At 38.4% G+C, this 72,089-nt stretch overlaps 1 protein-coding gene across 1 annotated transcript; it reads left to right on the forward strand.

Moving 5' to 3' along the window:
* Positions 1-8,503: 8,503 nt before the first annotated feature.
* LOC149297753 (OTU domain-containing protein 7A-like) lies at positions 8,504-56,991 on the forward strand. Its single transcript, XM_089488288.1, has 11 exons — positions 8,504-8,603; positions 18,491-18,673; positions 19,583-19,801; positions 23,914-24,015; positions 24,626-24,753; positions 28,845-28,957; positions 35,999-36,126; positions 41,376-41,525; positions 54,576-54,690; positions 54,928-55,012; positions 55,570-56,991. The coding sequence occupies exons 1-11, from the start codon at positions 8,519-8,521 to the stop codon at positions 56,989-56,991; spliced, it is 2,730 nt and encodes a 909-aa protein (XP_089344414.1). The 5' UTR covers positions 8,504-8,518.
* Positions 56,992-72,089: the final 15,098 nt, after the last annotated feature.

The raw sequence follows: 72,089 nt of genomic DNA on the forward strand, positions 1-72,089 counted from the left end.
AAATTGCTTGAGCTGTTGAATATGACTTGCGTCTCCCTAGAAAGAATACCTTTCCATAATGAAAGCACTAGTTACTCAACAAAAAAATACCATTCTGGAGATCAATAGATCACTCCAATATGTCAACGGTACTGGAAAAAGGACATGTATGTTGTGTTCGTGTTTTGTTAAGAATTCAACAGCTATGTGTTTTTTTTTTAGTCTGGGTCAGTATTACTTGCTTAGATAATGTGTTTGAAATGTATTTACCTTTTATAGGGCATAATATTTACCAAAATGCCCCTTGCCACTTCCTTTTTTTTGTTTCATTATAGCATTTGTTTCTAAATTCTTCAATACGTGTGTGTGAACGAACATCCCACCTACGTCTCAGCGCACCCAACCCTTGGTGCTGAGTGCCAAGTAAATCACAGTGCTGCAGAATATGATGGTGCTCTAAGAATCCATCAATAATTATAATACAGTTCTATGTATTTGCCAACATTATAGCCGGCATAATACAAATGTAGGAATAAGAGGTTTGTACATGGAGTCAGTTTAAGAGGATAAGTAAAGGTTTGTAGGTGAGTGTGTGTGCGCTTGTGCATATATATTGTATATACCAAAGAGTCATCCTACAATGTTCTCTGCGTTGGTAGAACATTGTTATAAACCAGAGATCTTCCCTTTTAACCTCCGTGAGCTTTATTACCGTATTATTTCTTTTAACATGGCTGCAAAGGTACACTATTATTTACTTTTTAAATGTGCTGAGTAGTCATTGTGTTAAGAAAAAAACCATAACACTTTTAATCTGAATGGACGGTATTGACAGTGATTAGTTGCACGAACGCTGTTCTTGACTTAATGGCGTATGGTACTATTCGGTTTAACTGCTAACAATGCTTTGTTCCTTTATTGGCAAAACCTAAGGCTAATGGATATACGGAGAAGTTTCAATCTGTCTTGCTTTGCCTGTATTGTTTCAACGTATAACCATAATTTATAATGCTGCCTAGTATTTGTACTCTACAAAAAGGGTTGTGATTTATTAACATTGTCCACAGTTCTGTGTTATTCAATAAAACACGTGTAGTTAAGGCATATTTTCTCCATGCATAGGTTCTTTTAGTGATCTAATATGTCTCAAAGGGATAAATTGTTAGTGAGAGTGACCCCATGGAATAGTAATTTATCCCCTTTGCAGCATAATATTCCACTGATCCACATAATAATAATAATAATCTCTGTTTTGGACCCAACTCCCACTGTGCGCATACTCTTGATATGGCCCTTTTTGTAATATAAACAGAGATCCTATATTGCCAATGATTGTTACGTTTTGCATTCATTGTAGGTTAATGATATCCCATCAATGCAGCAGCATCATGCATTCAAGTCATTAGAACTGTTGAGTGAGACACTCTTACAAGCCACTCTGTTGTCTTTAACGGCTTAAAGGCCCTGGCTCCATATGGTCCTCGTGCATTGCCTCGGAGCAAACATCAGCTGGGTAGCTACATGATTAAAGACTGGCTTGTTTTGTGTCTGTGTTTCCTTCCAAGGAATTCTGTATAATGTTGTCATTTTTGTATTGTAGACTGAGATATATAAATGGAGCATTAAAGGTGCTGGTTTGTGGCTTTCATGGTTATCTTTTCAACATCTTATAATAAGGACCCTTGTTCCTGGGCCACTATAATGTATTAGACAATAGTTTCTGGTTTTAGCAACATACTGTTCTTACTTCTGCAAAGCCTTTGCGCAGTGCAGCAGGAAGACACATCGACAAGCAAAACCGGCCTGTTGTGATGTCTACGAGATGACCGAATAGGCATCCTGCAGGCGTACAACAGATTCTCGCTGTTCGTTTGAAAGGCAATCCTAACAAGGTCGCGGATAATGCATTGTGGGAAATGGACATGGGCCGATATGGGTGGGAAAAACGGGTTATAGTGGGCTGCTGTCAACCTCTGCTGTTTGTGCCAAGAAATTATGATCGGAGCTTTGCCGCCAAATAAAACTGTAGGCTAATTTGTAAATTTGAGGACATTTTAATGTGCCTCAGGCTATTGGGGATGATTGCTAAAATTATCAGATTAACTAAAACATCATAGACAGATGGCATGTACCTGCACTGGCGATAGTTTAGTTAATATCTTTCTAATTGCTTTTTTCTTTTTCTTACATGGAGTAGGACTGAGATTTTGTTTGAGGTTTGAAAGAGCTTATATTTACTAGATATTTGATATCTTTTTATAATACTTAAAAATAGAATATATTTAACCTTGAGAAGCAGGCCTCACAAAAATTACAATTTTGGTTCTATATACTAAATAACCATGTGTTTAAGATGTTTATGGATCACAATTAAATATTGTAATGTATTAGATGCAGCCCTCTTAGTAAGCTGAGCTGGGCTGCATCATTTTTCCTAACCATTGATTTATCTCTGCCCTATGGTTAACTTTGTGAGTGTTGATAAAAGCACAAGTGAATTCATTTATAGAACTCCTCTTAAAGAAAAGAGAGATTAGTAAAGCAACCTCTGATCTATGCCTGCACTTAGTGTGTAGTTTCACTGAGAAATGCGGTACTTTACGTTACAAAGGAAGACGGCAATTTTCTCTGTGGTGGACATTTACTGAATGCACCACTATCACCAGTGTTGCCAGCAAACCTTGTCATAGGCAATGATGTTCTTCTATGTAGACTTTTCCTATTCTTGTTGCTTTACCCAGTGGCTGCCTTGTGACATAATTCGGTCAGAAACAAAGCAGTGGGCCTTCCAATGCTGTCATTTTCCACTTTCCATTGGGGCTGGGTTCAGAAATACAGCTAGGGGTGCGGTATCCATTCCATCAGCACAAAATACTGCAGACAGGCTAACAAACCAGTTCAGGCAAAAGGAGAGGCTTGGGTTCAAAATAGCCTGCCTGGTAGGAACATTATATCTACTAGTATATGGACCGCCAAGCAAGGCTTCTGTATTACCATTAAAACAAACGATGAATGTCCATTCATTTAACGTGTCAATAAGAGCACTCTCATTCGACTGACAAAAACAATAGAACGGTTGATGATTTTATATAAACAGTTTGACCAATTCTCTGATCCTTTAGTTATTGGTGACTAGAAGGGATGTAGGGGAAATCGTTCTATTTTTTTTTAGTTTTTATTGTGATTAATACACATTTTAGGCTCTCTACATAAGGTGACCTAAAAGATATTATTTTATTTTTTCTTTTTATCATACCTTGTTTCATGTTTGGGTAGATGTGTGAAACCTAGCTTGTCAGTCTGTTTGTGGAGTTGCCTCTATACACTGATCGGGTTTTGGAATACAAAACGCCACCCTGGGAATGTGTATTTTGTTTCAATGCCCAAATCTGATATGGCCAGGTTTTAGTTACCAAGATTTCTAAATCATTCACTGCCATCCCTGTGTTCCATTTTTACTCTTGCTGATTGTCTGAACAATTCATGTAAACATCAGAAACAGAGGCGCCTTCATCCGATGTTGTTCCAAAGGAGTTGCGTTAATTAATCAGGACTTCTAATCAATAACCAAGTACCGAGGATTACTCTGATTTCTAATATCATGCAACCTGGCGATATGATGATATAGTGGTTAGAGTGGACAGTTAAGCAAGAATGCCTATTTAAAGTGACAGTTTAGTGTTCCTAACAAAGAACATTTTTTAAATATGTCATAAAAAATGACCTTAGGAGATGCTGCAGCTTCAGAGCCGGGCAACACCACCCCCTCCTTAGTCTGGTTCATTTTCTACTAATCGGCTGAACACATTTGCAAGGAGGACCACACAACTTTAAAGGGACCACTCGGCATTTATATCCATCCCATTAAGACATTAAACACTTTTTTCTTCTTCTACCACCTTTTGTGTGAAAGAACGCCGAACACAGTGCTTGTCGATGCAGCTATGGTTTGCTGAACCTTTCAGCCCTCCATTGGTTAACATATGCATGCATTAGGAAGACATGTAGGGGGTTATTCAATAAAGTGTGCATGAGAAGAACATTTCAGCTCATTGATTTCTCTCTGCACGATGCATGAAATGGGGTTCTGCTATTAGGACAATGCTGGCCCTGCATGGTACATGGTGAACGTGTGAAGATTTCATGAAAGGCAACTTGCTGTTTCAAGTATGCATTATGCATGGCCAGCTAAGCCTTGATTGCAGGAGAAGCAAAGTATAAGAGAATACCAAATGCATACAAACCCTTTTTAATTTAGATTATGTCTGATTAGGAGGCTTGCGGAGAGTTATTTAGCAGAATGACTGACAGATCTGGGTTTTCTTCACTTATCATGCTGCAGCACATGCACAGTATATAGAGGCTTTGTAGCACCTTATGATGACCAAATGTTTTCCGTCCATGTTGGTAATGCAAAGCCATTAGATAGAGCTCACTTGAGTTTTATCGCGTAATTAAACTTATCTGTAAAGCTCCACTAGTTGTTCTGCATAACCTGAATACTAATTCTAGGCCAAAATGCTTAATGTTTATTTAGCATGTTTCATTTTCTGCCATCTTTTGCATTTTTCAGTATTTTAGAAAAATACGTGGCAGAAAAAAAAATGATGACTTAAAAAATAGGGAATGTGGTGTGGAATCGATTCCTTTTTTTATTTATATAATCAACCGTCTGAGGATATAGGGAATGTTATTACTTAGTCCCCAGTAATATAGACAGTGTTCTTTGTGATGTCACGTACTGATTTTAGATAAACAAGTAATATAAATTAATGAGCTGGTTTCATAAGTTACAGAGAATGTGTAGGACTTGCTTTCCCTTATGTGAAACTGCTAGCCATTTTTGTAGTGATTTGTAGCTTACCAACAAAACCCGTCCAAATGCTTTGGTGTATAACTTTAGAATGAAAATAGAAAGCTCATTAAAAACTGATGTCTTTTGTAATGTAGTGTTTTTCGTGGGGGTTTTTTTTTTGTGTTTTTTAGGTCATTTCTAGAAGCAACCTATCTTTAATTGAAAGAGGTGTTTTGTAGACGGCTATGGACTGCATCAAGCTACAGTACAGCATGCTACCGGCTTGAAGTATTTTTTCACTGCAAAATCATTCAACGGCCAATAAAAGTAAGTGCAAACTCCTTTATAGTTGGCTTTAATCTGACATTTACTGAACATTACCCAGGGACCTCTTATATAGCTGTCTGAATAAGGAAGATCTAGTGTCAAGTGTCTGATGTCAGTAAGCTGTCGCTCCACCAACGGTTATTGCAACTAAATGTTTCTTAATTACCCTGACTTCCCCTCCCTTATACTAGCATTTATTTTCTTAGATCACCTCCTGTCCAATATGCTTGTTAACTGGGGGCACACATTTGATTTTCCTCAAGGACATATTATGCAAAGATATTTTTTCACAATCAGAACATAGGCATATGAATGTAATTTAAAGTAATGCATCTGTTTTACAAGAATGGCTCATGATGTACACTCAAAGTACCATATCTGATAAAAATGCAGGATCCAATGGCTGTGGGAGATAATTTCGTATGTAACATAACTGTGAATCTCTGTATTCTTTTATAATAAGAGCACCATTAACCCCTTAAGGACCAGGCCCTTTTTTTTTTTACACTGTAGGACCAGAGCAAACAGCGTGTCTTTGCTATGTCTTACTTACTCAACGATTACGTCCCTCTTTCTCATTTAGTATACACACACAACTTACATGTTTTTCTTGGCAAGTAGGGCTGTTTTTTGTTCTTTATCAAAAAAGTATAAAAAAATACATTGTATTCTTCTGATAAACTACACTACACATATCACCCTGTATAAGATTCTTGGTTGCGACCTGGTATTTTTGTATTTAAAAAAAAAAAAATAATGTTAAAAAAATACGTTCATCAACTTTCTCTGATTTAAAAGCTATCCTATATAATTTTAACTTAGATTGTTTTTTCTATTTTTTTAACCTCTACTTAACCTAACCATACTTAACACATTCCCTTATAACTAACCCTACCACACTAACTACCAAATATGCATTAAAATATTAGATACAAAAATAATATAAATATATATTTAAAAAAAACCAAACAAACAAAAAAACCTGCATCTGGAGACCCAGGGAGTTGCTTTTTTCTTATAGTGGTTTTTATTTTATTTTTTTTGCATCTTTCCAGTTCAAGATCATATTGAGAAGGAGTGAGACAAAGGACATTGACAAAGACTGTGCTTACAAGAATTGCCTTTAACATCTGATTGTATCTCTGCATGTGCTGCAGTTGACCATTCCTATCATGGAGTGGTCAGCTACAGCGGTGAGACGAATTATAGAGACACATTTGTGTTTGGGCTGTTGGTATGCATCAGCTAATTCATTATTTAATTTAGTAAATTTTTTGTTTTAATTGAATATGTGAATAATATGTGTGGCTGTCGCAGTCAGTCATGTGATCTTTGGTTTGTCGATTGCCATGTAAAGTTGACATCAATCATTACTGCCATGATTTGGCTGCGTTTGTTACTGTCGGCTGGAGTCTGCTGCTGTGTAATGCTGAGTAGTCAGATAACTGCTTTACTGTGCAATATTTCGACTTGTATTTGGTGACGGTCACATCCCTTGGGTTTAAGAACCTCTCCTGCACACCAGGAAGTCATTAACACTGTTTATGCCTGCTTAGGCTAATGGAAAATGCAACTTAGCTATTCATTCAAGACTTGAACTGACCCTAATATCAAGGTCTGTTTTGAGGAACAGTACCAGTGTGTGACAATACAATTGTGACAAGAAAAAAAATGTGTAATGAGTCTGTAATCTTCATCTGTAAACGTGCATTGGTTTCTGTGAGAGTCCAAATGCAACATATTTAAGTTTATTCCTTCAGCTAAGATATTGTTGTCCTACTCTAGTAACTTGAGCCAAACCCATAACCCAAAGGAAGAAGTAAATGTGCAATGAACAATGTTATTTTGCAGTCTGGTTTTATTTTTGCTGCCAGTGCATTTCGTTATGTGATGCTGATGTAGAAGTCCTGATGTTCAGGCTGCGTTCCCTTACGTTGCTGAACACTCACATCTAGATATTCCCAGTGAGCGCTCTGTACAGAAGCAGATTTGGTTCATATGTATTGCCATAAGAAATAATTATCTATTTCAAAGCATTTATGTGAATTGATAGGCAATTATAAAGTAAACAAGTAAGAAAGGATTGTTTAGAAGGCTACGAATAAGTGCTAAGTTTAGCGCAAAACGTGTTAGGCGTTTACTTTCGTGTTTCCCCTCCGGTCGATACACCCCTGCTGTGTGCTATGCGGTGGATTAAAAACCTGCAATAAATACATATTTTTGCACATCAAGGAATTTGTGCCTTTTATTTGCTGACCCCTGCAGAAATCTCCTGCCTTGCTGCTGTTGTGCTGCATGTCAATGTCGGTGGGATTGCATGGAGACCGCAGGAGAGCGTTGGAGACCTTGAATGCTGCAGTCCTTACTTTTATCACACTGAATATGGTGCCTGAAAATTGTATTTTGGGCCTCTTTTATGGGCCACCAGGGCAAGACCCCCCCTCAAGCTAAATGTTCTCAATCCTCCCATGCCCACAGGTGTCGGTCAACTCCTCCACTTCCTATCCCTCTGTCACAGCTGACGGCAAGTGTAAAGAGACAAGAAAAGGTCACCCACAGCTTGACTTATTAATTAAAACCTTATTATGAGTTATAAAACGAGCAGAATAAACATGTCACTTTATTGTTGTGTGAGTTTTCCAACGGCTGTCCTTTGCACTTGTTTATAAGCCTTTGCTATTTTACTTTAAATGGTAAGGAGGACTGTGACGACTCGGAATTTCCAAGCAAAGCTGACAAACAAGTGTGTATTTGCATATGGCTTGTTATAACGGAGTTCCTGTCAGCTATTCTGTTAGTGGGTAGTGAGTCACTGTCGCAATAGTGCGGCGATTGTTGCTTTCTGTGCAGGAGCAGCATGGTACAGGCAGCCCACGGTAAGCGCTAGGCACTGACATACTGCCTCTTTGTCTTCTCTCTTCTAATAGATAGCTGTTCAGAGAAGGAAGCCAGACTTCCTACTAGTCCATTCACATCGCTGCTTGTTTGTTTGGCCTCAACTGAAAAAGTGCTCTATAAAAAGACTTGTAGCAATTGCACCTGTGTTTTAATTTGATTTACTGCATACCCATATATTGCATATAATAGGTCTAAACCGAGACTATTCTCCGGATCTAGATACAAAGAGCTATATAAATGCATAGCAATATAGAGAGGTGGATATAATTTATCGAACTACGTATATAGATGGATATGTGTGTCTATGTCTACAGGTATATTACAGATCTCTTTTTGATGATGATGTACAAGATAGTACAAAAGTAATACCTTATGTACGTGTGCACGTATGTATATGTGTGTATGCATGTATGTATATGTATATATATATATATATATAATGTATTTCTTTTCTTTTGCAGATGGAAGTGTTTTAGTTTGGCCCCTGCTCCTGGACGAGCAGCATCACCATATGATCACATGACTTTGGATATGGACGCAGTCCTGTCAGACTTTGTTCGGTCCACAGGGGCTGAGCCAGGTCTGGCAAGGGACTTGCTAGAAGGTAAGCATCATACTCCATGTAAATTTAACCCAATGCCATGGCACTGGCACATCATCACATTGCCTACATAATGCATACATTGATGGTTATTGCTGATTTAGGGCTTCTTTGTATTTTGGGGTTTACATAAAGAGAAAAGCTCTCCAGTTCTCACAACCTTATGGCTTCTGACTACAGGTGTTGTTAAAAGTCCCTTGACATCAGTTAAAAGTGCTACATGCGAAGGACAGTCTGTGTAACAAAGCAAGAAAAAATAATTACTACTGTGATGATGTACTGTAGATGAAATGCCATTCCTATAGGGTTAATGATACTTTCAGCATACCTGAAGATGTAAATAATGATTTCCTTTTTATTCAAAATGCATTGCATATGCAGAATGCATTGCTGTATAGAACCTTACAATACAATAATGTTATAGTTACCTATAAAGAACATGTCTTAAAACTGTTTAATAGGAAGTGTTGTTGTTATTACATACACTGCACTTATATAAATAGCCTCACCATACATTAACACACTATATTTTTTTCTGCATTAGAAAATATTCTTCTCTTTATATTCTCTTTTTATTTAATCAAGAAAATGTTACTTACGCATGAGAGTAAACCAGAGGTTCTTCATTGTTCTTCAAGGCACAATACAATATGATATGAAAACACCAATGTTGCAAATTAAACCATGTTATTTAATGAAAAATTGAAAGAAATCAGCCAGAAATAAATATTTCATATATTTGGTTTGAAAAAGTTATGTCTTTCTAAAATGATCCTTGCTTTTTTGGCGTAGCATGTTTTTTAATTAATTAATTTTTATGAACAGCTCCCTACTGTGAGAAAAATTTGCATTTTTTTCTTCTTATACAATTAAATCCCAAGCTGCTCTAATCAAATTAAATAAGAATGTAATTAGGGGACCACACTGACTTAAATCATTTATTTAGATGCTTATTATGGGCAACTCAATGCCCGTAAATTGTTCCTTGCTGCCTAACATGCAATTTCTGAGTGAATTGTAGAGCTGTGCAAGAACTTTCTGCTGTTAAGAGACTTTTAATAACAGAGTAGGAGAAGCAATTTTCTGTTAAAAACAAGTGACTCAACCTATAACTGTATAATTAAATAGTACCTTTATCTCTCATGTGTGGGGATTTTGTGTTCTGCCATCTCACCTCTCTGGGATTTTTTGTTTCTTTCCGTACGCAGTGATTAGTTTTAGGAACTCCTAAGTGTGAAAAGGTTGACAATTTGACATGTATGACGATAGCGTGTTAGAAGGGTTGTAAGTTAGCCCCGAATGCTGCAGTGAAATGCCACTTCTGCCCGGTTACTGGCAAATAGCTGTAACAGGCATTCAAATTCAGCTTCTCGGAACCGGGGTAAAGAACCTTATAGTCAATCTCCCTCTGGATAGAGCAGAAGGATCACAAAGCACAGCTGTACCAGCATTCCTTTTCCAGGACATGCAGACCTTCTGCAAAATAGCCAGTGTATATGCCTCTTGGGATAGTCGGGTGTGAATTGACATAATATAACAATTCTATAGAGTACTTCCTCTAAAATCACACATCACATCTATAGTATAATACTTGTCTATGGCTATAAAGATTGTTGTAGGCTAATGGGGCAGGTTTCCTCTCCAGATAACATAAAATACAATAAGACATACTGCTACAGAAGGAGAAGGTGGCCCTACTGTTCTTCCAGTGTATTTGGAAGTTGAGGGGAATGAGGCAGAAGGAGAGGGACTGCTTGGAAGAAGGATGATTTAATTGTAGTGAGGATCATGTGGAGGACATCTGAAGATCTCAAAGCTAGAGAGAGCAGATGGTTTATTTTAAGATGCATGTTGAGGGTATTGGAAGGATGAATACCCTTGAAAGGATTGAAAAGACTCTTCACTTCTTTGAGCAGGAAAGTTTTTAGTGAGCATTAAAGGTTAGACATAGGTGTGTGAGAGTCTGACAGGTAATATATAACACAGTGGAAATGATTAATAAATCATTACCTGTAATAGTTTGAGGGAATTCACCTGAGTCACCTGATAACAAAGAGCTGTACCACCCTAAAAACACGTAAACGTTCTGTATAAGACAAGTATATAGTTTTCTGAGACAAGTATATAGAATCTATCAGGAAAACCACAGAGCGAATGGTCACTATTTACAAGACCATAAATAAATGCATAAATATATTAAAAAAAAAACCCAAATGTCAGAATAGATTAATAAATACATCTTAAAATCTCGTTAAGCATATATATCAATTGCTGTCATGTGTTAGTAGTCCAGCATAATTAATCAAGAGAAAGTGTTTTGTTGAAGTCCGCTTAGATGAAAATTCTTCCTCCTAACAAGAAAGAGAAAACGCGCATAGTGTGTACTAGAGTTGTGCATTCGTATTCGGGAGAACATGAAAACAAACAGGAATGTTGCGTTTTCGTTGTTCAAACCGAATACCCAATAAACTAATATAGCGGTGGGTAAACGTATACGAAGACGAAGAAGCACAACACGCAGAATCTTCGTCTTCATCCTCGTTAATATCTACTAGCTAATATCTCCCTTCCCCCCCCATACAAGTCACTGCCTGTAGCCTACCTTGTTTACGTAGCATCGCGGGGTTAACGGGAACAGGAATCCATAGGGACGCACCAGGAGTTAAAGGTCCGTAAGAACGACTCTATTGGGCGACAGCAGGGCATCAACCAATGCGCACACTTTAATAAACAAACTCACATTGACTTGCAAACTGATGACATTGCAACAATCAGATCCAGTACTAATCCTCACCACTCCTTGAACACACAGTCCTTTCTCTTTGAAGATCAGTATGTTCTCTTAACTATGCTGCTTGGAGAAAGGAAGTACAATGTCTCCATTTCTTGTTGGGAGGAATAATTTTCTTCAAAACAGACTTCAACAATGCACTTTCTTTTGATTAATTATTGCCGGATGAATAACACATACGTGTTTGATATATACAAAATCAGATTTTAACATTTATTTATTATCTATTAATTTATTTAATTAATCTATTAAGACATATTTTATTTATTGGTCTATTTTGATATATATATATATATATATTTATACACATCTTTTCTACTCTGAGCCGTACATAATGTTCTGTTTTTACGTCTGAAGCCAGCAAAAATGAACCATGCTCTGGGCAGGTGTAGGATATTTAACAGACGGCAGCTTGAATAGGACAGAGAGGCTGAGGTTGCAGGAATACGGAAGCCAGACTTCATCTATTTTTAATTAACCGACGTACAAACATGCATCATTTTCTCTAGTGCTGAGAAGGCATAAATGCCTTGTTCCTTTTTTGTTAAAAGATCTTTGTGTTGTTTGCAACATGGTAAAAAAAAAAACACAATGTTTTTTGATTCCCAATTTTTGACTGTGCCGTTTTGGGATTATGCAGTCCGTTTTGGGATTATGTCTTTATACAAAGATGTTAGATGGAACAATGATCTGAATGATCCACTAAGAATCCCTTATCACATTCTACAATGGAACTATTTTTTTATTGGAAATAAATGACTAGAAAAATTAAATGCTAAGCTTCTGTCCATAAACACAAATTTACTGAGGGTTTCAATTTTTCTTTTCACACTGACATTTATAACATAAGAGAATCGTACCCTCTTATGTTCATTGAATGATTTCTCAGCTGTTGTTACATAATGTAATGAAAAAAATCCAGTTATAAATATTTGTAGAAATCCATTTCCCCTAGAAAAATGGTTCTGAAAGTTTTTAGTAGCTAGGGTTTGCAGAAAGAAGCAACAATTTCCATGTCAGTAAGTGATATTGGGAATTCCTTTTCTTTGTCTGTTCTTTGACAGCCAAATTGAGAAATAGTGTCCTCCCATCTAAGGTAGGGCAGTACGAGCACATATCCAGTGAAACAACAGACCTACACACCAAAAGTTATGCAAAGAAAAAAGGTGCTGCTGAAGAATAGAAAAGAATAGATAATAAATAGAATAATGAATACGGGGATAACCAAAAGCAAAGAAGAAGGAGCGGGTTCAAAGAGCAAAACTTAGATATAAATGATATTATAAAATATAACTTTAAATTGATAAGGCGGAAGCTAAATGAATGAAACAAAACAATAATGAACTAACCCTCCCTTATATGTATTGAAGTATACCACTAAGCACTGACATGACAAATGTGTACATGGCTAAATGCACGGAGTGTATAATCAGGGCTACGTTGTCATAAGACACTCAAAGGGTTAAAAAAAAGCAAAATACTAAAAAGCACACTATGAATCCCTTTAGCCCAACCCTTTTAATAGAAGAAATATATGAAAGATATATATGGGACAAAACTAAGTATCAAGTAAATAAGTAAATAAATAGATAAGTGACCCGTAACGCAAAAATAAAGCATCTAGTCTTCTAGCGCTTCAGCTCTGGGTTGTGAACACTCTTATCAAAACAAAGGCACTGCTGTAAAGACTATTCTAAAGTAGAAGAAACAGATGGGTCAGGTAGGCTTTTATGAACTAAAAGTTATATTTCATGATATCATTTATATCTGGTTTTGCTCTTTGAACCCTTTCTTTCCTCTTTGGTTCTGCTGAAGGATAGACAATGAAAAGAAATCCCCAGGTAAGAATTCTCCATTTCTATGTCATTGTCGGCAGCGCTGGTGAGATGTAACAAAAAAGGACGGGCTTCAAGAACTCATCTGCCAAAAGTTACATGGGAAAAGGAGGAAACATCTAATTACAGTGTCTTGGAGAAATATGCAAACTCCACCAGGTGGCTGCTTTGCATATTTTGTCTGGAGTATCTTTAACGTTTTCAGCCCAAAATGACACGGTAACTCCTGTGCAATTGTTTCTTTGCTTCAAAGGTTGCTCTTTGTCAGCTGACTTGTAACTAGACTTCGACACCGGCCAAGTCCTTGTGTTTGTCTTCGGGGGAAAAAAACCTTCATATTCCACGAATACTCGCCTGTTCCCGTGTTCTTTTCGGCGAATATTCCTGTACGTTCTTCGTGTGCGTTTTTTTCAGATTTGTACCCCCTTCATTTGCATGGGGATCATCACACATGGATGTGTAGTGGAGATGCAGGGCTCTGTCTATTGTACCTCTTGCACCCCCTCCCCCCAAATGTTGGTCCTACAACAATGAAATAGGGAATCTACTGATGAACGTCTGAATGACTTCAGGTACACAAAACAAAAAAAACAAAGATAAAAGATGCTTTGTGGGTGTTTAAAATTTGCCAGCTGCTAAATCCATATCACTATCTAATTTAATTTGCTGTTGTCAGGCGTTCCAGCACTTACTGAGAAATGCTCGGATACAAATATATTTAGGATATGGAGGCATTCACAGTGAAGGTCCGTACGAGCGACTCTGAACCCAAATGCTCTGTCCTTCTTTTTCTCAAATGTCCCATAATATTTGGTGGGTATGACTAGTTTCAAACAAGAAGTGTGTAGACTAATTTAAACAAAGTAAATTTCCAATACCCTACTGTTTCTATACACATTATTATGACTTTAAGGGCTATAGAACACTGCGATACACTCCAACCCAGCAGACATTCTCCTGAGCTAATAGAGGTTATGTGTCAAGGAATGAAAGATGTGCAGGTGGCTTTTCATCTGAAGGAGATACTGTCCCCTTAATCAGGGTTGGTTTGGGGGTATGTATTAATGGCTCATAGTCACATAAGTGTTGGCAATGCCCCCTACAACAAAGCTGTCCCTATCTGGTCATTCTAGGTTCTGGGACGTGTATATTTTGAGGTGTACGTAGTATTTATCAAACAAAGAATCTTCATTGCTTCGTTCCTTCCAACCAGATTTATCAAAAAACATGGACATGACATTTTGTATTTCTACTTAGTGTTCCAAAATTAACTTCCTGATCAAAACTGCCAATTCCTGCCTTTTGTGTGTATAAAGAAATCTTGCAGTGTCTTGTGAGCTATTGATGTAATTGCCAAGCTGACTGGAAGAGCTGAAATGAAAGACATTGTGCAGTGATGGGAACTAATAATTTGTTAAAAGAGCTGTGGATCTAGAGCTACTTCCCTGTCTTCTTACTGGATGCTTTTTGACATAAGTACAGTTCTTTTCAATGCTTGAATTCACAAAGGCGCTCTCTCTCTCACTCTCACTTATGAAAATGATGTATAGTACAGTATGCCCATGACACAAATCATTACTACAGATCAAGCACACTGCTTTCTAATTAGTTTATTGATTTAACATATAAAAAAATAATAGTGTGTTTTTCTGGATTTTTCACTGGAATATGAACATTTCACCCAGAACACCGAGCACCATTACACGCGGTCTGTTGGCAGTAAGGCTTCTGCTACCAGGGGAGAGTCCAGGCTGGCCTTAGATAGACAGATCTCCCACGCAGGGAGATCATGAAGTACAGGTACGTCCAAAGGGGCATCTTACCACTAATAGGTTAACAAATTACATCATGTAAGAGGTTGGGCATTCTACGGCAATAGGATTTATGTACGTATAAATTTGGTAGTAGTTTGCAGGAACATACTGGAGGTGAAAATTATCATTTTAAGGCCAGCAGCCAGTAAATTACGTGTGTGCAGCCATACTTTTGGGATGTGTAACTACCTGCATCCGCCCAAGTGCCAATAAAGCACCAACTAAGCCTGTACAAATGCCTAGTGGATTGGTGCCTGATGTCCAGAAATATTAGTTGGAAAAGCACATTAAAAAAAATTAATGGGACTTTTGTTATTTAAGAAAAGAGAATCGCATACATCACTTTTAATTTTTAAGGTGGTCCATCTCCTAACCATTCATGTTTCATGTATGGCTAATTTTTTTTATTTAATATATATTTGTGTTGCAAGCCCAATACAACTTAATTTATTTTAATCCACACAATGTCACACCATGGTTTTGTATTTTGGTCTGGTATAAATGATTGTGTTGCGATTTATTTTGCATTTTATTTCATGCTTTGACACAGTTCCAGCAAACATATTTGCCATTTTCACATGATGTACTTTTCACGTTGTCAGCTGCTAATTTCTACTAATGGTACTTGGCAAATTCTTGCGGTTCACTGTGATTGCCTCCATATCCTAAATGTATTTGTATCCGAGCATTTCTCAGTAAGTGGTGGAACGCCTGACAACAGCAAATTAAATTAGATAGTGATATGGATTTAGCAGCTGGCAAATTTTAAACACCCACAAAGCATCTTTTATCTTTGTTTTTTTTTTGGTTTTGTGTACCTGAAGTCATTCAGATGTTCATCAGTAGTTTCCCCATTTCGTTGTTGTAGGACCAGCATCTCCACTACACATCCATGTGTGATGATCCCCATGCAAACGAAGGGGGTACAGATCTGAAGAAGGCCATAGACTGCTTGTCATAGAGTACATTTTATGTTTGTTTAAACAGTACTGTGCAAATGTAAAAAATACTGTAAAATAAGAAAGCTGTCAAACATATAATGGTTAATAACCATTAGTGAGTGAATAGAAGAAAATTCTAAATCAAATCAATGTTTGGTGTGACCACTCTTTGTCTTCAAAATGGCATAAATTCTTCTAGGCATACTTGCACACTTTTTTAAAGAGTTAAGCAGTAGATAGTTCTCAGTGACTTCGACTGTATATTTGACTGTTGTCATGAGGCTAAAGTGACCAGATTTTTTAAATCTGGGGACTTTTTTTTATTGGCAAATGGTAAAAAAAAAAACAATTTAAAAAGCATAGTTTCTTCAAACTATACAGAATATGCAGTGTGTTTGTATATATATATTGGCTCGATTATAGGCCGCACCCTTAAAGTTTGGTGCTATACAAACAGAAATTTTAGAAAACCAATAGCCATTTTCAGCCCCCCCCCCTTAATTTATAATGCACCTTACTTATAGATATGCCACTCTGCCCCCCAGATATGCTTTATGTCCCCCTGATATGCCCCTCTGACTCCTGATATGCCTTATACCCCCCAATGTGCCACACTGCCCTGCTGATATGCTTTATGCCCCCTAGAAATGCCACTCTTTCCCCTAGATATGTTATTTCTCACATTTTGTCCATGAGATAAAAAGATAATACTCAATCCAGGGGCGTCTGGTAACCCTACACATGGCAGAAACAATTTGGGGCCAGTCAGATGCATCCCTGATTGTATTGCATGATGGATAAGTATCTGCCTGTACTTCTCAGTATTGGGGAGACCATTAATTCTGACCAAATCCCCAACTCAGTTTGCAGAAATGCAGCCCCAAACTTGCAAGGAATCTCCACCATGCTTCACTGTTGCCTGCAAACACTCATTCTTGTACCGCTCTCCAGACCCAAAGCAAGTAAACTACCTTCTGCTACAGCCAAATATTTCAAACTTTGTCTTATCAGTCCAAAGCACAGCTGCCATTTTTCTACACACCAGTTCCTGTGTTTTGTTTTTTTTTAATAGTTGAGTCGCTGTTTTGAAGGTTAATGGTGGTCACACCAAATATAGATCTGATTTAGACTTTTTTCCATTCGCTCACTTTGCATTTTGTTAAATGATAAAAATTAACTATTAAATATTAAACTAAGTCTATTTTTGAAAGCTTGACTTACTTTTAAGTAGTTTTTTTACAACTGCCTAAAACTTTTGCGTGTTTACATATAGACATTACTTTAAATCTTGTTGAGTTTCAGAAGGCTCATATGATAGTTACTTTACACCTGCTGACTTGTGTGTCTTTTTCAGGAACTTGCAAAAATGTGTTACTTAAAATAGCAGCCATGCTGTTGATGAAGATAATATCCATTTCTCGCTTAGGTTCTTGTTAATAGATATTTGTTCTGTGGAGTCAGTACTATAGTTACCGCCAACAACGGCACCACGTAATAATACTTATGAAATGCCAAAAATTTGACATTTTCCAGCAATTGCTACTGGTTTTGTTGCAGTAAGAATTATGTTACAAAGATTAATAATGTGGTAGTGATATATTTACATCTTTATTTATAAATACATAAGTAAACTTGACTTTTCTAAGCAAATAAACCCCAAAATACTGATATGTGTATTTTGGCATGGATGATCTTATTGCTGTGGGCATCGTTTGACCACAAACTAATTTTCAGGGCAGTAGAACCCTGAGACTCTTTACTGTTATGACATGCCAGTAGTCAGGCAGTCTAGAGTCAATGGGGTCATGATGAAGTGTAAATAAGGAACCTCTGATCACGCGGGCTCAGAAGGTTATAAGATGCTTTTGAACACACAAGCTTCGCAAAAAAGGAATTTCGCTTTTACAAATCCTGGATTTTGTAACTTTCCTTATGTAGTGCTCTGTAAAATGTAGAAAATATTAGTAAAACATTTACAGAACCGTTTAGCACGGTTTTTTGATGTTATAGCGTTAAAATATTTCAAGGTCTGCTGAATTTCAAATTTTTCCACTAAGATAAGTGAAATGATCTCGGTGTGCAAGAAAAGCCACATTATCATAATTGTTTTCCAAAAAAGTGGTATGTCCTGTGTGGACATGCACCAGAGTCAGTAACTCTTCTGATCACAGCCCCCAATTTGTGGCCAGCTCTGCATGTTAACAAAATGTTATGGAGTGCTGTCAACGAGCAGCTGAACACATGAAAGTCTTACCAGATCGCTGGACATGCCAGTGGGCTGAACTCTTGGAACTTTATTTTAGCTGATTTCTAAACGGTTCAAGCTTTCAGTAATTCTTTCTCTACTTTCTCTTCCTTTTATTCTGTCTGGTACACGAGTACCCTTATCAATAATTGGCTTCCAATTTGGAAAATTACTGTTAATGGCTCATTGATGCAACACATTCGTACCTGTAATAGTTGGTTTTGTTGGCGATTAATTTTATTAAATATATTGATTTGCTTTCAGGAAAAAACTGGGACCTAACAGCAGCGCTAAGTGACTATGAACAGCTCAGACAGGTGAACACTGCAAATTTGCCTCAAGTTTTTAACGAAGGCAAATATTACAAGCAGCAGGAGAGAGAAATTACTCAGCACGTCAACAAGATTGAGAGACCAATTCTCCAAAGACAGGATGACATTGCTCAAGGTACAGTAGCAGAATTTTGGTGGAATAACCATTACAAAATATTGTAGGTTGATAACTGCCTACCCCCGAAATATCAATAGTTGCCTTCTGGACTTCCACCACTTTGGATGAAAGTTTTAAGAAACATTAGTACAAAGGTACTGGACTTTTGCTATATTCTTTTCCTATATGTATTCTGATATATGATATATTCTGTTTGTAGCCCTGGCTAGAGAGAGAGAATAAAGCAATGGATTCTTTTATTTTGAACCATTTCAGTGTGGCGTGTAACATGGCCAATTCTGCATCTGGGGAGGGACAGACCCGTGTGTCAGGTTATCTGTAAGACTTATTTATATACATTTTTAGTATAAGACTAAGAATGTGTATATTTGGCTGTTGGCACTAGCATCTGTAGTGATTTTCTAAAGGAAAAAAAGGTCATCTCTTGGCCGTCTCTCGTTGCTGTTGTCTCATGCACACCATGGTCCTTTGACGTATTCCTTCTTTAAGGAGAATAGGCCGCCTGGTGTGTCCCTTGGTATAATACACTCAGGAGTGCAATAATAAATGAACTCTCCATAAATGCAAAGTCCCGCTGGAAGGAATTTATCAGAAACTTAGAAATGACCAACTAATTTAACAGGCGATTTGCATAAAGGCAAAGTCTCCGGGCAGCCCCTGCCCCCTGTTCCTCCAGTCGGTAGAGAGGGTGTGCCTGTTCCTCGGTGGAGAAGGTCTGCCATTGATGCATATATTATATCCAGTTTGTTAAATGTGTCACAGTTGTGGATCATATAAGTCATAAATACAGCTATGGATCTACATATGAATTGATAGCTATTTCTGATCTGGAGGCTACAGCTTTCAGCCTTAAAGTAATAGTCTTGCTATTGGTTTGATTCTGTTCTTCTTCTTCTTTTATTGTAGAAAAGAGACTTTCCAGAGGTATTTCCCATGCAAGCTCTGCAATTGTCTCTTTGGCTCGGTTGCATGTAGCCAACGAATGCAGCAGTGAGCCATTTCCTCTAGAGATGCCCATTTATACATTCCAACTTCCAGACCTCAGCGTGTACAGTGAGGACTTCCGAAGCTTCATAGAAAGGGATTTAATTGAACAGTCAACAATGGTGGCCTTGGAACAAGCAGGTATTAAACGCTCCTGTGTTTTGATTTATTAAAAGGCATTTATAGGATGTTTGGTTACACATGTAGCAAAAATACATCATGATTTCTGTTCAGTTTTCTTATAATTTGGGCTTTTGCATTTTAACCAGGTTCTTAACCAGGACTGTTTTTTTCAAGATTGGACTCCTTACATTATTCCAATAAGTAGGTGGTCCGCAGATTATCTTTTCAGTTGTTCCGTCGGACTGTCCTTACAAATGGATGCGTATGATAAGCTCATAATCGTTTTTTCCCTTTGTATTCCTGCAAGGGGGTAAGCAAACCAGTGTTGCCTGTTCTCAGTTGAACTAGTCTCAGATATCTGATATAAAGATTAACTAGTCGCTTAATTAGTGCTCTTGTGGTTGGGATTTATTATTCCCTGCACTTCATATGTCTAAGGCATTAGAATGTACCCTAGACGGACCATTTGGATTAAACCCCTATGATCCGTCACCCAGAGGTAGATAAAACTATTTGTGGTAGAGAACTATTTTCCTTGTAGGAACGTAAATGAATGAAGTCATAACGAGGTAAGGTTTTCTACTTTTGAAAGTATTCAAAGGTCAAAATTGAAGAGTGTTGTATGTATTTATGATGATCCTGCATGAGGATGCAGAGCTGTAGCTAAAATATAAGAGTTTTACAGAAAAGCATGCTTTTAGTGACCTTTAGAAATCTATAACTCAACAGATAAAATGTTTCAAATTACACAGGTTATTTTACTGTAGGCTGGTGAAAGCTAGTTAAAAATGGAGTGCGGTTGAAAATAATTTTTTCACCAGCCTTCCAAAAAAACTCACACTTTTTTTTTATTTTTTTTAAACTCTGCCAATGAGTTTTGAATGTATATGCTAGAAAACACAGATTTTTATTGTTTTTGTTTTGCACTTATAGCTTACATTTATAAAGTACACATGAATATCACCTTTTCCTGTTTGTTGTAGGCATATATTTATACATTATAATTTATACATATTAAATTAGTTAATTCATTTAGCATGACCTTTTGTTCAGAGGGCCTCAATCCAAGAGGAGGCTCACGGATATTGAAGGATGTTTAACTGGCTTTTAAAACCTTATTGAACACTAAAAAGTATAATCTAATAACGTGAAAATTCCAGTTTTATAAAACTAAATAAAAGACGTTTTACAATGTGTGAGAGTAGTGTTTTTCCTCATGTAGTGTCTGGACACTGCACATTCCTGAAAATCAGGTCAAAATATTGTGGTGAACATTTTATGCAATCCTCTAGGAAATGCCGGTGGTTATTTGTGTCTGGCTTGCTTTGGTTAACATTCCGGTTTCAGTTTATCAGCAGAGGCTCTGGGCTGGGCTGTGAGTAGAGCACTTGATTGTGTGTCCTCTCTTGCTCCTTCATGCGTGGTTTTCATATTTTATATTTCAAGGTCACATCTAAAAGGTGAATGGCCTTTCAGACACTGCTGAGAAGAGAAGATTCTATAATTTTCAAAATACAGTTTCTATTAATGTCTTGAATAGTTGTTCCTTTTACCACTTTTGTGGTTCATGCTGATGTCCTAGAATTCTAGAGTAAAGTGATGTACAGAAGCATCCATGCTATTAGAGAAGCAGCCCATGTTGGTTGGCCCTTCATAATGTTAAGTGAAGTCAGTGAGATGGAAACGCAACTTACCTACAAAGGCTTAAATGAACCCCAGACCCTTAAAAAAATGGTTTCCCAGAGTTAAATGATTTATAAAGGTCTTCAATATAAAAATTCTATAACACACGTGCTGTTGATTTTCTAAAAAAGGGTACCAGGTCAAGTGTTCTTAGTATCCTTCTGCGTGCCATGCGCAATAAGGTCGGATGCATGCCAAGGATTGCACAGAAATGTCTGACCGTGTTGGGAAAGATATAGCTGTACTGCAACACTTACCAAGATGTCACTAAAAGGAACTGCTTGCTAGTCTGGTAGAACCTTGCTAAAAGTCAACCTTCATCCCACATATTGCATGTGCTTAGGGTTATATGGACACGCTTATGACATACCTTTCAAACTAATGGACTAACAGTCATTAAGGATTGGAGTTCCATAGCTTTCTATACTAATGCTATATGAACTGCTCCCAAAGTCTGGTTTTCTCATTAGACGACTGCTGATCTTTTCATAACAGCTGTAATGGGTATGTTGTCTGGAGAACAGAACTAAATGCATTACCTTCCCATAAATATATTCTCCTTGAGCCTGTCCAAAACTCCCATTATGCAAGTGTTATTTGTATCTAAGTGGCTATTTATCCCTCATGTATTGGCATTTTGGCTTTCTCCCTGCTGGCTTCTGTACAGGGGGTTTTCACTCTATCAGGATCAAACTAACATAAGTAAGTCACTCAAGCAGTAACTTCTCTCCAGAAATATATGGGGAAAAAACCTGGATAATCTTATATCTGTAGCATGTAAAGCGTTCAAGCGGTGTTACCTTATGGGATATATAAATCTAATGCAAGGACTAGCAATTCTTGGTTCTTCACTTGCGTCTCCTTTGACTTCCAACCACTATGTAGATCATTTCAGCAGCTCTATGTTTTTGAAGATACATGAGAGAGAAATATATGGGAACTACTTTACACTGAGAAATTAAAGTCGTTTAATGAATGTACTGTATTTGCTCGATTATAAGACAAGGTTTTTTTTACCCCTTGTCTTATAATCGGGGTCGTCTTATAATCAGACCTCAAAAAGGTCTGACTATGAGACTAAAATCCAGATTCCCCGCAGCGCTGCAGGGGATCTGGATCCTCCTGTCTCCCCTCCCCAAATCCCCCAACGTACTGATGCTTCTGAGTCCCCGGTGTGTAGCCGGGGCAGCGTGTAGACGTCGGTTAGCGGTTAGCGGTGGGGGTTGTCTGCGTCCATCGCGCAGACCTTCCCCGGCTGTTGAGCCTGTCCAAACGCTGATCGGGTCGTCTTATAATCGAGCAAATACGGTACATTGCCCTACATATACAGTATGGTTACGTGTTATATTTCTACTGTCGCACATTGGTTGTATTGGTTAATAGAACCTATAAGAGGAATTACTGAGCTGCTGCTTACTAATAGTGTGAATTTCAGTGATGGGTTACAGTCATGAGTCATTATTAACCAGAGTCCTAATTTAGTTCAAGAAGGTGAGACTGAATCACCCTGGGAATCTGTGAAACTACATTACACTTCACATTTATAGCAAGCTTTGCTCATTACAGAAGTTCCTGCATATTAAACAACCAGTAAATAGAGCAACAGTTCTCTGAATCCGTGTAATTTATTTTTTTCTTTTTATCAACCTGATACATTTTATAGAATAGGTAATTGCATAGGTATTGGAAAAAACATGTTAAAATCAAACCGTACTTCACAAATGTTACGTTTTAGGAAAGCTTGTGCCCCCTCCCTTGTTCTTTGCTTTCATCCCCAGTATGTTTGCTGGCTATGAGCAAGTCTGTGTTCTATGGCCCTAAAAGACAAGACAGTGTAGACAACAGAAATGTATTTATAAATTAATTGTGTCCAAATGCTTTACTCATTGATTTAAATAGCTATAACCACCCTAAAACAAAAGTGTTCCCACATAAAAAAGAGGCTGTCTACTGGACACGGGTACGGAATAACATGCCCTGTTTGTAAAGCCTTCCTGATACATTGTGTACGTGTGTGTTTATCTTTGACCGAAATTTATATATATATATAATTTAAGATTACTGTATCAGATTAGCACTTTACATTCAAATCCTTCCCGCAATGTACGTTTCCATAGAGGACACCACTCTGAGCACTTACTCTATTGAATTGATTTGGGTTTTTTTGGTTTTTTTTTCATACCTAAAATTATTTTTTAACCCTGTAATTTTGTCTCATGCTTGGAACGCATACTTTTCATGTCACACGAGCACTTCCATTCTATTGCCATAGAAACAGAAACAAGCTTCTTAAGGGTTTCTGGGATTTTACCACTTACTTCAGAAGGAATAAACAGACAGATTTTCTGAGGTGTAATTAATGCTTTATCTAAATACACATCTTTTGAAGAGGTTGAAGTACTCAGTTATGATTTAAAATGGTTTAACATTGTTCAATCTGTTTCCAGGGAGGTTAAACTGGTGGTCGACAACATGCTCAAGTTGCAAACGTCTTCTGCCTTTAGCCACAACAGGAGATGGGAATTGCCTCCTCCATGCTGCCTCTTTGGGTAAGACATAATAGTTACGTGACGCTGTATAGTATTTTTTTTCTATTATTTTTATGTTAGTCCTAAATTTTCTTTTATGTTTTGAAAACCAAAACTCAATCAGGGAATAACATCCGTATCTATTCCTGGACACAATTCAACAAATGAAATGTTCTGTTAATGTTAGAACGTTATTTTTGCATCATAAAAAAGGGGGCACGATACTAAAGAAACAACTTAAGCTGATTGGGGTTGGTAGTCTATTTTTGAACATTTGAAGTTGTCATAGTAATAGATCAGGATCACCACTGTGATTTTAAAAGAATAAAGTGATGCGTGTTTAATAACACACATAAAAAACCCTTAGTGAGACTGCATGCTGTTATTATTCTGCTTTTTGTATAGAAGAGGTTTTATGTCTTAATGTAGTCCAAAGTATTTACAGAGGTGGGGAGGCAGTGTCAGTGAACAAGGCACCTTCGGATAAAATTGGCACAGTGAACCTATTTCCACATTACTGTGCATTGGAACAATATTCTGATGGAACAATTTGTGTTAAAAGCAAATTGTATATTTTGTTTGCTTATTTTCAGGCATTGTCCAGTTTTACAGCTTGAGTTTTTGGTTGTAGGAATGTGGGGATTCCACGACAGAGACCTAGTCCTGAGGAAAGCACTTTACGCAATGATGAGAAGCGGAGCCGAGAGGGAAGCCCTGAAAAGAAGGTGGAGGTGGCAACAGACACAGCAGAATAAAGAGGTAATGGTGTATGAGGGTGCAGTAATGCATGTTTGATTGAATTGAGAAAACCCACATGAGAGGAGTGTGATTTCAGAGTCATTTGAGTCTGAATACTAAAGGGAAAGTTTGCAAGAGAGTTGTGTTTGACATCACAATACATCATGAAGGATCAATGCCATCATGTACCGCAGTGCATTACAATGGGGAAAATGACATATCAAGCAGTGCATAAAATAACAATTTGGACCTACACAAACAAACGGTAAGGAGGGCTCTGCTCAAACTAGCTTATAATGTGGAATAGATGATTGAGAGAGTTAAAACCACCACTAGTCTGCTAACTCTCCCAATAATGAGTAGACCTCATTAATGACTAAAAGGTAACCAAATAATGTAGCAAAATAAAAGGAAACTGGCATGAAACAAAATGTGTGAGTAGCAGCTGTAGAGTTGGGGAAGTTTCTTCCAACGACTCCACTGAAATCCTGTATAGCTCTGAAGCCATAAGTAAACTGGTTCTCTCATGCCATCCAAAATAAGATATTGGTAAGAGTTCTTGTGTATCTGTGTACTGGTGTATTGATATAGTATTATAAGGTACATAGTATAGTTTGGTAGTGCCTTCCATAGGAAGACCATGCTTCACTATGGCAAAGTTAATTGACAGTTACAGTAAATTGGTAGATATATTAACAGTGAGCTGTGGTCATATGGGACCAGATCGGCTTTTCTGGAGTGTTAATGCATAATAAAATGGTTACATTACTTTTTTCCCGCAGCTCATTTACGACTCACTTTTAATAAAGACTCAGTTTTGTCTTTTCTTCAGATTCCAATCTAGGGCAATTATATAAATAATCTCGCTTTTGACCTAAGACTTGGTGTGATTGAGTATGTCACTGACATATTGTATAAATTAACACACCATCTATATTGCTGTTGGATTGGATAACAAATGTTTGTTATAAGTCAGTATATGTGTATGTTTGTTTCAAGATAATATATAACTTTAGAAATCAAATACAGTAAAATGTGCCTCTGATTTTTATTCTTTTACCTTATCATTTTCCCTGTCTATGGCAGCCCCGCTATCATATAAACTGATATAAAAATAGCATTTTGCTAACAGAAGCTGGCAGTACACTCTCTAAAATACTAAACGGATATCACTTTAGCAGATATATTATTTTTTCCTGTATGGCAACCACCTATCAGTGCTTGCAGGAAAAAATATATGAACAAGGCAAAATCTTATGTTTTGGGCATTTAACAGTCCTATCAATTATATTTTCAATGCTCTGTTTCATTTTAGAAGTAGTAGGCACCGCTGTTACTTCAAGTGGTTTATATTTGGGCCTGATGTATTACTCTGGCAAACTTGGACATTTGTGTTGTGTTTGCAAAAGAAGGATCCTACGCAAGTGTATTTTCATTTTTTTTAATCATGAATAAGTTCTGCAGAAGTCAAGCTTGGGAGAAACTCAATTTCTTTTAACTTAGTTCTAGAATAAAGAACATATACTTTCTAAACCTTAGAAACGTTGTCTGTCATTTGTACGTTCCCTTCGGTAAATATGAATAATTCATGCATGAGTAGATTTTAATAGGAACACTAGCTTTGATGTTGGACATATACGTCGCTGTCGGGTTGATTTTCCTTTACTTTTCATATGAAACTGAAGACAGATTCTGAGGGTTGAAGGATGATACAGCAGTGTGGTGCGACTTGCCATACATTATGAAGCTCTTCAAGGTTATAGGGATTTTTTGGGTCCTTAAAAAAATGAAAAAGCTAAAGTTTGTTCAAAGTGTGTTAATGGCTGATACTTTTAAAGCATTCTGTTGGTGACTAAGACTACTGACAAAAATATACAATGCAATTAGTTAAGTCTTTCTTCTATATCAACAGTGTTGACTTTCATGGCAAAGAGTAGTTACTAAAGAGGCTGGATATTGGAGCTTTGGCTTTGAGACTGTGGCTTTGAGGCTTTCTTGTGACTGTTTTGCACCCCATACTAGCATTGGGCCTGTTAATTAACAGTCTCAATTGTACGTGTGTGAAAAATATATATATATCTTGGTAGTTGATAATTCACCGGGATGGTGCAACAATATGCATTAAACCTTTTTCCTTAAACTTTCAGTCATTCCGTTGTTTTTCTCACTTATAGAGTGAAGGAAAAAATTATTTGATCCACTTCTGATTTTGTACGTTTGCGCACTGACAAAGACGTGATCAGTCTATAATTTTAATGATAGGTTTATTTGAACAGTGAGAAGCAAAATAACAACAAAAAAATCCAGAACAATGCTTTTCAAATAAGTTATAAATTGATCTGCATTAAGTATTTGACCCCTTTGCAAAACATGACTTAGTACTTGGTGGCAAAACCCCTGTTGGCAATCACAGAGGTCAGACATTTCTTGTAGTTGGCCACCAGGTTTGCACACATCTCAGGAGGGATGTTTCCCCACTCCTCTTTGCAGATCCTCTCCAAGTAATTAAGGTTTTGAGGCTGACTTTTGGCAACTTGAATCTTCAGCTCCCTCCACAGATTTTCTATGGGATAAGTGACTAGGACACTCTAGGACCTTAATGTGCTTTTTCTTGAGCAACTCCTTTGTTCCCTTGGCCGTGTGTTTTGGGTCATTGTCATGCTGGAATACACATCCATGACCCATTTTCAATTACCTGGCTGAGGGAAGGAGGTTCTCGCCCGATATTTGACGTTACATCCATCGTCCCTTTGATGCGGTGAAGTTGTCCTGTTCCCCAAAGCATAATGTTTTCACCTCCATGTTTGACGTGGGGATGGTGTTCTTGGGGTCATAGGCAGCATTCTTCCTCCTCCAAACACGAGTTGAGTTGATGCCAAATAGCTCGATTTTGGTCTCATCTGACCACAACACTTTTACCCAGTTCTCCTCTGAATCATTCAGATATTCATTGGCAAACATCAGATGGGCCTGTACATGTGCTTTCTTGAGCAGGGGGACCTTGCGGGTGCTTCAGGATTTCAGTCCTTTACGGCGTAGTGTGTTACCAATTTTTTTCTTAGTGACTATGGTCCCAGCTGCCTTGAGATCATTGGCAAGATCCTCCCGTGTAGTTCTGGGCTGATTCCTCACCGTTCTCATGATCATTGAAACGAGGTGAGATCTTGCATGGAGCCCCTGACCAAGGGAGAGTGACAGTTAATTTGTGTTTCTTCCACAATAATAAGAATAATCGCACCTACAGTTGTCACCTTCTCACCAAGCTGCTTGGCGATGGTCTTGTAGCCCATTCCAGCCTTGTGTAGGTCTACAATCTTGTCCCTGACATCCTTGGACATCTCTTTGGTCTTGGCCATGGTGGAGAGTTTGGAATCTGAATGATTGATTGCTTCTGTGGACAGGTATCTTTTATACAGGTAACAAGCTCCTAGTCTCAGCTTGTTAACTGTATACAAGACACCTGGGAGCCAGACATCTTGCTGATTGATAGGGGATCAAATACGTATTTTACTGAGTAAAATGCAAATCAATTTATAACTACGTTATTCTGGATTTTATTCTGTCTCTCGCTGTTCAACTAAACCTACCATTAAAATTATAGACTGATCATGTATTTGTCAGTGGGCAAACGTACAAAATCAGAAATATTTTTTTCCTTCACTGTAACTCATATAATTTGAATGCTGAGCAGTGTAATAGAGGTGTTTTTAAAGATAATATTACAAGTGGCATCATACATTTGATGGCCTGCATAATTCTCAGCTGTTGGATCCTATGTCATCTGCTTTATTTATCATCTTTTGTAATGAGCCACACTATGTAAAAATAAATAGCCTTTGCTTACATTGCGTCCTTATCTTAACTATATATCTTACTAGGAAGATGGCTACCAAATGACTACACTATGACTTAGCTATCTCGTTTACTCTTACCTTCATACTTTGTAACTTACTTTGAGACATGTGAAGTGCAATGCAAACAGTACTTGTGTGCATGTATCCACAGAGCAACAGAGATTAATTGATGTCCATTATAAACAACAATCTGAACTGGATTATTGATCCCTGAAGTATGTTTTTGTAACATGTCTTTTGCTGATTTTTTTTATCTAGTCTGGACTGGTATATACAGAAGATGAGTGGGAGCGGGAGTGGAACGAGCTACTAAAGCTGGCATCCAGTGAACCTCGGACACACTTCAGCAAGAATGGAGGCTCTGGTGGTGGGTAAGTCTAGATTGTGTAGACATATACCATGCATTAATACAAGTATCCCTTGCCCCACGATTGCATGTAAATAAATTACCACCTTGCATGTAGAAGACGCTTTCTACCTAGCACCAGACTTTTCAATGTATTTTCATGGTCCCATCTCCCATTCATCCATGTACATTACATTTATTTATAAAGTGCCGCAGATTCCGCAGCGCTGTTACAGTCAGAAGAACAATTTAGAAGTACATACAATAACACATACAATAACAAACTGGTGCAAAGGAGAAGAGGGCCCTGCTCTTGCGAGCTTACAATCTAGTCAGTGGTTGTAGCCCGCTTAACATCTTCCTTGAGCTGTGAAAGACCGGTCAATGGGTCTCCTGGCACCCAGTTGATCAATCCCCTTCAGCAAGACCAGGACTGAGAAGGGACCTCTCTTCCTGCATACTTGATGAGCCAGCAAAGGTAGCAGGAGATATGTTTGGATGAAAAAGCCTAGGAACTTGGGGTAGGGAAAAATGGAAATGCATACAGTGGGATATTGCGGAATCCCATGATATATTTGTAAGGAGGACCACTACAATTTTAAAAGGACACACAGCTATCATGCTGTGTATGTTTTAGACATTTAGACAGCTAGATATCCACAGAAATTCTAAGAGTACCTCCTCAGCACACACACAAACTAATGCATGGAGCTTTGTTATGTTACATATATAAAAACTATTTTATCCTCTATTAAATGACAAAAGTCGTTCTCTTGATTAATAAATTACTAGCGGTCTTGGGTAGATATAACAGAAACTATATATGATTACTACTGCTGCAGGTATGATTATACCCAAAAATGGCCGCCGCCGCACCGATCATCAAAGATCGCGGCGGCGGGCTAAAACAGCTTAGGAAGCGTCATTCACAGGATGGCATTAACAATAGAAAATGAGTTCACAGAAGGTCTATCCAGACCCTCTTGAGAACTCTCGAGCTCCTCCTGCAGGTTGAATGCAGGTATTGCATCCAACCATGCAAGGTCAAATGGAGCCCAGCTCACTAATCAGAGTGATTAGTAAAAAAAAAAAAAAAATCGTTTTTAATAAGCAAGTCCTACAATTCTTTATCTTCACAATAATTCCCGCATGGAAAGAGTTAAAATATTGGCATTACAAATGCCCATAGGGTGTCTAGTATTAAAAAATGTATGATTTGATGGGGTAAATTGAATTGGCCGGGTTCAAAGATGTCCCAAATATGGGACATGGGGGCAGTAGGATCAGATGTCTAAATGGCAAAAAAATACACACCTCACAAAGGCGGCCTTTTACCTCCCAGATAACCCAACAAACCCATGCATGGGGGTATCACTGCGCTCAGGAGATGTTAATGAACACATATTGGGGTGTTTGACACGGACATATACCAGGAGCGGTAAATTTTTACCTGAAGTACAACATGTGTGAAAAAAAAAATTTACTACCATAAAGTTTCACAAAGGCTGGTGGTAAAATCAGTGCATAGAAAGGGTTAAAATACCAGCATTTCAAATACCTTGGGGTGTCTAGTTTTTAAAAATATATGATTTGATGGGGTAAATTGCATTGGCCGGCTTCAAAGATACCCGAAATGGCACATGGGGGGGAAGAATTACCAGATTTGGAAAAAATGGTTTTGAAATAGCAAAACAATACCTGTACTTATTGCCCCATAACGTGCAGAAAAAAGCAAAAAAACATAAAAACATTGGGTATTTCAAAACTCACGACAAATAGAATCTTTTTAGCAGGTTTTTTTATTAGTTTTTGCAGATGAGTAAAAGTTTTTTGTTTAAAAAGTGAGAAAAATAATTTTTTAACAAAAAATACCCATATTTTATCATTTTTTTTTTATAGTAAATTAGATGATGTGATAAAATTAATTGTATCTAAAGAAAGCCCTGTTTGTCCTGAAAAAAACAATATATAATATGTGTGGGAGCACGAAATGAGAAAGAAGAAAATCACAGCTAAACAACAACACTGAAAAATGTTAAAAGAGCCATTGTCCCACAATATACTACGAGTAATAACCCCTATTGTCCTTAAGGGGTTAAACCTTGTGATGTTATGCTAGAAGCAAATAATGTTATTGATGGCTGTGACTCTTAAGAATTTCATGTGCCCCGGGCCGGCCCGACAATGGAGCCGAGTGGGGCAACCGCTCCAGGTGGCACTTTTTATTTATTTTTTGTTTTACAGCCGAGAAGAGAGAGAGAGAGGGCGCCGAGTGGTTTTATCTCACCAAGTTGTCAGTGCCCGCTCGGCGCCTCTCTCTCTCTCTCTCTCTCTCTGTCACTCACTCACTCACTCACTCTCTCACTCTCTCCTCTGCGAGCCCTCTAGCTCAGTCTCGGTGCCGGCTTGTAATGTTGTAAAGATGACGTCATTTCCGGCGCTCAGCATTACAAGCCGGCACCGAGACCGAGCAGGGAGACTCACCGCGGGACTGCTGAAAGGTAAGTACAGGGGGGGGGGGGAGGAAGGGTAGATAATGGGGGGGGGCATTTTAAACTTCGCCCCAGGCGGCATTTTGTCTTGGGCCGGCCCTGCATGTGCCCCTGACACAGCGTATATAATTCCTTGCATTTTGCTGCCTTTTTTTGAGAAAAATCAATGCTGCCTCTGAGTCAACCAATGGTGTATAATATATGATATTATTGTCATTGACTGGCACAGACTGTGGAGCCCTTTGTCATGTCTAGAGAGCAAATGTGTCCTTGCAGAGGAAATAACAATATGATCTTAGAAATTTGCTTTTGGCAGGACCTGGCGGAATGCCTTTTTTCTTGGTGTTGAATTCATGAAAACAGTAACTGTACATACACAATACCTTTCAATGCCATATAGTTCTAAAGCAAGATGTAATGAATGCTGGTGTTGAGAAAGCGATCAGGACTTCAAACTGCACTCAAAGAATAAGCAGTGAAGATATGTCTAAGTGACATTTGTCCAACTGCTGGAAGGCCATTTCCATGCTAATTAATCTACACTGAAAACTGAATATGTTCATCGCCGCAGTAACAGGTCATCATATTAAAAGAGAACAATATTTAGTATTAAATCAGACACAATTACCCAGTTAAGTGTGACAATGCAGTCTGAACTGAAGCGTTTACTGCTTTCTGCAAATCCTCTATGCCTTCTGGGGCACAGAAGCTTCATTTGAGTTAGTTATGTTCTGTATCAGCGGAAGCCAATATAGACAGCTCCATCATTGCTGTGGAACAAAAGATGTTAATTCCCCACTAGCCACAGGCATACACATTTTCTTAAAACAACTCTGTGGAATTTATAGTTTCTGAATAGCTGGAGAGCTACTTATTGGTTTTCCCTGTTAGAAGTGAAGAATAGCAGCCAAGCATGGTATCTCAGTAAAAGAGCTTGCTTTAGGAAGATCACCCATCATTTTAATGTTTAGTAGTATGTCAACATTTGTGACCTATTTTCAAATTAATGAAATCACCAGTATAGCCGTTAGTACCGGTAGTAAAGTGGACTTTCTATTCAAATAACACTCCAGCAAAATTGACATTGTTATTTGAGGACTCATTTAGATTTAGTGCATGCAAAAACACACATGGTTTATTTTTTCTTTATTTTTAGTTAGAAAATGATGACTTGGTTTCCTCCCCTGCTTCTACTCAAGTAGGCAACATCCTTAAGAACTTTGCCTCTGCATGCCACATAGTATATAGAAAGTACAGGAGTTTATTTCCCACTGAAGTCAATAAATTAAGGAGGAATGAAGTAAAAATGGGAAGTCTTGGTTTCCAGCTCCAATAAAAATTAAATGCAGGAACTGGAAACCATGCAAAATGGATTCCAGTGTGCACGATCACATATTTACTGGACTGTCCCTCTAAATACATATACGTTTTTCTTCTGTCCCACTAAGTATGTAAGTAGCCAGTGTACATTGCAGTTTGATCATTTTTAATATACCAAAGTAAATGCGATAAATATGTGAAAAATCAGTCTGGAAGTTTTTCTCCTATTGTTACATGAACATTAGTTCAGATCAGGTCTTGTGGATGAAAAACTAATCATGATATTTAGAAATTGTCCCTTTACAAACCTGTTTTTAGAAAATGTGGTCCGTCTAAATTTGCTCCTCAGTTTCCTCTACTCTTATATAATGCTTAACATATAAATGAAATAGCCTCCCTACCCTTAAGAGTATCATGTACTGATATTGGCACTAAATAGTGTACACGCCTAGTGAGCATCAATGAAGTAAACCTACTGCAGAACCTAGAAATATGAAATAAAGGGAAAATATTATGCGAGTGATAAAACTGCTGTAGCCATGAGCATGGCATTACAAATTAAGACATATTGAAGATTGTTATGTGAGCACATGTGTGGAAGAAACAATGTAAAGGTGTGGTAAGTTTAGTTCCACACACACTCCACAGAGAAGAAAATGACCCCCCACCACCACCAAATGTAGTTGAAACACAATATATACCATGCCATGCTCTTTATGTGCTTCGACATCTGATTAATACCATCAAGTTTTCATCATGTTTTATGGTGTGTGCTAAAAGGGACACCTTGCATTCATAAGTAACTGACTTCATGTAAGTAGAACCTCAATGGCCTTGCAAGTCTCTGGGGAAGATGACCATTCAATAGGCTTCAGTTTTGTGCTGGTGTCCTGCTTACTCTCAAGCTTTAAAAGACTATTTTGAAAATGATTTATGCTTGAGCATAATCAAGTCTATAGTGTCCATGTGTTAGTTAGCCAAGCCAACTCTACTCTTCTTCCGGGATAAACTCAATAGCATTGACTCTCCATAATGCTATAAGTATAACTAAGATCATTAATCAAAACAATTGCTGTCTGTGGCAAAATTAACATATAAATTAGTTTCCTGTTCTGAAACCCTATCCTTCTTCGTCCGCTTCTCCTGGAACCTGGCCTCCCGTTGAACTCCTACAAAAAGGTAGGGCCTTCAGGCATACCCTCTCCCCCGTTCCTTTAATCGGAATCGCAAGTACGAATCCGCATTAAAAACTGCCGTGGCCCGATTTCCACTTTAAAATCTATTTTCTAATAACCTAACCAATCATAATAATTTACAATTCATTTTGCGAGAGAAGTATTAAGATTTGTAATGCTGTCCTGCGCTTAGATTCGTAGGATGTACAGAAGCCTTTCCTATGCTAGAAAATGTAGCCTTACATGCTCTCAGTAAATGCCAGGAATTATGCCTAAATGGGCACTGAGTGGGTGGCTTGAAGGCAATACTGTAAATTGACTCACTGGATGAATCAGACTGATTGATTAGCAGTCTCCTCTGCTTTTAGGGAGTTATGGCTCCAGTCCTAATAATTATGCTTGAACCTCTTCATTTACTGTTAACCTCTTTGTAGCTAGAATAGACATCTTGTGTAACGAAAGGTAAATCTCTCTCTTGTGATAACTGAATACTCCTCAGCAGCCCCTTCTTGTCTCGCTGTTTCACTACATTGCAGTTCATAGCTAAATAACAGTAGCTTGCTTATCATGCAGTCTCCCGGTTACATCTACCATTACTTTAATTTTGTTTTGTTAACCATCCGAAAACCACCACTCCTAGTATATGCCTAATGGCTCCTTGATGACTCCCAAAGATTCATGAGGTACTAGAAAGATATATATGGTGCTGTAGAGAATAAATATTTGATCATAATTTAACACTATACTGGGACGTATATTCTTTACCAAAATGAAGCAACCCATGCGAACACTTGGCCACATTCCATAAACTTCAAGCAATCAGAGAGCGATTACCATCTAATGCTGTAGCTGGCCTGTGCGCTGTGCCTTTCAGTGTCTGGTGCTTGATTGTGTGTAGTTTTTTTCTTTTTTTTTTGCTGAATCAATCTGCACTTGCAGAATTGGCTAAGCTGCAGCTATTATGGATGTATTCATTAAAAGCATACCAAAATATATTTTATAAACACGTTAGAAGTAGATCGGCGATCGGATGATTTCAAATTTGTTGGGCTTTGTACTATTGTAGAATACTCATAGCCAGTTTGGGGAAAATAATTAGTCCATTGATGGAGATATTGAATGAATGGGCCAATGTGAAGATATTGTCCCCAGCCTCCCGGTTCGCAGAATCCCTTTGATTGCTTCCGGACAGAAGTTTTTTTAAAATGGCCCTTTGTGAGACACACAGCCAAATCTCAGCTGACTTTGACTAGCTGTGTATGGGTTCTCACAAACTTCCTTTGCAGCTGTTTTAGCCTTTAGTACATGCCACAAATGCCCTCTAAGCCAAGGATCACCTATTGATGTTACACAGCAGCCTTTTCTTCTTTTTTATTACACCTAACAGGTATTGTTTTGGTCTTATATTTTGAAAACTCTTTCACTTTGACAACCATTCAACTTACCGGTAAATAAGAATTTTAGATTCTTAAGTAAAACCTAATATGGGTCTGTGGTTTTAAAATTGATACACTCATGCTATAACATTCATATCTTCTGTAATTGCATTTATTCAAACAGTCCTTTCATTGGGGTACCAATATATGACTGGTCGGCCTCAAACAATCCTTCTAACCTCTTAAACATTCGTACCCCTTACCTCTTTTTAGATTTTGAGCTCATTTGAGCGGAGTCCTGCTTTTCTTTTGTGTAGTCCAGGTTGTTGTGTGATACAGTACTTGGTATGTTGTGCTTACTCATTGTACAGCACTGCAGAATATGATTTCATCCCCATTAGACCTCTGTTGTTGTTACTGTGTAGCACTTTCCCTAAGACTTAATACATTTATGCATTTAATAATAAATCATAATGAATATGTCATGTTCACTGCTCACAGACTTCCACTACTTTAATGCTCATATCACATTACTGATGTAATATTATTGATGTAATATATATATATATATATATGTATGACATGAGTGGTGATCGCCTATATAGTTTTCACTATTTCTCTGTCTCTCTTCCCTTCATTACCAATGATGTATTTTGTTTACCAGTTCTTGTTGTTATTGTGTACGTTCTGTGATGTCTTCTAGAGTTGATAATGCAGAAGACCCGGTGTATGAGAGTTTGGAAGAATTCCATGTGTTTGTCTTGGCCCATATCTTAAGAAGACCAATTGTTGTAGTTGCAGATACGATGCTTCGAGACTCAGGGGGAGAAGGTAAGTCTTTCTCATTAAAGAACACAGGGGCGTACCTAGAGTATTTGGCACCTGGGGTGGATCCTGTATGTGCCCCCCCCCCCAACACTTTAAAACTACATAGCTTCTATGGTTATATGCTGGCGCAGACGTTGAAGGTGGTACAGCATTAGTGTTATCATTATATACTGAGGCAGCCATTGACGGTGGTACAGGATAACATCTACCACTATATACTGAGGCAGACATTGACGGTGGTACAGCGTAATCCCTATCCCTATACATTGAGCCAGGCACTGATAATATGGCAGCATAACTCCTATCACTATATACTAACCCAAACATTGATGTGGTGTAGGCCTACCACTTCATGCACCGAAACGAAAATTCTGGACTGAAACCGAAAATCCAGCATTTACCTGTCCGAAACCAAATATGACCCCCACCATAAAAAAAATCTCACACTTTTATTTAAAGTTAGTAACACAGCAAAATAGGACAAAAAATTCAATAACAATATTATATATATAATTGTTAACAGCAATCATACTCCTATCATGCCCAGGCATACCCAGATTCTAGCATGTACTAGCTGACTTGGCATGATAGCAGTGTGATTGCTGTTAGCAATGAGATAATATTTATATATATATATATATATATATATAAATATTATTATTATTATTGTTCACATGTGAACTCGGCACTGGAGGCATAGAATCAGACATACAAATCCTGTATTTGCAGGTATACAATAATAATGTATGGAAACATAGCAAGAGATAAAACTACAGGCATAGATCACAGGTTGCACAACACAAAGCCAGCTCTGGCGTACACACTGCCCACATAGAACCTGACCAGCACCCAGATTACACACATAGGATTTACCATCTTTGTCCCCAAACAGCCCAGCATGAGTCAACTTCGTCCCCAAACAGCCCGGCCTGTGCCATCTTTGTCCCATAAACACCCTGCCTGTGTCATCTTGGTCCCCAAGGCTCAAACATCCTACTTGTGCCATCTTTGCCTTTCCACAAATCAATTTTACATCTATCATACACACAAACACTTTAACAGTCACTCACTAATTCACACTTTCATTCACATAATTAATTCACACAATCATTTATTCTCTCTCTCATTCACACAAATTTACACATTCATTAATGCATTCTCACCACCTCATTAATTATCTCCCTCATTCAGACAATTCATCTCACTCATTCTCACAATTTACCTTTTCCCCATTTTCTACCCCTTCTCACTATCTACCCCCCTCTCCCTCCCTTCTCACTATCTACCCCCCTCTCCCTCCCTTCTCACTATCTACCCCTCCTCTCCCTCCCTTCTCACTATCTACCCCCCCTCTCCCTCCCTTCTCACTATCTACCCCCCTCCTCACCCTCCCTTCTCACTATCTACCCCCCTCCTCACTATGTACCCCCCTCCCTCCCTCCTCACTATATAGCCCCCTCTCTCCCTCCTCACTATCTACCCTCCCTCCTCACTATATACATGTTCGGAGCGTAGTACTAAGCCTTGGCTAAGTCTAGGTTTAAGCACTTGATATCCAAGGCTTAGTGCTACGCTCTAAAGCTTTTTTTTTTTTGTTCCCCCCACAGCGTAAATATTTGCGCTCCTTATCTTGGGTTTAGCGCCCTTATTGGCACAGTTACTTCATAACATGTTATTGTGTCTGGAAACTGGCCACAGACCAGACAACATGCTAATTAGATACCTAAGCATTAAAAGGGATATTATACCCCTCATCACTATCTACCCCCCCTCCCCACTATCTACCACCCCCCCTCTCCCCCCTTGTAGTTAAAGGTTTTTGTACTTACCTTCCTGCTCTGCCGCTGCTTGCTGCTCTGCCGCTGCTTCCTGCTCTGCCACTGCGCTGCTTCACTGCTGAGCGCCGAAATATTTCGGCGCTCAGCTTGACATGCCCGCACCATGGTGGAGTTAGAGGCCTCGCGAAGGAGACTGAGGGGCGCCGAGCGGTTGCTAGATGCCCCTCTCTCTCCGTGTAAAAAAAAAAAAAAAAAAAGTGACGAGGCTGCCGGGGATCCGGGACATGTGGTCACCCTAGCCCGTGGCACCCCCGGCGGACCGCCCCCCGCTAGGTACGCTACTGAAAGAACAGTTTCAGATGAAGTACTATTGAGGATTTCATCTGACATAAGGGATTCTAATTTATTTGTAACATGAAAGCATGGTTGTACCTAGAATGTTGGGTAATACTACCTAAACTTTCTATGGATGTCTGTGAATAAGCTTATATAAAAAAGAAATAAACTGTCCCTGTGATGTCTGCATAGGGGAAGACAAAAAGCTTTTTTTTTTATTATAGAAACTTATAGTTCATTTTGTCTTGCATTTGGATTCAATACTTTGAGAGCTAGCATGTTATTTAATGCTCTTTCAGTCAAGCTGGGGTTTTGGTTATGAGAATAGAGTGGCTTTTGGTGTGAATAAAAGATTTCCCCACCTTGTTTAGTCACTTAAATGTTTGGTTTTCCAAAAGATATTGATTGATATGAACGTCCACAGATTTCCCTTGGGAGTACTGATCAATCAGTATTTCTCCAAATAGTGGGTGGAACTCGAGTAGACACATTGTCAGTCTTAATATCAGTATCTTTGTTGTAAAGGTGCTTTTCCTCTCAAGTGTAACAGTAATTAAGCTCTCTGTTATGGCAAGCAAATAAACCTTGGGAGATCACAGACCACTAGGATATGACATCATACCCTGGCACTTGGCAACAAAGTTGACGGCCTTGGAGAGGGTGCTGTCCTGAGTCAGTCCTAGAGCAGCACCCAAGGTAAATACGCCAGGGCAAAATATATCCCGATTAACTAGGATTGCCATTCAATTGCTGCATTTAATTATAAAAGTTTTAACTTCAGCACCTTTTAATATTTTGACTATTAACTTCCATTTAATGCAGTTGAGTACTTGTAGGTCAACTAAAATCATTTTACTGATAATCCAGTGTGTATTGCAACCATGTCAGAGTAATAATCGGTGTGTTATAATATAAATTTAATTGATTGATGGAGATCTTCAGATGTCATTCAGTAAATAAAGATTTCTATAGTAAGAAAACCAGGGTGAGATATATCTAATAGACTTGTGCACGGCACGCAAAATTTTTGTTTTTTATGTGCCACATTCATTTTCTGGCAATGAACCATGTATGTATGTAAACATGTGTCTTTGGGTATGTTAGTGAAAGGTAAGGTTTTGCCTCCGTTAAAAAAGTAAAAAAAAAAAAGCCGTAAAATAAATGGGGGGGAAATATCTGCTGCAGTCTCTGATGTACCGTACACTACAGCTTCTCCAATCCATTCTACAACAGTACATTTTCCACACTAAAATAAACTAGGGCTGCAACTAACGATTATTTTCATAATCGATTAGTTGGCCGATTATTTTTTCGATTAATCGGATAAAAAAATATACATTGTTAATTTATTTAAAATAATTTAATAAAGTAACGTAGGATGTTAAAAACAAACAGTAGAATAAAAAAACTTTGATAAAAATGCATTTCTTGTTTTTATTTCCCAGCCTGCACCCCCCCAGTTATGCACATTTGAGCCCAGGCTTGCCATGCCACACTGCCTCCCAGACATGCCACACTGCCCTCCCCACATATGCCTTATATACCCTATACGCCTTATACTCCCTGATATGTCACTCCGTCCTACCCAGGTTTGCCGTATACCTCCCTGATATGCCATAGTGCCCTCATAGATTTGCAGACTCGTTCACAGACACAATACTTTTATAAATAAATACACGGTTAATCTTCACTACCCCCGGGATTTAGATTCCCCTCAGTTTGCCCCCCTTTACCTCTAACTGCACCTTAAGTTAACCATATTAAATTAATTAAGTTAACCCTGAGTCCTCAGCATTAAATTAAAGAAGACCCCATCAACCACAACTGCCCCTAAATTAACCCTAAAGACCCCCATCAACCACAACTGCCGCTAAATTAACCCTAAAGCCCCCTTAACTATAACTGCCACTAAATTAACCCTAAACACCCCATCAACCACAACTGCCCCTAAATTAACCCTAAACACCCCATCAACCACAATTAACCCTAAACACCCCACTAACTATAACTACCCCTAAATTAACCCTAAACACCTCACTAACTATAACTGCCCCTAAATTAACCCTAAACACCCTATTAACTATAACTTCCCCTAACTTTGAGCAGCCCAAATATAAATTTTATACTCAGATGAGTTCTTGAGCCATGTGGACGCTATAGGAAATGGGCGGGGCCCATCGGCACTTTGGCCCTGCCCCTTCTTTCTCCCTGTCCCTCCTTGCAGCCAATCGGCAGTGACTGCAGGGAGGGACTGGAAGAAGGAAGTGGGCGGGCCAATCGGCAGTGACTGCAGGGAGGAACTGTAAGTAGGAGCTGCTGCTGTGAGTCACACTTAAACGGATTATAAAACGAGGGGTATTTTTCAGAGTATTTGCTCATTTTAAAAATCGATTCAACTAATCGATAATGAAATTCGTTGGCAACGATTTTCATTATCTATTTTATCGATTAGTTGTTGCAGCCCTAAAATAAACTATTAATTAACTTGCAGGATGGTAGGTGTATAATGAGCATTAATCTCAGCATCTGCTAAGCTAATTGTCGCTGCCTCTCACTCCAACTCCCATCACTCTGTTACTGCTGCTACTGACAAGTTAAAATGGCGTCAGTTCATACATATATCTAATGCTTGTCTTCTCCCCTTGTAAATGCCGATGTGCCGGAGTGAAAGTAATGGAGAACTCCCACAGGTTGTTGGACCTATCAATCACAGCCATTACAATCAATGAGATTAACCTCTTTTGGATACTTCTACCTACTTATATGTACTGTCCTATTTTACCTCATGAAAGAGTGCCAAAACAGCTAAACGTGGCTTTTGCCATTAGTTTTTGGTTTTGTCACTGAACCTCCTCATTATCAAAGATTTGTACGAACGCATGAAACAGGCAAATTTTGTTAAAAATAATGTTTTGTAAAAATCCGAATGCATATCTAAGAATCCTATAGCGAAACTGGTCTTATTGTTTTCAGATACCAAGGGTGTAGCAGGTAATGGCCAGTAATATTCTTCTGTTAAAGATTGTTATTTTGTAACAATGCTGTCATACATTTGACATTTTTGTAACAATAGTTACTTATTACATTCTTGTTGCTAATAATAATAATGATAACCTTTTTTTATTATTATTTTTGCAGCGTTTGCACCTATCCCATTTGGAGGAATATACTTACCTCTTGAAGTCCCACCTAACAGATGTCATTGTTCACCTCTGGTCCTAGCCTATGATCAAGCTCATTTCTCTGCACTTGTGTCCATGGAGCAAAAAGATCAACAACGTGAACAAGGTAGGCAAAATGCCTTGTGCGTTTGCAGAAATATGTTAAAAATAAAAAAGTTTTAAAGCTTTAATAAATTAAAGCTTTGTGAAAAGTTTATTTAGACAGTCATAGAAAAGGGATCTCTTTAATGTGGCGGACATGGCCTATGTTTTGTGTGATTATTGATGCAAACCATGTTTGCTTTACTGCCCTTGTTTGAGTGAGACTCCAATTTATGAAAAACCACCTCTCGGCATCATGGATTAATCTACAGCCTGGAATATGGGATTAGATGCAGACTTCAATTTTGACTTCTAATCTGCATCTAATAAGAATTCATTTTTGAATTGTGTTTTCAGAGAGGTTGATTTTTATAAAGGAAAACAGAATAAGTAAAAAAAAATAATAATTCAGCAATACTATTGGTTTTTTTTTAAAAGTAACACTGATGGGATAGAACAAAGTTACCATTCATTCCTTTGAATTAATTGAGAGGGAATTCATAGACAATTTCTACGTAAGAGACATGGTACCTATAACCATTTGCGAGAAGCAAGCTGTGGTATTCAGATAATTAAAACAATGGGGTATAAGAAATGAACTGGTATGGAGCTTTAAATGTGCCAGTGAAATGTGTCCGCTGATTGGGCCATTCAGTTGTTTGCTGTGGCAATCACTTGCACTTGTATCACGTTAGTTCATAACCCCCAACATGTGCTCTCCGGTCCTCTGTTGTAAAGTGCTTCACAGAGAGGGCATGACACTGCTGTTGGTCCGTTAAAGTGGGTGGATTACTGCAACAGAACATAGGCTGGATTTCCATTTATAGAACAGCATCTAGAAAATGATCCGACCATCTTAAAAAAAAAAACCAAAAAAAAAACCAGCTAGTTAGTTTCAATAACTTGCTGTTTTATCCACCGTGATGATTTTAACCTCAAATGAACTGTTCTTGAAAGTAAATGCAAGAATGCATAGCAAAGTTATAGTTTCACTAAGCAGCCTTGACATAGTTGTTGCCAGCATTTATGCATACATTTTTCTAAAATATATATATATATATATATGTGATGAGTGAGAAGTGTGGCCCTAAAATGTTTGTATTTAGGACCCAGCGTGTTACAGTTTCTGCCTTGTATAGTGGGAAAGTACAGCCCCAGAGAGAGTATAGTATAATATTTGGTATGTTTTCTTCTCTGTATTTGGGTTGCTGGGATGGAGTATCCGGAAGATGAGGGTGGGCTGCTTCTCCATCCCACCAACAGGCTGTATAATCAGGTACCTGATAAATTGATAGGGTCCACCTGTGGCCTATTTGTGAGGACACTGTCAGAATGCCTTTTAGACAATTGTATTTATTTAAGTTGGTAAGAAGAAAAGCTATCTAAGGGCAGTTAACAAAACCACAGTGGGTAGTATTTGTTTTTGTGTATTTGTATATTTTTGCCCTCTCTACCCTAGAAGATGTTATATCAAAATCCCAGGCATCACTTCAGTCTTAGTGTAGTGGTGGTTTCTTACTATATATATATATATATATATATCTCAGCCCTTTCCCCAAGATTCACATGTTGAATGGCTCCTAGACTTAAAGGCACCTGGAGCCTTAGGTATTTACCCAACTGCTTTGCTTGTTGTAAAGGGATATTGTGTATAAAAAAGTTTCTTACTATTATAATATTATATTGGAATTTTGTGTCACGTTGTGTTGGATCTGAAGCAATAAATATATAATTAGGGAGCCAATATTCTATAAAAACATCATGATTATGTATGTCTGGGAACCTTCCAAGGGCGGAGATTGCTAGGGGTCTAACCCCGATTGTGGGAGACTGTATGAAACATACAAGTTGGGGAGGCAGGCCACAATTAGATTGTAAGCTCGTTTGAACAGGGCCCTCCTAACCTGTTGTATCTGTAAGTCAAATTGTTATGTTACATACTACTACTTGTGTCCTGTCCACGCATTGTACAGCCCTACAGAATTTGATGGCGCTATATAAAACATAATAATAATAATAATGCAGAATAGAACAGTGTTTTATTATTGGGAGAAAGACAACTACTCAATAATAATCACTGTGGATTCTAGGCACATAAATATTTCACTGTTTTAGGCAGAATTTACAGCATTTATGTATGTTGCTCTTTGCACTATATTGCTACAATGTTCTTTAGTGTTAATCTTTTGTGTGTTACTACCGCTGTGACTAAAAGGCTACAGATGTAATATCCCATTTTAATTGATAAATGTTACATTTTATTAAGCGGTCCACCGCCCATTATATTCTTCTGGTTGCCTTTGTTCAGTTCAAACTTAGCTCTTTATAGTAAAAGGCTGTGGCAGTGCTAGAGATTTTATTGCTGTGATCCTGTAATCATTCTCACCATTGGCTAGTTTCTAAGACTGCTAGTATCTAATTACTTGGGGATGTCGTTTTGAAACCCTTTGAGGGTTGATTTACAAGTTTCAGCGAGGCTGAAAATCTGATGAACTTGGCTTCCTGAAAGCTCTTACTGAGTTCTATGTTTTCATGATTTTAATGGTCGCTGAGCTCAGGAGTTCTAGCATATATAACAGCTAAAGGAGAATTTCAGTGTTACTTCTGTTGAACTTGCATAAACTCAAGGTCATGAATGACATCAACTGAGGCTTTACTTGCTGAGTTGTGTTGCACTCTTTGGCTCTGCTCTTAACAACCTTTATATAAATAAATATTAAGAGGTGTTTAACAAGAGGAAGAGCAGATCTAGACTGATATTATGAACACGTTTAATTTTTACCCCAGCTTCAATCTTTGAGAAGTAGTGTGGATAAATAATATTGTAGCGTAAAATGGCAGATTCTGTAGCACTGTTACAATCCGTGGAATAATTTAAAATCCCAAGCAATAACAGACTAGTACAAAAGGAGAAGAGGGCCCTGTTCTTGCAAGCTTACAATCTAGTCGGTAGTTGATGGGGAAATGAAACAAGAGGAGAGGACTGCTTGGATGGGAATCAAATTAAATAAAGGCTCCAGGCACTCAAGAGTTCCAGCTCAGGCAGATTTATTAAAGGAAGACAGCAACAATGTTTCGACCTCACAATGAGGTCTTTATCAAGTTGCTGTCTATCTTTTAATAAATCTGCCTGAGCTGGAACCCTTGAGTGCCTGGAGACTTTATTTTTTTTTATCTACTGGGGAGCTGAGCCTTCTTGGCACAGTTAAGCACCTGAGTTCCTTTGGTGTGTGTGCAGATTCCTCATTCTGGTGGCTGCTTGGATGTGGATGACATATTGTGGGAATCTTGTGTCACCAGAGTTGTACTAAGTTGAAGGACTTGTGGAACTAATTGAATTGAATCCATTTTTAGTTTAAATGGGGTCCGAGGTTGCAAGTGGCCATGCTAGTTAGCACCGTGTAAAAGGCAGAGTTGGTCTTTTTAAATCCTTACCAAGTACCCTGAAGTGAAATGTATTATCTCCAGGTGAATGTGATGTGTAATAGGAACAGTAAAATGAAGACTCATAGTTAATATTAAGAGTAACACCTTACATTAAGATGAGAGAGCACCTTGGAATGTTCTTAACGATCTCTTGGCAAAAGAATTGTGTTTGTCTGATGCGGTCACTAATCATGCAGGGCTCGGGAGATGCTTCAGAATGGAGTATTCTTGTGTAAAAAGGATATCCGTAACAGCTTTCAGATCAGCTGTGATAGGAGCATGGGGACTGAGATCTGGGGATACATTTACTATTAAATTAGAACAGAAGAGGTCTGGTGTCAGAATTGGTCCCACATGCTATTGCACAGAAGCTGCTCGAAAACACCAGAAACATAAATGGCATGTGGCATTCCCTTCGCATACAGTGTGCACATCTGCCAGTTTGGATGCTCCATTTCTTTGGAGATATAATCATTTAAGCTCTTTCTGTTTGCTGAAACCATATAGTTCATTTGACACACAAAGGCTGAGAGCAGTTGCAAGTACATCCATGTGTTCATACCTATTATCTTTTTAAATGGTCACAGAGAGACACTTTAGTTTTAGCTTGGGTAGTTAATGAGTTTTACTGAGACATTTTAATGACTTTGTGACCTAATAATAAGTGATTATATAACTATCATATATTTTATACAATTCCATTTCTATAAACGTTTTATGTTTATACACAAACTAATTGACCTATAGTGCTGCAGCACACTCACACCCAACAAATGTTCTAAGCTCTTAGAAGGAGGAAGGTCGCTGACCTGTGGTTACTGAATCTGGTTCACAGCTAGAGGTGGTTGAGCCAGACATGAAGGTAGTGGCAGATGAGTCTGCTTTGATCACGCATGGGCCAAGACACACGCTCATAAGGACACAAGTCCCCTAAAATGGAAAAGGAGGCAGCATTTTAAACTGGCTTCAACTCACAATCGCCTCTTCCTGACAAACTGCTCCACTGTCTGAGGCCCGACCAGCTCTGTTCATGGCTGACACTACAATATAAAGTGCTTGGTCTCCAATGTATCGGAATGCTACATTTCTATAATATACTTAAAACCAAAAATGAAAATATATCAAATAATTAGATCCATTATGTCTGTCAAAAAGTCTAGAACCTCCTGACCTAGTGGGCAAAAATCACTCTTCATACCATCTTGTTACAGTGTGCGTGCCGTAAATGATACAGGCAGTGTGCTTTTCCTTTCTATCTTCAGTGGCATAGGTTGAGAGAGACTGTTTCTAGGCAGGGCATCAGACTCGCTGCATCATTGAAAAAGCTACGCACATTCAATACAAATATACTCGTGGGTATTTGTACTAACCGTGTGCATTTTGGTAGTTTTACAACATAAAATAGTATGACATTATGTACTTAAGTTTTCATATCTTGCCCCTGACACAAAATTCACCTCAAGTAAGCTACCGATAAAAAGCTGATCTGCTGAAAAAAACAACAATATATATATTTTGCATAAGTAAACTAAACTAAAAAAATGCAGGTAGTAACAGTTGTCATCTTTCTGCCTAAAGATTACATTTTGTCACTGATTTTTTCAGGTTGTCTGCTATTCTCCTTTATGCTTTTGAAAATCTCTCTCCACCGGTGCTAACCGGGAAACCGATAATTCTGTACCTGCTTATCTACTGCTGGCCCCTTTTTTCTTTCATTTGTCAGGCTTTGTTTCTAGATAAGAAAATCTCTATTTCTCTCATAGTATGTTACCACTGTAATGTTTGAGCAGATGCTTATAATGCGACTCTATGTGTAACACAAACCTACCTCTGTCCGTCCCCCCCCCGGTCTCTAACTTAAATATGTTGGGGTTCCTGTCTCCTGCAATGTCAAAACTATTGGTTAACCTCATTGAGGGTCTGTTCTTTTACTTGTGTCTGTCTGTGATCTACGGCCTTCTACGTTAACATTGCAATCATCTATACCTGAGAGCTTGCATTCTTTTATGCTTAGCGACCCAAAGATGGACCTGCTCTAGTTTGCTTTGATTGTCTAACTCTTGAGAAAAACTCTTCTTATTTTTAATAGCTTGTGAATAAGATATAAGCTGTCATACATTTTTAATTTTCCAAACTTCACCAAAGGTTCTCACACGCCTTTGTTCTTGAATCTGTCAGTTATGACACTCGAATAATTATAAATTAACAAGATGTCATACCTTGTTTTGAAATGGCCTTGAGCACCCTTTAAAAATGAAGTAATGACGTTAAAAAAAATTACATATGTATTAAATTCTGGCTGCACTGTGTGCTTCAAAAGCATTTTGTGATTATTTAAAGGAAGTTTTAATTTATAAGTAAATATAAGTTTGAAAAGTAGACAAATAGGAGGCAGGACTAGGTTGGAGAAAAGTGTCAATGCCTCTCTTCAGCACAGGTGTGCATGAGGCTGAGCACCAGGGCATGACTTTGTGTTATTTATGTGTATATGTGTGTGTGTATGTATGCATGTATTGTATGTTTAATATATGCGTAATATAAGTATTATTTGCTATTACCTTTTATTTATTAAGTGCCAGCAAATTATCTGCTGTACAAGTTAAATGGGGTGGTTAACACATACTGTACATAACAAATATACATTGACACATACCGACACAAAGTAAAAGAATGTCGGGCTTTTGAGGCCCACGCTTGTGAACTTACAATCAAAAGATTTTATATATACTGGTTTCAGGCTCTGTGCACGATCGGTGGTGTTTCCAAAAATGTGACCCACTTTGAGACTAGTAGGAAGATCTTGTTTCGCTGGTACTATGTACCCACCACGCTGGCGTCCATATTCCCGACGGTTTCTCCATTGTGCTGGCATCAATGTGGTGCCCGGGGTTCGATGATCTGATGGGACTGTCCCATCCTGAGTAGCTACTGGAAGGACGTTTTTGATCTCGGTGCTCACCTTCTCTCCTGCCAGGCCCCTAGGTCGATTGAACTGGCGCTCCTGGACATGTTTCCGGATGACCTCTCTGGCCCTCGTCGGAAACTGCTGGCGCATGTTCTTATTGCTACGAAAATTTGTATCGCCAAGAAATGGAAGTCTGTATCTCCCCCCTCTATTCTCTTACTACGACTTGCCAATATGAGAGGGCGGCTCATTTTGCCGATAACACACCGCATATTTTTGAGGAGACTTGGGAAGGCTGGCTTACGTTCTATCAAAATCAATTTGGTCATACTCCTTCGGGCTTCATATTGGGTTCACTCCGTACGCCATGGTTTCTCAAGGCTACTGCGGCTTCATAGTTCAGATGTATCGACGGTTGGTTGCGGCCTAGTTCTTGGTATCCTATCCTCGTCCCCCCCCTCCTCGTCTCTCCCTTGATGTGTTTTTCCCTTATGTGCGTCCTTTGTTTTTTTCTCTGTTGTATGTGGTGTTTTTCGTATCTCTGCGCCTGCCATTATATGATGTTTATTCTTTTTCTTCTCACATGTCACATGTCATTTTACGAGGAGGTATTTTGAATGTTTGGGAACCTCGGTTCCGTGTATTTCGGTTCTCATTGCCATTGTTATACTTCCGATCTATGTACCTTTGCTGATTTTGTCTTGGCGTGGTCTATTGTAAACCCAATAAACTTTAAGTGTTAAAAAAAAAAGATTTTATATATACACCCCAGAGTGTTACCTGAAAATTGCCACCTTAAGGGGATGCCAGAGTCTTTGTATATACTTCTAATATATACAGATATGACTGTTATCATGCAACAGTCCAAATTCTATCATTGAACATTTTTCTAATTAACGTCGGTACTATCACTTTCAAATATTATCATTAAAAATGGATCTCGTTCTGAAATGTTGTGTACAGGATTTCAGTGTCTTTCATCAGTAGCTAATTTTAATGGATGGGAAAGCAGGGAGACAGCTGCATCTTCCTGATTACAGTAATCACATCTCTGGTAGTTTTTTTTTCTTAAATGCAAAGATGAAAAAGAAAATAAACCGTTTCTTTTTTCCCCTGCTATGTTGGGTGGTTTGTGAATGATTATGGGATGGAATACTTGATGTTTATCGTTGGTTTTGAAATGTGCCTAAACTGGTGAACATTACAGATATTAAGTTTTCACTCATCAATAAGGTCAATGACACATTATTCAAAGATCAGATATTTTGTGTGATAGAATAATACATGTTTATCCATTTTTTTATGTATTTTCTAAATGTTTATTTTTATTGATTCTGACAGGCTGTTCATCTTTTCTGTAGTTGTTTCAAAGTAGAACCCAAGTTACTTCTCAGATTTTTGTTGGAAACAAAAGAGGAAAATGGTAAAAACATTAATCCACAGATGTAAAAAATGCGCCCTTAGTAACAGTCCATTACCTGGGGATTCTGGTTGTTGAATTATAATGTAGTTGTAATTCTGTATTTATTACATTAAGTTAGGCTTCGTTTTCGCCTGATATATAGCCATTAGCTGTACATCATTAGGTGGCCGCAGGCCACAAAGTGCCAGTGTTGCTTTGGTATTCGCACTCCAACCCTGGCCTGGAAAATTGTAGGTCAACATTTTTTTCTATTATAATGAAATCAAATAATAATTCAAACATTCAACTTTTATGTGCTATAGTTAAAAAGAAAACCAAAGCCTGGCACATTGGACCTGTATGTTTAATGGCCCTAGCTTACAATTATTTCAAAGACATATCTGAAATAGAGTATGATCATTCACATTGTTCTTGGTTGTTTCCACCATGTGTCTATTTTATAGGATTGACATTTCAACAAATGTATTGAAATGCAAGATCTACTCTCTGATTCAGTAACAAATCTTGAAAAACAGTGTAGGTCATCCGGCTGACGTTGGTTCAGTTATTGGCCTTTCACATTAACATCAATACATACAGCAATATAATCATTTGGTTTACTTGCACAAGTGGGTAATCTCGAGTGCATTGTTATGGGAAACTCTTAGCAGAGCCAGTTCAAACCCTTGGCGTAATCCTGACAGCCATATTTAGTCTTGGTCTTAATGGTGAAACAAACTTGTAACCCATGTTAGAGAACCCAATAGTTTTGCAGCAATGGTTTGAAGCAGACCTTCTCCAATATGAACATGTAACTTTTAAAACTTAAAATCCACACTGACATTTGATATAACATTATATAATGGCAAATGAATACAATTTCACAACAGGTTGTGTACAGGTTTATAGTTTAAGCTTTGCAGTGTTAATTAAATCCGACGTAATCAAGTGCTCAAACCTGTTTGCAAATCAAAGCTAATCAAAGGCGCATACATTGTAGAATATTTTAAATAATGTTCTTTAAAAGTCTGAGAGGCAGTGTTTTCTTGGAGCGCACTGGCATTTGAGTTGGAAGGTGTAGTAGGTGACACCTGTCACCAATGAAAACCATCACCATCATCTGGATTTGGGCTGTAAGAGCTCTGTCACTTCATTCACTGGTTTGCTATTAGCCTGCCTATTAGAGACGCAGCTTTTTTTGAAATCATTCATTTGAAAGTGTGTTGGGTTTTTTTGCGTGTTATGGTGTTGGCTGTAGCACGATATTCTCAATTACAATGACCCTGGAACACCTCCAGTTCCTTGGCTTCTAATTCTGTGTCATATTAAAGTATCCCATCTGATATGTGTGTGTGACCCTAAAGGGACAAGTCAAATATTAACACAAATTTAAATCGTATGTGCATGAATGACATCCATGTTAATACAGCATTGGCGTATCTTTGCTTGGTAAATGGGTATGACTTGTCTGACTTCCTAACCAATGAAACCTAGACAGTGAGTCCTAACTCCATAATGTTGAGGCTGATATGTTAAATATACAGTCCTGATACCTTTAACATGTTGTATAGGGGCTGTATGTAATACAATTAGCATAAACACTTTTATTTTAGTGTTTTTTGTTCGTTAAATATAGTAGTAAAAATTCTACGGATGTGTTTTTTAGAAAAGAACAAGGGTAATAGTTGGTAAACCTTAGTAGTGATTTTTTTTTTTTATTATGTACACCATGAAATCAGATAAAGTGAGGGTCCTCACATTGGATCCTTGTGAGTTGACATTTCTGCTAGCTAATTGGCTCAAACAGTAAGTACACAAAGAAAATCCAAATGTTTTCTTTTTAAAAGCAGTCGTAGCTTTAGCCATAGGTACTGAAAAAGCCATAAACAGAACGGAACAGTGCGTAATATTTTATGGGCTTACTATGCAGTGAGCAGCTTACCTTATGCGTGTTAAAAGATTTGCTAACATCTGCACAGCATGCATTTTGTGAACCTGTGAATGCTGTTTTATTAATCATAATAAATACACCAGCTGAAGGTCTCCTGTACCAGATTTATGGACTATATATTTACAGCTGTTACTTACTAATCAAAAATGTGCAATGACTGCACCACGTTTTGTTGTTTTTTTTAATAAAAAAAACAAACCGCTTGTCAATGTATGTTTCATGCAAAGCTCGATCTGCCCATGATTATTTTTCTTGGTCTGTGTGCATTTGCGAGCAGCTGTTCCTCTGATGCTCCAGTTACAGTCTAAGCACAGCAGCATCAGCTGCTTGAGACATACCTAGAGATATCCTATCTGCCAGTACTTTTTCTATAAATGGGTACAAGGCGTTCACAATGCGATTTTCCTTCTCGCTATGTGAGAAGTTCCATTTCGTAGTACAGCAGATCTCACCAAATGCTATGTCAAAGCAGATAAGATGTTTGACATAATTTCTGGGTCATTCAGGCCGAAGTGAAAACTACTAATCCAAACTTTTCATATTGAATGTGTTTTTAACACCATAGCTACATTTTCCATGGAATGCTCCAATAAGTAGGAACATTCATTTCTTGCTCTAGTCCTATGACCATTTTTAAAACTTTCCCCCAGAATTCCTGTATATAAATAATCCCCATTACTGCACAATGAAGCGAATAAGTAATATTAGCGAGTATAAATCATAGCTTAAAAGTAATTAGTAAATGAAGGCTTTTGACACTAAATGGGCAAATGCCCATTGTGCAGCTTTGATCAGTTGATTTAATTTAGTTTATCAGCTTTTTGATAATAAGATCCTGCCCCAGCTTTGTACACGGTCTAAGAGGGCACTTTGGTTTCAAAGGGTGCAGATTAAAGCAAGGGCATTTATGTGTCCGTAACCTATTGCTAGCTATTTACAGTTCGGTCCGAAATTTTTGGGCACCGACACAAGTTTTATTTCGGCTACTTACAAAAATAAATTCAAGCTACAGTTGACAAGAATATGTGCAGTCTCTCAGATTTAATTTGAGGGTATTTACATCCAAATTGGATGAAGATTTTAGGAATTACAGCTCTTTAATGTCGTTTTCAAAGGACCAGAAGTAATTGGACAATTGACTCAAAGGCTGTTTCACTAAAAGGTGTGGGCTACTCCTTTGTCATTTCTTAATCAATTAAACAGGTAAAAGGTCTGGAGTTGATTCAAGGTGGGGTATTAGCATGTGTAAATTGTTGCTGTGAACCCACAACATGCGGTCAATGGAAGTGAAACAGGCCATCCTTAGGCTGCACAAAAAGAAAAAAACCCATCAGAGAGATAGCGGGAACATTAGGGGTGGCCAAAACAACAAATTGGTATGTTCTAAGAAAAAAGAACCCACTGGTGAGCTCTCCAACACAAAAGGCCTGGAAGTCCACAGAAGACAAACAGTGGTTGATGATCGTAGGATCCTTTCCATGGTAAAGAAAAACTCCTTCACAACATCCAGCCAAGCGAAGAACACTCTTCAGGAGGTGTAGGCATATCATTATCCAAGTCTACTATAAAGAGAAGACTTCATGACAGCAAATACATAAAGTTCATCACAAGGTGCAAACCATTCATAAGCTTCAGGAATAGAAAGGCCAGATTAGTCTTTGGCAAAAAAACCTAAAAAAAAATAAATAGCCAGCCCAGTTCTGGAACAAATTCTTTGGACAGATTAATCTAACATCAACCTTATCAGAACGACGGGAAGGAAAATGTATGGCGAAGGCTTGGAACGGCTCATGATCCAAAGCATACCACAACGTCTGGAAAACACAATGGAGGCAGTGTGGGCATGCGTGGCTTGTAGCGGCACTGGGTCACTAGTGCTTATTGATGATGTGACAGAAGCAGTCGGATGAATTCTGAATAGGGATATATTATCTGCTCAGATTCAGCCTAGTTCAGCTAAGTTGATAGGAAGGGGCTTCACTTTACGGATGGACAATGACCCAACACATACTGTGAAAATTACCCAGGAGTTTTTTAAGGCAAAGAAATTGAATATTCTGCATTGGCCAATCTCAACCCGATCGAGCGTGCATGCTGAAGACAAAACCTTAAGGGCAGAAAGAACAACTGAAGACAGCTTCAGCAATGGCCTGGCAAAGCATCACAAAGGAGGAAACCCAGTGTTTGATGTCCATGCATTCCAGACTTCAAGTCATTGCCTGCAAAGGACTCTGGACAAAGTATTAAAAATGAACATTTTATTTATGGTTGTGTTCATGTATCCAATTACATTTCAGCCCCTGAAATAAGGGGGCTGTGTATGAAAATGGTTGCAATATTTTTGTTTAACGCCTTGCATTAAAGCTGAAAGTTTGCACTTCAATTGCATCTTGGTTGGTTCATTTTAAATCCATTGTGGTGGTGTACACACCCAAAATTATGAAAATCGTGTCAGTGTCCAAATATTTCCGGACCCAACTATGTAATTGTGAAAATTATTTATGCATTTTATTTACATGTTTTCTTCAGTTCCTACGTATATTATAGTGTCTGTTAGGGCTCTAGAACAATCTGATACACTTTTTATATATAAAAATAAGGGATTTTGGTGCAGTCACTTATTCTTGTAAAGGAAAATATAAACTCCAATGTGATCAATAATAAACTAGGAGGCAAGCCCATAGCATTAATTAGTTTATGGCAATATTCATCTATGCACCTGGGGAATACCACTGAGAACTTTCATTTCCCTCTTGCGTCAGCATCCAGAATGTGGTCATTAAAGAAGAGAAATCCCTATAGGAACATTTGTTATGCATGGAGATAATAGAACCACTGAGATGTTGTGCTACAGTGCCATCTTGTGGTGTAAACCTAACCCTACAGTCCCCACAGACTCACTCTTTATGTGATTCATGCACCTTGAAAGGAAACAACGAATCTATTAGTTCTAGTAAACATATACATGGAAATTATGTTTAACCCCTTCAGGACCGGGTTTTTTTGTTTTTGTTTAGTTTTTTTACCATGTTTGCACTAAATCAACTCTGATTGCCCACTAACTCATTTAGTGCACCCCCGCACATTACATATTGTTTAAGTAGGGCTTTCTTTTGAAATAATAATAACTGTTGCGATGTTGGGGCATTTGTTTTGGATGACGTACCTGGTACATCATGGAACCGCTTGTACCATGTCAACATGAAGTACCAGGTATGTCTTTGGTCGCGAAGGGGTTAAATATGCAGCTATTCTTTGTATTTAAATGTGAATTGTTTAGTTTTGCTCTTTTCTAAATTGTTGCACAACATTTGATAATCTCAATGTTTAATTCCTCGATGTTTGTTTTTATTGTATTTTTGTAATAATGTTATTTTTTTCTTCTCCACAGCTGTTATTCCTCTAACAGATTCTGAACATAGGCTTCTACCTTTGCACTTTGCTGTGGATCCTGGCAAGGATTGGGAATGGGGTAAAGATGACAACGATAACATCAAGTTGGCCAGGTAGTCTCTGCACATACGGGTGGCAAATTTAATGGAATCAATCAATTGAACATTTGCATCCTACCTATACTGCTACATGCAGACATCTTAATGTGTTTTACAGATAAATGCTTTGTGAATATGTATGCGTGCGTATACATTTTAATGGTATGTTAATAGACTAATATGTCACTGCTTGCCTTCTGTGATATCCTCTATACATTATCTCTGCCTTAACATTACGTGTTCCTGTTACAGTCTGATCCTGTCTCTGGAGGCTAAGCTGAACCTTTTGCACAGCTACATGAATGTAACTTGGATACGGATACCCTCGGAAACACGGGTAAATCCCTGCAGCCTGAAGAAGGCATTGTGGTTATTCAGTATCAAGGGCTGCAAACAGGCCAACGTAGGTTTTTTTTGTTTGTTTCTTTGGGGTATTCCAGCCTGAGCACGGGTATCTCATTTAAAAAAAAAAAAATTAAATGCCGAGTACTGGCCTGTTTGCACCCCTTGAGTTGTGCACTCCTGCTTCTGATATAAAACGCAGGTATATTAAAACATATCTTAAAAATCTGTTTCAATTCATCACTTTTATTTTGTCGTGTAAAACATCATATAAGTGGTACATGTGTACACTTTGTGCTTTAATAGGAAGGCTTGAGTGAATAATTTCTTCCCAAACTGACCTTAGTTAAAGAGATTGGGAAACTTGTTGCAGATTATTTTTCTACTGTTTGATGCAGATCTGTACATAATACTTTAAATCTAAGACCACAGCTGCGGTGCTTTCTTTATATAAAAGAATTTGCAAAAGTAAAATGGGTAGAGTGATATTATTGGTTTAATTTTAGATATAGTATGCACACCACTAAGGGCCTGATCTTATGTCTTATTTAGGCTCCTCTGGCCCAACCAGAATCTCCAACTGCTTCTGCAGGAGAAGACGTACAGTCATTGGCAGACTCCATGGACTCCGACAGAGACTCCGTTTGTAGTAATTCCAATGTCAACAATGGTAAAAACGGGAAAGAAAAGGAAAAACAAAGGAAGGAAAAGGAAAAGAACAGAACAGATTCTGTGGCAAATAAGCTTGGTAGTCTCAGTAAAACACTGGGTATAAAGCTTAAGAAGAACATGGGGGGTCTTGGAGGTCTTGTTCATGGAAAAATTAGTAGAGCTAATTCAAGCAATGGGAAAAGTGGGGACTCGGCTGAAAAAGGGAAAAAGTCTAAGTCTCGTAAAGGAAGCAAAGAGGACTCTGGGCAGTCTGCCAGCACATCCCCTTCTGAGAAGACAACTCCATCACCCACAGACAAAGTTAGTATATCTCCCATTGAGAAACTAGCCAACAGATCACTTTCAGATAATAAGTCAGACTCCTGGAAATATAGCACAGATGTTAAACTCAGCCTTAATATTTTAAGAGCTGCCATGCAAGGGGAGCGTAAGTTCATCTTTGCGGGACTCCTTCTCACTAGTCACCGGCATCAGTTTCATGAGGAGATGATTGGTTTTTACTTGACCAGTGCCCAGGAACGTTTCAATGCTGAACAGGAGCAAAAGAGGAAAGAGGTGGAAAAGAAGGCTGTTATAAATGGGTCATCCTGTAGGAAGCTGGATCAGGATGGGCTTGTGAAGGAGAAACTGGAATCCTCTCCTCAGGAAAGGGCATCACCAATCTTGCCTCAAAGCCATACAACACAGTTAGTTCTAAAATTGAAGGATCGGTCAAGTCCAGTCCCCTCATCTTACCCCTCCCCCAGCAATGGTGCTAAGAAAAGTGGTCCTACACCAGTGTCTGCTCACTACAGCCATACACCTCCCGTCCAAAGGCAAAGTGTTATCCATTTACATGATGTCAATTCCAAGCCGTCGGGCTTCCAAGATGACCCTTATAAGCCTGTAGTTGGCTCCTTAAAAACTTGTGCAACGTATCCCCAACAGAATCGCTCATTGTCTTCACAAAGCTATAGTCCCGCTCGGTTACCGGGCATACGCACGGTGAACACGGTTGAATCTCTTACATATGACAAAGCCTCAGAGCATAAATCTCAGACATATACAAACGGTTTCCACTCTAGTGATATCAGAGACTGCTTGGAATATGCTGATGAGGAATCTTCTCAAACATGGTTGAACAATGACAAAAACAGTAGGGGTAGAAGCATAGTCTGCCCTATGTATTCACTTCACCAGAGCAGATGTAAGAAGGAGAATTGCTCCTTTTATGGGCGACCTGAGACTGAAAACTACTGCTCTTACTGCTATAAAGAGGAGTTAAAGCGCAGAGAAAGGGAAAGCAAGGTGCACAGGCATTGAATGGTATAAAGGTCCTTACCACTTAGATCTACCATTTTCTACATTCAAAAGTTCAATACTAAACTCACTTTAATTGCAATGGAACAAAATAGCCAAAATACAAGACACAACACCTCCACTTGGCTTCTGTAAAGATCAAACATTTGAAGGTCGACAGTAATGGAAAGGGATATAAAGCCTCTCTTAGTCTTTCTCTGGTCCTCTTCATATATCAAGCCGAAAGGTTGTTTATGTTGTAGTCAGTGTTGTGTGTGGTCATTAATAACTAAGGTGCCTGACTTTTTGCTATCACTCAGGTAAGTTGAAAGGAACATTGATTTTTTTCTTAATATCTGGTCTTGGTTTTGTACAGCCAAAACTCCTGGTAGTTTTAAAGTGCTTTGGCTATCATGATTATTAGTTTCATAAAAAAAGAAAAAAAAACACATTTATACATTTTACAGAAAATGTGTTTTGTAATTCTGTATTACATTGTAGACACTATGGTGAACAGAGATGATAAAATGATCTTGGGCAAAGTATTAATGTCTGGGTTTTGTTTTTTCAATACCTTTTTTGAATCTCCATTGACCTGAGCGATCTGTGTGTCATTAGAGAGTATATTGAATCGCTAGCGTAACATGTCTCCTAACTAGAGGTATTGGGGTAAATCGGTGGCTGTTTTCATTTAGTTTGAAACACTATTACCACCAGGAGTAAATAGACAACTAATAACAAAAGGGAAAGGGAAGCAGAAATAAATAGGGGTTGATTGGCCAAAACTATTTGGTAGAAGTATAGGTTGAGGATAGGGTTTGAAGAAAAAAAACAAAAACAAGAGAATTTGAGTGGATGTGGTGTATTTGGATCTAAAAGAGTGCCAGTTTGTCAATTTATGGTGTATTGAAATAGATTATCATTTGGCAACGTGTCCTGCAAGCACTTGTATTCTAGTTTCATTGCTGACGTGCTGAGGTTCATGTATGTCTGACTTCTTTACAGTATCGGTTTTTTCTCCATTGGATATTGCAGTCAAGAAAACCATATTGTCTCATGGGGTCTGTGTTTTGCTGTGCTATTATTTCAATACTGGTTGGGTCAGAAGCACATTAAAGGATTAGCATCTTTGAGTGACAGAGCAGTGAGCAACCTGCAGTTAAAGAAACTATAGACATAGTAATAAATGTCGAATGTCTCCTTTCACGTGTGCAAAGTCATGTGCAATTGCTGTACTGATTGATATACATACATTATTCATACACATGTATTTGTGTGTGTGTGTGTGTACAAATACAGTGTGTGTGTATATATATCTATATATATCTATAGATACTGATGAAATTATAAAAAGGGATTATAGAGTTATGTTTTGTGAAAGCAAAGGTTATAAAGAAGTATATAAATGTGTGTATAAATCTTTAAGAAAAAAATGCTATCTCAGAACCTACCTCATAGGAGGCTGTTGGGAAAGAAAGATGTCTACTTCCTGATTTTGATCAGAAAAGGGCAGCTGTATATATCTATATATATATATAAAAAAAAAATGGTTAAGCTCTACTTTTTTTGATTATGATTTTCTTTAATGCCATATATTTTCCTAGTTTAACAGAAAATCTTTCAGTAGTAAAATGTTTCATGATAAATGCCCACTATACTTAATGTGTTAAAGTACTCATTAGTGTATCTTCAGGCAGATATTCTTTCAGCTGAAGCTAGGTTTAGGATATTATTAGTGGGCCATGGACTGTGGTTAGTGGAATTTTGGTAGAATGTTAGATGCGATTAATTCAATGTTCCTTACTTTTCTCTTAAACAGAATTTCAAGTAAGGCAATTTACATTTTACATTGTGTTCTGCTATCGTAATGTCTCTGTGAATGTGCCGTTTTCCTCTTCATATTCTAATTAAATTGCTCATACTATTTGGAAGGCCTTAGCTAAGGGGTTAGCCAGTGTCTGTAGAGGGGCATAAACTGACAGATTTACAGAATCTTCCTGCTTTAGTACAGGTGAGTCTGTCAACTTGAGAGACCATTTCCAGTTCGCTGGGACCCATGTCTTAATGGTGAGCAAGGCATACAATCTGGCTCCACCTAAGTGCCTTTTATTTTGTTTCTTATTTGAGGCAAAAAATGCATCCGCGGAAAGGTTTCATAGGAATAAAACGTAGTACTTATTATTGAACATAACTTAATAACATGTTAAATATATGCAACAAACTACATGCTTATGATCAGATACTTTGAAGTAAGAAAATAATGTTTTGAGTGAGAATCGACATAATTCATCTGCTGAATATCGGAGAGCATGCAAATGTGTCTAAGTGGCAAATCAATGCAGAAAAGTTTGTGAAGGATAGACACTTCCATTAACACTATAGCTGCTGTCAAATATTACCAACCATTGATATCATTATGGTTAACTCCATAATGACATGTATGTTGTCGTAAGAGGCACTGTAACCAACTTGGCAAACATTACGGTAGCAATTCATATACGGGTTATTTTGATAGTATACATGCCAGGGGAGCTACGTAATAAATGTGATCTCTGTATTTGTTCTGCTTCTCCAACTCCTTTGAGTTTATTCACAGAAGGGAGAGTTTGCAGGAGAGTTGTGGCATCTTCACTGGTCATTATAAAGGGCCAAATCTAGCAGCATGAAGGGCTAGACTGGCCCTGTGTTATGGATGTAGAGACTTTGGAGAACTTGCACGTTATACAGGACCAGACAAGCTTTTTTTGCGGCAGAAGCTCACTGGGGATGGTCCTTCATAACGTATAGTAAATGGTGGAGGAAACACAACTCACTCGACAACTCAGGACAACCCGCTTTTAGTGAATAAGCCCCAAGGAGTTTAAGCTACGGCTTTTCTGCTTATATATGAATTAAACCACAGAGGTTCTACCGGTAAGCTAACAATATGTAAGTGTCCATATTCCATCATCCACAATAACATATTAATAATGAATTGTGCAATTAGAATGTTTCCTAAATTGACATTTAATCTGACACCGACCAGACTGATATCTTGTGCTGCTGTTAATATGCTAGTGGTTATTAAAAGGATTGAGGCAACAGTGCCAGGGCAACGCAAACTTTAGAAGCACCCGCCAATATGGATGGCAGTCAAAAGCAGTGACTATGGCCCATAGTGTTTAGCCAACCTACGAGGATAAAGAGTGAATTCTTTTTTCTAAGCTCCTCCTAAAGAAGAAGGCTTGCAAACCCTCATCACTGCTTACCTCTCCCAGTGTGTATCTGTGCTGCATATCAACGCGGTAATTAACAGCTGTGTAGTGAGATATTTACAGATCTGACATTGATATTATATCTATAGGTCATTTCTAGAACAGATATCTGTAATTTCCCTTTATAAGTAGTTTTGTGACCTAATAAAATATTTATGCTACTCATTTAGCATGTACTTTAGCTTTATGCTGCATGGGACCTTCTGGCTGTTAGAATGCAACCCCATCACCCTCTGACGGTCCATGGCTTGCTCTCCGAGATGGAAATTGTAGTCCTGTGGAATTACCATAGGTTTCTTTTTTTTTTTTTTAGTACGTGATCAGGAATTTCAGAGTGGCAATAACTAAACCCAAACGAAATATACTATAGTTGGCCAAAAAAAAATCAGTTTCTTTACACATAAAGCATCACAGACCCTTAAAAATTCAGTCTGAATGGAAAACACACACACATTATATATATATATATATATATATATATATATATATATATATATATATATATATATATTGTATGCACACAGGCTGGAAGAGGAAAGATTGTAAAGCCACCTGGGGTCAACATTTACTGTAAAATCCCACTTACAGCACATCTCATCCTTACTTTCGGACATTTAAAAAGCGGGTGTATTGTCTACAGATGTGTTCCACATGTATTTTACCTGTTCTGCGCAAGCTGCAAGGAGATGTTAAGACTGCAGACCGTCCAGGCATGTGTTAGATAAAAAAACAGGACAAATGCTAGTCTGATGTTGGTCATTTATATGGTGTTATCCATTAATTGCACAAAAACTGTAAAGGTCTGTGATTAATATAGATGTATCAGCTATATTACTAATGTGTTCCTGTATAATAGAGTCGCTATGCAAATATATTTACCCTTGTATACTGTTGCGTATCTAGGTGACAGTATGGCGCATTGAGATGCTCATTATTGTGTCATGTATCTGTGTGTTATATGCAAGTTCAGAATGGGGAAATGTGCTCCAAATGTATCATCTGTATTGAACAACACTGTACCAAGTGACTATAAGAGAATGGATCAAAGCAGTCAAAGTGGATGTAGTGTGCAGTTTAACCCCCCCCCTGCTGGGTGTAAAAGGGTTAACAATAGAGGTAACATTTCTATGTAAGCAGTGAGAAGAGATTGAATATTATGGGATAATTACAACATTCTCAGATATATTCACCATTCAACGGCAAACAGAACATCGATTAGAATTCTGGAACCGTTCAGTTGCTATAGAAGCTATGTATAACACAGCCAAGTCAGCCATGCTGTACCATTCCCTTATTTTAAATATCACGGCCTAATTTGCAGCAGAATCATTCTCTATACACAACCCACACGTATCAAATTGTATTTAAAAGACATATTGAAGTGGACCTGTCAGACAAAACATTGTGGTAGACAATATACAGTTACGCATTATATATACATTCTAGTAGGAAATGCATATTGCCCAATTGCTGCCAGTACTGGTTCCTATAATCTGGACACAAAGTCCCCATTAATGCTCACCCAGACTGCCCTCCGTTCAATCACAAAATGCTTTACATGTTCGGCACTCCCACTGGCTTAATGCCTGCATAGAGATGATGGGGGGAATTTAAGATTTTACATATATTTTCTCCTATACATTTCCTAGCCAATGTATAGGGGAAAAGTGATGCCTTATCAATTTTCAGTAGCAGCTGCGTTTTAAGGATGGCGGTTCTTTTGAACGTCTCTGAAGCATCGAATTGTATGAGCTCAGATTGGCGTAGGGTTTTTAGAGTACACCTTACTCCTGATATACTGATTGTAAGTCGGGGGCATAGAATGAACCGTATAAACCAGTGGGTAGGCCTTGACCAGAACATTTCTGCTTTTACAATCTGCTTGTCGTGATTTTCAAATTCTAAACATTGTCCGGAGTGAACCTGGATCCTCTAACCTCTGTTCATAACCCCATTGTAAGGTCATAGGCCTAACTATATAATGTTAATATCGCATACTGATCTCGAATTTAACCTGATCTTAAGTGGCTTTTCAGCTTCAACCATTTCAATGAGACCTGTGTATGTAGTCCAAATATCTTTGATTTTTTTTCTATGGACAGAAGTCTGTACAAGAAACCCCTTCGTAGACTGCAAAACTAATTGACTTTTTTTTTTTACCAAACCTCCAATTTATTTGCACATGACAGAATTAACTATATGATAAAAAAAATTGTATATTGTTGAGAAAATTAAGACAATGGTGTTTGTACGTGTTCTGTTTGTAGATTAACGGCTGTATTATGTTGAAATTTTACAAGCCAAGTTTAAATTGTAATATAGAACTTATTTTTATATTATTTTCAAGATCTGCTATAGAGCAATATTTTGCGCCTTTATTATATATACAGGGATTGTCATCTTCGTAGGTTAACTGCAGAGCTGTTGGTAGATTTAACAATGACATAAAGAAGCTTTGTAAACAGTCTAGTAAGTTATGAATGCTATTTATTGTTATGCACTCAAAAAATGTTTATTGAAAGTTGAAATATATGAATGGTTTATATTAAAAACAAAACAAAAACAAAACATGTGTTCTCTTTTTTTCCCCCTAAAATTATTTAGCAAAACCATTGTTTAAAAATGGAAATCATTTGGCAACTAAATGAATACATTTATGCTAGCCTGGTTATTTTAACAAATAATCTTCCTTACTTAGTGCAAATCTGGCAATCAATCTGATCTACTTTACTTTGAATGGTGGGTTGCAAGGTTGCACTTACAGAAAGCTGGTAGATACATGGAACAGCTTCCTGTCAGCCTCTACCACTTCCAATACAGTGTGCAAATGTAAACCGTAATGGAAAATGCATAAAGCTATCCTGAATCTAAGACAAGACCAATGACTGATTAAGGTCTGATACAACGGGCAGACTAGATGGTTCTTATTTGAGTCAGATTCTATGTTTATTTATTGTGTTAGCCAAATTGCTATAATAATATAATAATCAAATAATTGCATACATTGTAACATAAAAAAACTAAGTAGAAATACAGTGAGTGAGTTTAAAATGTGAATTCCTAAAGCATAAGGAAGTAGCCATCAGGAGATGGGCACATTGTGGCCATAAAGGAATGGACATGGTCAGCAACAATACCCAGGTAGCCTATCGCATTTAAACGATGCTCAATTGGTACTAAGGGGCCCAAAGTGTGCAAAGAAAATCTCCCCTACACTATTGCACCACCACCAGCAGCAGCCTGAACTGTTGATACAAGGCAGGATGGATCCATGCTTTCATGTTTGCGCCAAAGTCTGACCCTGAATGTCGCAGCTGGAATCGAGACTCATCAGACCAGGCAACGTTCTTCCAGTCTTCCATTGTCCAATTTTGGTGAGTCTGTGCAAATTGTGGCCTCAGTTTCCTGTTCTTAGCTGACAGGAGTGGCACCCGGTGCGGTCTTCTGCTGCTGTAGCTTCAAGGTTCGTTGTTCGTTCACAGATGTATTGTGCATAACTGGGTGTTTATTCGAGTGTTCCCTTTCTGTTGTCTCTAACCAGTCTGCCCATTCTCCTCTGACCTCTGATATCAACAAAGCTGCCGCTCACTGGATATTGTCTCTTTTTCGTACCATTCTCTGTAAACTCTAGAGATGGTTGTGTGTTTAAATCCCAGTAGATCAGCAGTTTCTGAAATACTCAGACCACCCACCCCTTCTGACACCAACAACCATGCCACGTTCAAAGTCACTTAAATCCCCTTTCTTCCCCATTCTGATGCTCAGTTTCAACTCCAGCCTTGACTACGTCTACATGCCTAAATGCATTGAGTTGCTGCCATGTGATTGGCTGGTTAGCTATTTGTGTTAACAAGCAATTAAACCTAAGGTGTACCCAATAAAGTGGCCAGTGAGTATATACTGTGTGTGTGTGTATATATATATATATATATATATTAGTTATTTTCTCAATGTTTCTAGTAACCATCAACAATAGCAGACTTGTCCAGGTCCCTTGTAACATCACAGCGTTATAAGTATATGGATACTGTGACAGGGAACAGGGCATTGTGGTGGATAACATGTACATTTCCCACAAAATACTGCAGTGCAATGTATTTGATAACCCCAGGGAGAATGATTTGTTACCAGCAAAGTAATGGTAATGTTGTAGTTATGTTTGGGTCCCTGGGGTGGAGCATTTGGAGAGAAGGGAGGGCCAGTGCTCCACTCCACAGTTTACTTGCAGCAGGTGATGCAGCCAGTCCAGGAGTTCTGGTTCAGAGATTTACTCACCTGTTACCAATGAGCAGCAGGGGGCTGCTACAAAAAGGAGCCCTGTAAGTTAGTCAAGTGAGAAACATACAAGCAGTGAGTGAGACTGCATTTTCTCCTAAACAAATCTGCTGAACGGTTCCTAAACAAAAAAGGTCTGTGCTAAATGTTTTTTTGTTGGTAGCGGGTAAGCCGTCCAACGATAGTTAGTTTTTGTTTGTCAGTAAGTGCTCAGAGAGCAAGGCTTTTCTTTTTGTTTGTTTTATTTATGTTTGTTTACAGACCTTTTAATAAAAAGGACTACAATTCTAAAAATAATTCAGCCTTATGTGGTATTTCAAACCTTAAGACTGTGTGGTTACATGATCCCAGCTCACATATGGTGGAGAATGCGGGTACCACATTGATAGTCTGGAAAAGGAAACAATACCACAAAACATAAGCATGGAGGATGTTATTAAGGCTTTACTACAGGCAGCAGCCACACAGCAACAAGCTACAACTGTCCAGCAAGAAAATATTACAGTCTTGCAGCAACTGGTGCTTGCACAGAAAGAGGAGCAACAAAATGTTACTCGTGCCATGCAGCAGGAGATCCAGGGCTTATCTGAGAGGCTGGCCAGGTATACTGCAGAAGTGCCACATAATTCTAAGACTCTGGGAGTGAGTAACTCTTTGCAAAAGATGGTGGCTACAGATGATGTAGAGGCTTACCTGATGGCTTTTGAAAGGACAGCTGAAAGAGAACATTGGCCTGAATCTGAATGGGCAAGCCTTTTAGCACCGTTCCTGAGTGGAGAGCCTCAAAAGGCATATTATGATTTGGAGCCTGCAGAAGCCTGTGACTACGGTAAGCTGAAAGCAGAAATTTTGGCCCGCCTGGGAGTCACGATAGCTGTTCGGGCCCAGAGATTTCACTCCTGGACTTATAATCAAGACAGAGCGGTACGGTCACAAATGTTTGATTTAATACATCTGGCCAGGAAATGGTTACAGCCAGAGGTTAACTCATCTAGCCACATCGTGGAACAGCTTGTGATGGACCGGTTCCTGAGAGGATTGCCTGTTTCCCTAAGGCGGTGGGTCAGCCAGAGTGATCCTAAAACTGCTGATGAACTAGTTGCCTTGGTGGAACGGTATGTGACAGCTGGAGAATTTTTGCAACTCCCTAACCAGGAGAGACTTAGGACCCCGAAGATCCAGAGTCCCAGTAAATTGGGTAAGACTGATCCAGGGAAAAGGGGGTCTCGGGAGGAGCAGATGGGGTTTTACAAACCTAGGGACACTACAGCAAAAGGCAGGAATTTTGTGAGGCTGGAAGAGACCACACCATCCTCAAGAATAATGCCTAATTATACAATTAAGTGTTTTCAGTGCAAAGAATATGGACATATTGCAAAAGACTGTCCTGAGAATGTTGTTGCAATGGAATGTAATGTTGGCGATCAGTGGGGTGCTTATTCACTTTTCTCTCGCTCTGTATATACTGTCACACAAAATGAGTGTCTGAAGGGCCATCCCTGGTGTACTTTAAAGGTAGAGGGAAAAGAAGTAAATGCTTTACTAGATTCGGGGAGTATGGTTACACTTCTAGACCAGAGTCTGTTAAAAAACACTCCAATAGATGACTCCCAGAATCTAGAGGTTGCCTGTATACATGGGGACATACACCAGTACCCCACTGCTGAGGTGATTATTGAAATGCAAAGTGGTACTGTAAATCATAGAGTTGGTCTAGTCAACGGATTAGTCCATGAAATGATAGTTGGCAGGGATTTTCCTTATTTTTTGACTTTATGGACAACTGCTGAAACGGTTAACTCAGTACCAGTAGAGGGCGCTGTTAGTGACTTTCCCTTTTCAGATTTATTGGGGGATGACTTGGACAGAGAAGCTGCTGCTAGGAACAAGCCTTCAACCCCTATTGAAACCCTAGTGGGGAGTAACACTGAGCAGAGTGAGGCAGGTCCTTCTAATATCACGGAGCCTGATGTAGAATTGACTGACCTAGAAGTTAACCTGGGTAACTTCAGAGCTGCACAGTGGGAGGACCCCACTTTATCTGGGGCAAGAAACCAGATCACTATGAGGAATGGGACCCCTGTTAATCCTGGAAAAACCCTGACTTATCCATATTTTGAGGTAGACAATGATTTACTGTATAGAGTTGAGAAATTAGAGGCGGTTAAACAACTATTGGTACCCCAGGCATACCGACACACAGTATTAAATCTTGCACACAGCCATATTCTCGGAGGGCACCTAGGGGTTGAAAAAACAAAAGAGAATCCTCAGGAGGTTTTATTGGCCAGGTGTAATGGCGTCAATTACAAATTATTGTTCCTCCTGTCCTGATTGCCAGTTAACTGCCCCTTTTACAGCGTACCGTAGTCCATTAGTGCCCTTACCTATTATAGAGGTTCCATTTGAACGTATTGCTATGGACTTTGTGGGCCCTCTTGTAAAATCTGCCAGAGGACACCAGTACATATTGGTAATAGTAGACTATGCTACGCGTTACCCTGAAGCAATACCTATGCGTACAACTTCAGCAAAAGCTATTGCTAAGGAACTAATGTCCATGTTCAGCCGGGTTGGGATTCCCAAGGAAATACTGACAGACCAGGGAACTCCATTCATGTCCCGAGTTACAAAAGAATTATGTAATCTCCTTCGTATAAAGCAATTGAAAACCTCGGTATATCACCCACAAACGGATGGTTTGGTGGAAAGATTCAATAAAACCCTAAAGTCTATGCTTAAAAAAGCCATTGATAAAGATGGGAAAAACTGGGACTGCCTTTTGCCTTATTTAATGTTTGCTATTAGAGAAGTCCCTCAAGCCTCTACTGAGTTTTCTCCTTTTGAACTCTTGTATGGTAGACACCCTAGGGGATTGCTAGATATAGCCAAAGAGACTTGGGAACATGAGTCTACACCACACAAGAGCATCATAGAGCATGTAAATCAGATGCAGGAACGGATGACAGCCATTATGCCCATTGTTAGAGAACACATGAAGAATGCTCAACAACGTCAGCAGACTAGCTACAATAAAAATGCCAGAGTCCGCACGTTTAAACCAGGAGATAGAGTGCTAGTTTTGGTTCCTACTGTAGAGAACAAATTCCTAGCAACGTGGCATGGACCTTATGAAGTCATTGAGAAAGTGGGAGTAGTGAATTATAAAGTAAGACAGCCTGGAAGACGAAAGGAGGTACAAATTTACCACGTGAATCTACTTAAGCCATGGAAAGAAAGAGAAGTGCTTGTGACCATAGAAGCATCAAACCTCCCTCCAAAGGATAATGACCCTGCCGTCATTATATCTGAAACCCTGACTATACATCAGAAGAGGGAGGTAAAAGACTTTATTAGATTAAATAAAGATGTTTTCTCCACAGTTCCAGGGAGAACTGCTGTAATAAAGCATGATATTGTCACTGAACCGGGGAAAAGGATCCATCTTAAGCCGTATAGAATACCAGAAGCTCGTAGAGAAGCAATCAAAGCAGAGGTGAAGAAAATGTTGGACCTTGGGGTAATCGAAGAATCCCAAAGTGACTGGTGTAGCCCAATTGTGCTTGTACCAAAGCCTGATGGTACAATCAGATTTTGCAATGATTACCGGAAACTTAACACAATATCCAAGTTTGATGCATATCCCATGCCGAGGGTTGACGAACTTATGGAAAGACTTGGGAAAGCCCGGTATCTCACCACTCTGGATCTAACCAAAGGCTATTGGCAAGTGCCCCTCACAGAGCGGGCAAAGGAAATTACTGCTTTTTCTACTCCAGATGGACTTTTTCAATATAAAGTGTTACCTTTTGGTTTACATGGGGCTCCAGCAACATTTCAAAGAATGATGGACCGAATCCTAAAACCACATACCCTTTACGCAGCGGCTTACTTGGATGATGTGGTTATACACAGTGAAGATTGGGAGTCTCACTTACCAAAAGTGCAGGCCGTCCTTAATTCCATACGAAATGCTGGCCTGACGGCAAACCCTAGTATGTGTACTATTGGCCTAGAGGAGGCTAAGTATCTAGGGTATTCCATTGGGAGAGGGTTAGTCAAGCCACGACTTGCTAAAATTGAAGCCATACGGAATTGGCCACGGCCATTGACTAAGAAACAGGTCAGAACATTCCTTGGTCTTATTGGCTATTACAGGAGATTTATTTCGAACTTTGCAACTATAGCTGGTCCCTTAACTGATCTCACAAAAGCTAAAGCCCCTGTCATGGTGAAGTGGTCCCCTGAAGCTGAACAAGCATTTCAAAGTCTCAAGGAAGCTATTTGCATTTAACCTGTACTGGTCACACCGAATTTCTCAAAGGAATTCATCCTACAAACCGATGCATCTGATGTAGGATTGGGAGCAGTGCTTTCCCAGATAACTCAAGATGAAGAGCACCCAATCTTGTACCTAAGTAGGAAACTTCAACCCAGAGAAAAGAATTATTCCATAGTGGAGAAGGAATGTTTAGCTATTAAATGGGCCGTTGAAACTCTGAAATACTATTTGTTGGGCAGAAGGTTTAAGCTAGTGACCGATCACGCACCACTAACTTGGATGAGTCAAAACAAGGAGAAAAATAGCAGAGTTACACATTGGTTCCTTAGTTTACAACCCTATCATTTCTCGTTAGAGCACAGGGCAGGCTCTAAACAGGGTAATGCTGATGGTCTTTCACGTAAACATTCACTTATGACCGTGGTCGCTCACCCCACAAGGTTTGAGCTGGGGGGGAGGATGTGTGACAGGGAACAGGGCATTGTGGTGGATAACATGTACATTTCCCACAAAATACTGCAGTGCAATGTATTTGATAACCCCATGGAGAATGTTTTGTTACCAGCAAAGTAATGGTAATGTTGTAGTTATGTTTGGGTCCCTGGGGTGGAGCATTTGGAGAGAAGGGAGGGCCAGTGCTCCACTCCACAGTTTACTTGCAGCAGGTGATGCAGCCAGTCCAGGAGTTCTGGTTCAGAGATTTACTCACCTGTTACCAATGAGCAGCAGGGGGCTGCTACAAAAAGGAGCCCTGTAAGTTAGTCAGGTGAGAAACATACAAGCAGTGAGTGAGACTGCATTTTCTCCTAAACAAATCTGCTGAACGGTTCCTAAACGAAAAAGGTCTGTGCTAAATGTTTTTTTGTTGGTAGCGGGTAAGCCGTCCAACGATAGTTAGTTTTTGTTTGTCAGTAAGTGCTCAGAGAGCAAGGCTTTTCTTTTTGTTTGTTTTATTTATGTTTGTTTACAGACCTTTTAATAAAAAGGACTACAATTCTAAAAATAATTCAGCCTTATGTGGTATTTCAAACCTTAAGACTGTGTGGTTACATGATCCCAGCTCACAATACATATGATGGTATTGAAGTCCATCCTTCAGCAAAGTATAAGATCCATACTCTGCATCATTTGACATGCCGAAGATGAGGGCATGTTTTCTGAAGACGTCATTTAGTGGGTCATTCTGATAACCAACGTTAACCTCGTCAGTTTATTTTCAACATGTCTTGGTATGAGAAACAGTGCCACTCAGTGTGGGCTCTTGGCTCATAAATGCCTTAATACCATAATATTGTTTCATAATTATTTTGTTGTGTTTATATGTAATTTTCTTATTTTGTAATATTAACTGGCATGGTCTAAATCAACAGCATGCAGCTGAGGAACCGTACGCAGAGCCACCTCGTGTTACAGAGGAACTGCCCCCAGGCCCTTATGTTACAATGCATCTCTAGTAATGGGAAGGATGTTATCATTATTATTTATTGTTTTTTTATAGCGCCATCAAATTCTGTAGCGCTGTACAATTGGTAGACAGGATGTAACATAACAAATTGACTTAGAAAGACAGCAGGATGTGGAGGGGGTACACTATTTTGGGCTGTGTAAGAATCGCTAAAGCATTAAATTTATGAAATAAAATAAATATTTTAATGGAGTGTCCAGTAATGAAAAAGTAAGATAAAAATAAATAAAATTGTAAGTAAAATAAATACTGAAAAATAACCAGTTAAGGGGTTCAATAAATGCAAAAAGTCAAAACCTTAACCCATTTGATACTGGGGAAAAATGTTAACATGGATTATATTGTTAAAAAAAACCCCAAAAAACAATATCAGCAGCAATATCTTAGTTTGTTACAATCGAGGTTTTTTTTTGGTATCCAACGTTGTAGTAAAATAAAAGAATCCCTTGTTGGCAGAGCGTTGTAACACATATAAGCCAGATATTTGGCCTCTAAGGTAAACTTTGTAGGCTTAAGAGTTCAGCTGAGGTTATGTTTTTCTGCCTAATGTAATTGCGTTGTCACCCTGCCAAATCTGATAGAGTAAAATGTTTCTCTCGTATAGTTTCCACATGGCCTTCCACATTCCCGTTTCCAATTAAACATATCCTGCAAGTGCCTCTATAAAGCAGCGCTGGAAGTCACAACTCTTCCAAATTTTCTGACCGCTGCAACAGTTATTTTTTTCTTCTAATCTTATTAATAATAATAATTAAAAAAAAAAAAACTTTTTGTTCTTGCCTATATGCTATGCATAATTTTTTATTTAAGATATACCCATTTACATATGCTTTTAAGACTTCACAGATCTATTCGGGTAAAGCTGCACACAAATGCTGTGAAGAACACATATTGCCACATACCGTAATATATATAATTTTTTTCTTGGATTATATTCCGCAGAACCTGCAGGTGTACTTGGAATGTCACAGTTTGCATTGCGGCATACGTGCGTACCCCTGAGATTGTATGCACAGCTTAAATGTTACAACAGGAAAGCGGGGCATGGAGAGTCATTTGGCCTATGACCATCCCTGGCATAACAAGACACATTGTTAGTTTAGGGGTTTATTAAATTATTCAGATGTAGAGACAACTTCCTTTATCGCTGCTGAGTCACATAACTGGCTTTTTCCTATTTACTGTAACGTCTGCTTTGTGAGGTGCTATGAGCAATTGCCTGTAACATGAGCGTTCTGTTGACTCCTCTGAGATCACAGTATGTCATCTGGGAGATTCAGGGTTGGATTGGTCACTGAACAACAACAAAAAAGGGAACCGTATACTTCAAGGGATTCATGTCGATTTCTATTACAAATCTATTACTAATACCGGTATATATTATTTTCTGAAATTACCGTATTACTCTGGTTCTGAATAGGGACTAGCATTAGATCCAATAAATACAAAATTTTAAAAATACATTTAAGCAAGATAAGTGTCTTTAAAGACTACTGTGAAACACATGGAGAAAAAGACATATCCACGGGGAAATCAATTTCAATCATATATCCGGTATCCATATGAGACCTGAATTAGGGCATAACCATGCGAACTACCTGTAACATCATGTACATATGAGCTATCATTGATTATATATTTCTGTGTTTAAGTGGCTATGATGTAATACAAAGTTGAGGTAGGTAATGGGTACATTTCCCCACCAAATGAGGGGCATGTGGAAATCCGCATTGTTACCCATCTGTGGGAGTCCCTGCAAGAACATCTAAATTTCATAATTCATAAGAACCATGGAAACATGGGCTGCAAATAGAGTTTAAGCCATATATCTGTTGTATAAAGAATC

This window comes from Sceloporus occidentalis, unplaced genomic scaffold (assembly GCF_023333645.1).
Source record: "Sceloporus occidentalis isolate IW3139 unplaced genomic scaffold, rSceOcc1.0.p SCAF_37, whole genome shotgun sequence".
In the NCBI taxonomy this organism is placed as follows: domain Eukaryota; kingdom Metazoa; phylum Chordata; class Lepidosauria; order Squamata; family Phrynosomatidae; genus Sceloporus; species Sceloporus occidentalis.

Excerpts from the sequence above, each read along its gene's own strand:
- LOC149297753 (XM_089488288.1), top strand. The coding sequence starts at position 8,519 with ATGACTTTGGATATGGACGCAGTCCTGTCAGACTTTGTTCGGTCCACA. Across the intron at positions 19,802-23,913 it reads GGTGGCCTTGGAACAAGCAG|GGAGGTTAAACTGGTGGTCG; the intron begins GTATTAAACGCT and ends ATCTGTTTCCAG. Across the intron at positions 54,691-54,927 it reads GATAACATCAAGTTGGCCAG|TCTGATCCTGTCTCTGGAGG; the intron begins GTAGTCTCTGCA and ends TTCCTGTTACAG.